This window comes from Rattus norvegicus, chromosome 1 (genome assembly GCF_021556685.1).
Source record: "Rattus norvegicus strain SHRSP/BbbUtx chromosome 1, alternate assembly SHRSP_T2T, whole genome shotgun sequence".
NCBI classification, from domain to species: Eukaryota; Metazoa; Chordata; class Mammalia; order Rodentia; family Muridae; genus Rattus; species Rattus norvegicus.
The window spans coordinates 89239396-89311484 of NC_141534.1; the positions used below are offsets into that span (position 1 = coordinate 89239396).

At 41.3% G+C, this 72089-nt stretch overlaps 1 protein-coding gene and 1 pseudogene across 1 annotated transcript; one reads left to right on the forward strand and one right to left on the reverse strand.

Moving 5' to 3' along the window:
- Positions 1 to 14035: 14035 nt before the first annotated feature.
- Positions 14036 to 36829, reverse strand: Psg29 (pregnancy-specific beta-1-glycoprotein 29). Its single transcript, NM_001025641.1, is given in 5 exon segments — positions 14036 to 14953; positions 15907 to 16266; positions 31439 to 31798; positions 35178 to 35525; positions 36645 to 36829. Coding segments are annotated over 5 exon segments (1407 nt in total). The 5' UTR covers positions 36709 to 36829; the 3' UTR covers positions 14036 to 14678.
- Positions 36830 to 61997: 25168 nt separating this feature from the next.
- On the forward strand, positions 61998 to 71392 carry LOC120098290 (pregnancy-specific glycoprotein 22-like; annotated as a pseudogene).
- The last annotated feature ends 697 nt before the right edge of the window (positions 71393 to 72089 follow it).

Here is a 72089-nt window from a genome sequence, read left to right on the forward strand (position 1 = left end):
TCATCTTGTTTTTGTTGAAAATAGATTCTCTTACCTCTCATACAATACATCCCGATGACAGTTTCCAATCTGTCCACACAGATCCTCCACGCCCTCTTCTCCCCCATATCCACTCTCCCTGCATTCCCCTCTAGAAAAGAGCAATCTTCCTAGAGACAACAACTACACATGATAAAATAAGATAAAATAAATCCGGGCAAACGTCCTCATATTAAAGATTCACAGGCAGCTCAATAGAAGGAAGAATCTTAAGAGCGGGCAAAAGATCCAGAGACACACTCCCACTGTTAGTTGTTCCACAAAACACCAAGCTAACAGTCAGAACATACATGCAGAGGAGCTTGTGCAGGGTCTGTAGGATCCTTCAGTCTTTGGGAGACCATGTGCACCCTGCTTATTTTTCTGAGTCATGTTTCTCTGGAGTCCTCCATTGCCTCTAACTCCTATAATCAGGCCCTTGCTGCTAGTGTAGATACCTGATTGACATCTCTAATTTTGACTCCCTTTCAGCCTAATGTTTGGATATGGCTCTTTGCATCTGATCACATCTGTTCCAGGAATGAGCCCTTCTAATGATGAAGGGACAAGGGACTGACCTATAAGAATAGCAGAATATCATTCAGCAAAAGTTCATTAGTTTTTTGTTTTTCATGTGTGTTTTTACCCAAAATATCTCAGCTACTTAGTCTCCAGTTACTGGCTATCCAGGAAATATAGGTCACGGGCTTCCTCTCATTGCATGGACCACAAGTTAAACCAGACATTTGTTGGCTATTACCACAATTCCTGTGCCGCCATTACCCCAGAACATCTTGCAGGCAAGAAAGATTGTAGATTGAGGGTTTTATGAATGGTGTGATATCTATGATTCTTTTTCTGTAGCCTTCAGTGGAGTTTTAGCTACAGGAAATTGTTGTAAGTATTATAGACGATAAGATAAAAGATTAAGAGAGGCCAGATCAGCAGCCCAGCCAATACTCGCCCAAATGCTGCAGGCTTCGTACTTCCAAGAAGGTCCTCAGTGACCAAGGACAGAGGTGAGACCGACCCCATAGGAAGACCAGCAGTTTTTTTTCTTGGATATTTTATGTACTTACATTTCAAATGTTATCCCCTTTTCCCCTCTCGTATGCCCTCTCCCACCTCCCCTTGCTTCTAGGAGGATGCTCACACTCCTATGAACCCAAAGCCCTGGCATTACCCAACACTGGAGAAAGGAACCTTCATAGGACCAAGGGCTTTTCCTCCTATTAATGCTGGACAATGCCATCCTCTGCTACATATGTGACTGGAGTCATGGGTCTCTGTATATGTACTCATTGGATGGTGGTTTAATTTCTAGGAGTTCTGTTAGGGTTTGGTTGATATTGTTGTTCCTATGGTGTTGCAACCCCTCTCAGCTCCTTCAGTCTTTTCTCTAATTCTGCCAATGAAGTCCCCTTGTTCAGTACAATGGTTAGATGCAACCATCCTCATCTGTATCAGTAGGGCTCTAGCAGGACCTCTCAGAAGACATCCATATCTGATTCCTGTCAGCAAGTACTTCTAGGCATCAGCAATAGTGACTGGGTTTGGTGGCTGCATATGGGATGGATCCCAGGTGAAGCATTCTCTGGATGACCATTTCTTTTTATTTTTTTAATGGATTTTTTCTTTTATTGGATATTTTTTATTTACATTTGAAATGTTATTGTCTTTCCCAGTTTCCCAGACAGAAGCCCCTGATCCCATCCCTCCCCCCTCTTCTATAAGGGTGTTTCCCACTACATCCACACCCATTCATGTCCATCTGACATTCCCCTACATTGGGGGTATAAACTTGGCAGGACCAAGGGCTTCTCCTTCCATTGGTGCCCATCAAGGCCATCCTCTGCTACATATGCAACTGGAGCCATGGGTCATTCCATGTACAGTCTTTGGGTAGTGGTTTAATCCCTGGGAGCTCTGGTTGGTGGCATTGTTGTTCTTACGGGGTTGCAAACCCCTTCATCTCTTTCAATTTTCTCTAATTCCTCCAATGGAGTCCCATTCTCAGTTTAATGGTTTGCTGCTAGCATTCACCCGTATATTTGACATGCTCTGGCTGTGTATCTCAGAAGACATCTATATCCAGCTCCTGACAGGATGAACTTTTTTAGCTTCATCAATCTTATTCTAGTTTTGGTGGCTGTATATATAAGGGCCTCATGTGGGACAGGCTCTGAATGGCCGTTCCTTCAGTCTCTGCTCCAAATTTTGCCTCCATATTCCCTCCTATGACTATTTTTGTTCCCGTTTTAAGAAGGGGTGAAGCAACCACATTTTGGTCTTTCTTTTTCTTTATCTTCATATGATCTGTGAATTTTTTCTTAGGTATTCCAAGCAATCAGGTTAATAGATATTTATCAGTGAGTGCATACCATGTGTGTTCTTTTGTGATGGGGTTACCTCACTCAGGATATTTTCTAGTTCGATCCATTTTCCTAATAATTTCATGTAGTCACTGTTTTTAAGAGCTGAGTTGTAGTCCATTGTGTAAATGTATCCCCTTTTCTGTATCCATCCCTCTGTTGAACAATACCTGGGTTCTTTCCAGCTTCTGGCTGTTATAAATATGGCTGCCATGAACATAGTGGAGTATGTATACTTGATATGTGCTGCAGCATCTTTTGACGTTATGTCCAGCGGTGTTATAGCTTGGTCCTCAGATAGCATTATGTCCAATTTTCTTTTTTCTGCTTAAGAACTGCTTTATTTTTGTAAAAGAACAAGGTAAGGCATTACCCGCATGAATTTTCACAGATAAATTTTATTTTATTTTATCTTAATTTTATTTAATAATTTTATTGTTCCTGGATATTTTATGCATTTGCATTTCAAATATTATCCCTTTCTCCCTCTACCATACCCCCTCCCCTCTCACACTGCTTCTATAAGGACGCTCCCATTCCTATCCACCCACACCAAACTCAATACCCTGGCATTACCCTACACTGGGGAAATAAGCCTTAACAGTATCAATGGATTTCCCTCCCATTGGTGCTAGAAAATGCCATCCTCTACCACATAGAGTCATGAGTCCCTCCATGTGTACTCATTGGTAGGTGTTTTAGTACATGGAAGCTCTGGTGTAGTTTGGTTGGTTGATATTGTCGTTCCTATGGTGTTGCAAATCCCTTCAGCTCCTTCAGTCTCTGTTCTAACTCCTCCATTGGGGTTCCCTTGTTCAATCCAATGTTTAGCTGCAACTATCCTCATCTGTATAAGTACAGCTCTGGAAGAGCCTCTCAGGAGACACAGCACTTCTTGGCATCAGCAATAATGACTGGGTTGAGTGGCAGCATATGGAATGGGTCCCCAGGTGGGGTAGTGTCTAGGTAATCTTTTCTTCAGTTCTTCCTCCACTCTTTGTTTCTGCATTTCCACACGTGAGTATTTTCTTCTCCCTTCTAGGAAGGAATGAAGCATCTACATTTTGGTGTTCCTTCTTCTTGGGCTTCATATGATCTATGAATTTTTTCTTAAGAATTCCAAACTTTTGGGCTAATATCCACTTACCAATAAGTGCATACCATTTGTATTCTTTCGTGACTGGGTTACCTCACTCAGGATGATATTTTCTAGTTCCATCCATTTGCTTATGAATTTCATGTAGTCATAGTTTTTAATAGCTGAGTAGTAGTCCATGGTGTAAATGTATCCCATTTTCTGTATCCATTCCTATACTGAATGGCATCTATGTTCTTTCCAGTCTGGCTATTATAAATAAGGCTCCTACGGACATAGTGGAGAATGTGTCCTTGTTATATGCTGCAGCATCTTTTGGGTGTATGCCCAGGAGTGGTATAGCTGGGTCCTCAGATAGCACTATGTCCAATTTTCTGAGTAACCTCCAGACTGATTTCCAAAGTGGTTGTACCAGCTTGCAATCCCACCAAAAATGGAGGAGTGTTCCTATTTTGCCACATCTTAGACATCATCTACTTTCACCTGAGTTTTTGATCTTAGCCATTCTCACTGGTGTGAGGTGAAATATCAGGATTGTTTTGATTTGCATTTCCCTGGTGACTAAAGATGTTGAACATTTCTTTTTTTTTATGGGTATAATTAGAAATGTTTAATGCAACAGAGAAAACAGCTTGAGCTTGAATATAACTTTTAAGTAATATCTATAATAATAAAGTATTTGCTTCTTTCTCTGAACAGCAATGGAATTGTTCTAAGCTCCAAATCCCCTTATGAGGTTTTTAAATGTAAGATGAACAGACCAGCTTTGATTACTGAAGCTAGCCTGCAACATTTATCTTAAAAGAAGACTTTCTGAAGTGGAAAAACAAATATTTCTACCTACTTTGAAGTGAGACAGTTTTTAACAAAGCATTCCCAAAATTACTGTACTAGAAAATCAAAAGATATAAAAAATTCCTCCAGTGTCACTCCCTTATTTTCCAAACCACGCTGGACAGTTTGGTATTACTGCTCATGTTCCTATTTTTGTTTCTTTTTTTAATATTATTTTTTTATTAACTCGAGTATTTCTTATTTACATTTTGAGTGTTATTCCCTTTCCCGGTTTCCGGGCCAACATCCCCCAACCCCTCCCCCCTTCTTTATGGGTGTTCCCCTCCCCATCCTCCCCCCATTGCTGCCCTCCCCCCAACAATCACGTTCACTTGGGGGTCAGTCTTAGCAGGACCCAGGGCTTCCCCTTCCACTGGTGATCTTACTAGGATATTCATTGCTACCTATGAGGTCAGAGTCCAGGGTCAGTCCATGTATAGTCTTTAGGTAGTGGCTTAGTCCCTGGAAGCTCTGGTTGGTTGGCATTGTTGTACATATGGGGTCTCGAGCCCCTTCAAGCTCTTCGAGTTCTTTCTCTGATTCCTTCAACGGGGGTCCTGTTATCAGTTCAATGGTTTGCTGCTGGCATTCGCCTCTGTATTTGCTGTATTCTGGCTGTGTCTCTCAGGAGCGATCTACATCCGGCTCCTGTCTGCCTGCGCTTCTTTGCTTCATCCATCTTGTCTAATTGGGTGGCTGTATATGTATGGGCCATTATAAATAAGGCTCTTCCCCACTTTCTTTTCTATTAGTTCCTGTGTATCTGATTTTATGTGGAGGTCTTGATCCATTTGGACCTGTGCTTTGTACAAAGAGATAAGAATGCATCAAGTTCCACTTTTCTACATGCTTACCTCCTGTTAAGCCATCACCAATTGTTGAAAATGCTGTAAATTTTGTCAAAAGTGTTCCTTTTTTAAATATCAAGTGACCAAAGGTGTGTGGGTTCATTTCTGGGTCTTCAATTCTATTCCACTGATCTATCTACCTGTCTCTGTACCAGTACCATGCAGTTTTTATCACCATTTCTCTATAATACAGCTTGAGGTCAGGGAAGGTGATTACCCCAGAAGTTCCTTTATTGTTGAGAACAGTTTTCGCTATCCTGGGTTTTTTGCTTTTCCAAACGAGTTTTCAAATGCTCTTTCTAATTCTATGAAGAATTAAGTTGAAATTGGGATGGAGATTGCATTGAATCTATAGATTGCTTTTGATACAATGGCAATTTTACTATATTAATCCTGCCACTCCATGAGCATGGGATATCTTTCCAAATTCTGACATCTTCTTTGATATCTTTCTTTAGAGACTTAAAGTTCATGTTATACAGATCTTTCACTTGCTTGGTTTGAGTCATACCAAGGCATTTTATATTATTCATGGTGATTGTGAAGGGTGTCTGTTCCCTAATTTTCTTCTCAGTCTGTTTATCCTTTGAATAGAGGAAGGCTACTGATTTATTTGAATTAATTTTATATCCAGCCTCTTTGCTGAATTTGTTTAACAGGTTTAGGAGTTCTCTGGTGGAATTTCTGTGGTCTCTTAAGTATACTATCATATCCTCTGCAAGTAGTGATATTTTGACTTCTTCCTTTCCAATTTGTATCTCTTTAAACTTCTTTTCTTATCTAATTGTTCTGTCTAGGAGTTCAAGTACTATATTAAATAGTAGGGAGAGAGTGGGCAGGCTTATCTAGTCCCTGATTTTAGTAGGGTTGCTTCAAGTTTCTCTCCATTTAGTTTCTGTTGGCTACTGGTTTGCTGTATATTGCTTTCACTGTTTAGTATGGGCCTTGATGTCCTAATCTTTCCAAGACTTTTATAATGAAGGGATGATGAATTTTGTCAAGTGCTATCTCAGTATCTATTGACATGATCATGTGTGTTTTTTCTTTGACTTTGATTATATAGTGAACTTTGTTGATGGATTTCCCTACATTAAACTATCCTTCCATCTCTAGGATGAAGCCTGCTTAATGATGGTGAATGATCATTTCGGTATGTTCTTGGATTCAGGTTGTGAGAATTTTCTTGAATATTTTTGAATTGATATTCATGAGGGAAATTTGTCTGGTTCTCTTCCTTTGTAGGGTTTTTGTGTAATTTAGGTGTAAATATAATTGTACCTTCAAAGAACGAATTGAAGAGTGTTCCTTCTGCTTCTATTTTGTCAAATAGTTTAAAGAGTGTTGGTCTTTGAAGGTCTGATAGACCTTGAAGGTCTGCAGTAAACCCAGCTAGTCCTGGCCTTTTTTTTTTTTTTTTTTTGGTTAGGAGTCTTTCAATGATGGCTTCTATTTCTTTAGGGATTATGGAACTGTGTAGGTGGTTTATCTGATCCTGATTTAACGTTGGTACCTTGAATCTGTCTAGAAAATTTTTCATTTCACCCAGGTATTCCAGTTTCGTTGAATATAGGCTTTTGTAGTAGTATATGAAGTTTTTTTAGTTTCCTCAGATTCTGTTGTTATGTCTCACTTTTCATTTCTGATTTTGTTAATTTATTCAAATTAACTGTCTCTGTGCTCTCTGGTTAGTCTGGCTGAGGGTTTATCTATCTTGATGATTTATTCAAAGCACCAGCTCCTGGTGTTGTAGATTCTTTCTATAATTCTTTTTGTTTCAACTTGGTTGATTTCAGACTTGAGTTTGATTATCTCCTACAATTTACTCCTCTTGGGTGTATTTGTTTCTTTTTGTGATAGATCTTTCAGGTGTACTATCAAGCTGTTAGTGTATGCTCTCTCCATTTTCTTTTTGGAGGCAAAACTAAGAGTGTCCCTCTTAGCACTGCTTTCATTGTATCCCATAAGCTGGGAAATGTTGTGCCTTCATTTTCATTAAGTTCTAAAAAGTTTTTGATTTCTTTCTTTATTTCTTCCTTGAACAAGTTATCTTTGTGTATCTTTTTGTATCTTAGTGTTGTTCAACTTCCATGTATTTTGGGTTTTCTGTTGTTTTTGTTGTTACTGAAGACCAGCCTTAGGCCATAGTGATCTGAGAGATTGCATGGGATTATTTCAATCTTCTTGTATCTACTGAGGCCTGTTTTGTGATCAATTTTGTAATCAGTTTTTGAGAAAGTACCATCAGTTGCTGAGAAGGTATGTTCATTTGTTTTAGGATGAAATGTTCTACAGATTGATGTTAAACCCATTTGGTTCATAACTACTGTTAGTGTCATTGTGTCTTTGTTTAGTTTCTGTTTCTGTGACCTGTCCACTGATAAGAGTGGTGTATTGAAGTCTCCTATTATTATTGTGTGTGGCAGAATATATGCTTTGAGCATTGTGCTGCATACAGGAAACACACCTCAATGACAAAGACAGACACTACCTCAGAGTAAAAGTCTGGAAAATAATTTTTGGAGAAAGTAGTCTGAAGAAATAAGCTGGGGTAGCCATTCATATATCAAATAATATTGATTTTCAACCAAAAGTTATCAAAAAAGATAAGAAAGGACACATCATATTCATCAAAGGAAAAATTAGTGGATTATGAACTCTCAATCCTGAGTATCTATGCTACAAATGCAAGAGCACCTACATTCATAAAAGAAACATTATTGAAGCTCATTGCACTTCATATAATAATGCTGGGAGATTTCAATGGACAGATTGTGGAAACAGAAACTAAACAGACACAAAGAAACTAAGAGAAGCTATGAACCAAATTTATTTAACAGATATCTATAGGACATTTCATTCTAAAACAAAAGAATGCAACATCTTGCCTGTGCCCAGAACTGAACTAAACCAGTCCCACAGCTCTCTGAACCCAAATCCCATGGGGGAGAGAGCTGGACCCTCAGAAGTGCAGAGGATTCTGAGAACTCAGAGGAGAAAACTACTTTGTGCCCACATTCCTGACCAAAGAGAAAATTGCCTAGTGCCATCTGTGCCTGCTGGGAGCTTTCAGGTGCAGGACCCTTCAGGTTTCTGCCTGTGCCAAGAACTGAAAGCCAGTCACCAGGAGTGCCTACAAACCTGAAAGCAGAGGTAAGACCAACTTTTCTGCTCCAAAGTACCTGCCCAGTGGCCTCAGGACACACAAAGGCAGAAGTTGTCCAGGACAGGACACTTCCAGTTCCTGGCTGTGTCTGGAACTAAACTGAACCAGTCCTCCAGCGACCTGGACCCAAATCCTGTGGGGGAGAGAGCTGAACTCCCAGAAGTGTGGACAATACTCTAGGAGCAATTAGGACCAGGACCCTTCTGGTTTCTGCCAGCACTGAGAGTTGAAAGCCAGTCCCCAGGAGTACCTACACACCTGAGAACAAGGTAAGACCAACTCTTCTGTGCCAAGCAACTCGCCTGGAGGCTTCGGGTCACAAAAACCCAGGAGCAACTCTCTGTTCACAGATCTGACTGAAAGAAAACAGGTCTACAGGAGTGTTGGCACACAAGCCTATAGGAGGGTCAAATCACTGTCAAAGACAGCAAGACAAGGTAACATCAGACAACCCGATGGCAAGAGGCAAGTGCATGAACCAAAACAACAGAAACCAAGGCTACTAGTTATCATCAGAGCCCAGTTCTGCCACAAAAGCAAATACTGGATGTACAAACACATAGGAAAAGCAAGATTTGTAATTAAAACTACATCTTATGGTGATAGAGGACATTAAGAAGAACATAAATAACTCCCTTAAAGAAATACTGGACAACACAAGTAAACAAGTAGAAGCCCTTAAAGAGGAAACACAAAAATCCCTTAAAGAATTACAGTAAAACACATCCAAAGAGTTGAAGGACTTGAACAAAACTATTCAGAATCTAAAAATGGAAGTAGAAACAATAAAAAAAAACACAAAGGGAAACAATCATGAAGATAGAAAACCTAGAAAAGAGATCAGGAGTCATAGATGCAAAAATCATGAACAGAATACAAGAGATAGAAGACAGAATCTCGGGGGGCAGATGATACCATAGAAAAGATCGCCACAACCATCACAGATAATGTAAAACACAAAAAGCTTCAAGCACAAAACATCCAGGATACATAGGACACAATGAGACGATCAAACCTAAGGATAATAGGTATAGAAGAGAGTGGAGACTCCAAACCTAAAAGGCCAGTAAATATCTTCAAAAACTGAAGACTAGAAGAAAACTTCCCTAACCTAAAGAAAGAGACCCATAAACAGACAAGAAGCCTACAGAACACAAATAAATTGGGCCAGAAAAGAAATTCCTCCCATCACATAATAGTCAAAACACCAAACGCAGAAAACAAAGAAAAAATATTAAAAGCAGTAAGGGGAAAAGATCGAGTAACAGCTAACCATTGAACTGAGGATCTGATCCCTGTTGGAGGAATTAGAGAAAGGATTTAAAGAGCTGAAGCGGTTTGCAAACCCAAAAGAACAACATATCAACCAACCAGAACTCCCAGGGACTAAACCACTACCCAAAGAATATGCAAGGACTGACCCATGGCTCAAACTTTATATGTAGCAGAGGATGGCCTTGCTGGGCACCAATGGAAGGAGAAGCACTTGGTCCTGCCAAGACTGAAACCCCCAGTGTAAGGGAATGTTGGGGGAGAAGGAAGGGGGTAGTTCTAGAGGGGAACATCCTTATAGAAGAAGGGGAAGGGGATGGGATAGGGGGCTCATGGACAGGAAACTGGGAAAGGTAATAACATTTAAAATGTAAATTGAAAAATATCCAATTTTTTAAAAAAGAAGACATGTTCTTCTTAGCATCTCACCATAACTTCTCCAAAATTAACCAAATAATTGGTCACAACACAGGCCTCAACAGATACGAGAAGGTTGAAATAATCTTGTGCTTCTTATCATATCATCATGGACTAAGGCTAGTCTTCAGTAACAACAAAAACAACAGAAAGCTCACATACACATGGAAGCTAAAATAACACTCTACTCAGTGATAACTTGGACAAGGAAGAAATAAAGAAATTTATTAAAGACTTTTTAGAATTTTATGAAAATGGTGGCACAACATACCCAAACTTATGGAACACAAAGAAAGCAGTGCTTAGAGGAAAATTCATAGCTCTGGGTGCCTCCAAAAAGAAACTGGAGAGAACATACACTAACATCTTGACAGCACACCTAAAAGCAACAAAACAAAAAGAAGCATATACAGCCAAGAGGAGTACATGGCTAGAAATAATCAAACTCAGGACTGAAATGAAACAAGTAGCAATTCTGGTGGTTCCTCAGAAATTCGGACATAGTACTACTAAGGACTCAGCCATACCATTCCTGGGCATATACTCAAAAGATGCTCCAAAATATAACAAGGACACATGCTCCACTATGTTCATAGCAGCCTTAATTGTAATAGCCAGACGCAGGAAAGAACCCAGGTATCCTTCAACAGAGGAACGGATATGGAAAATGGGGTACATCTACACAATGGACTACTACTCAGCTATTAAAAACAATGACTTCATAAAATACTTAGGCAAATGGGTGGAACTAGAAAATATCATCCTGAGTGAGGAAACCCAGTCACAAAAGAACACACATGGTATGCACTCACTGATAAATGGACATTAGCCCCAAAATTGAAATACCTAAGAAAAAAATCACAGATCATATGAAGCTCAAGAAGAAGGAAGACCAAAATGTAGATGCTTCATTTCTTCTTAGAATGGAGAACAAAATACTCACAGGAAGAAATACAGAGACATAGAGTGAAGCAGGAACTGAAGAAAAGGTCATCCAGAGACTACCCTACCTGGGGATCCATCCCATATGCAGCCACCATATCCAGTCACTATTGCTGATGCCAAGAAGTGCTTGCTTACAGGAGCTAGATATGAATGTCTCCTGAGAGGCTCTGCCAGAGCCATACTGATGCAGATGAGGATGCTTACAGCTAACTATCAGACTGAGCACAGGGGCCTCAATGGAGGAGTTATAGAAAGGACTAAAGCAGCTGAAGGGATTTGCCACCCCAAAGGAAAAACAACAATATCAACCAACCAGACCCCACCAGAGCTCCCAAGGACTAAACCACCAACAAAAGAGTACACATGGAGGGACCCATGGCTCCAGCTGTACATGTAACAGAGTATGTCATCATCCATCATCAGTAGGAGGAAAGTTCTTTGTCCAGCGAAGGTCATTTCCCCAATGGATGGTAATGCCAGGTTGTTGAGTTGGGAGTGGGTGGGTAGTAGTAGGAGCATCCTCATAGAACCAGGAGGAGGGTTATGGGAGAGGGGCAAAAGAGGATAACATTTGAAATGTAAATACATAAAATATGCAAGAATAATATTTTCTTAAAAAGAGGCTGATGCAAGTTTGCCTGGCCTGCCCCCTGAGTCCATGATAAAGTCCCAGGCAGTGATGCCTCTGATGGCCATGTCTGGGTCCATAGACATACAGCACCAGGGATCTGTGTTGGTGTCTATAGCTCATGTTACCAATAAGAATATGTGGATGTCCCCAGTTTGAACTGCTGCCTTGGACCATGTTGATGTCCAAGGCCTGTGCAGAGCTGGCTCCACACCTCAGTGCAGCACAGTAGAGCTGACCCTGATAGCAGAGATGCAGGTGAGCTGACCTGACTCAGTAAGCAAAGGACAGCTGCCCCTGCCACTCACCTACCATGAACAGGGGCCTTTACAAGACCAATAACTCATTGCAATGACCGTCTCCATTAAAACTGTGTGGACAAAAGGGTATACTGTGAGACACTGTCGCACACTACAGTTTCCACAACAAGAGGTTGTTGCTGTTGTTGTTGCTGTTGTTGTTGTTGTTGTTGTTGTTGTTGTTGTTGTTGTTATTTATATTGTGAGGAGGAGGATGCAAGGGCAGATAGGAGGAGACATAGAGATGAGGAGGATTTGGGTACATAATGTGTAACTCACAAAGAATTAACAGAATGTTTTTCAAAATCAAAAAATTTATTTTCAATAAAAGGAAAAGGTAGTCTTCAAAGTGATAATGGGGTTGGCAATCTTTAGATTAACTTTGTTTTTAAAAGATTGACACTAACACTAAAGGTGAAAATTAAGATCTAGCTGTCCACTTTTCAGGGTACTAAAATTTCCATGTTCACACCGATGAGCTAAAAATAGAGTGACTTACATGAAGGCGACAAATTCCTAGAAGCCCAGAATCTACAGATGGAATCAAGAAGAGACACAAAACAGGTTCCATGAATAATTCATAAGACTGAATCAATAAAGGCATTTGATGAATGTAAACAGCTTGTAATGATGAAAATATGCAGACTAGGGAGAGAAGACTGCACCAGCGCAGTAGAGGCACACATAATGAATACCTAGAACCAACTCGGTGCTCAGTGGGGACATGTGACAGCTTTCCAAACTCTAAGACCAGTATCAACACAAGGAAGCTTCTATGGTAACTTCTATACAGTATTCTCTCAGACATATTAGACAAAACAATTAGGCAACACAAGGAAGTCAAAGGTGTCAATTAATAGGCTATAAAACATATCTGCACACAACATGAAGTTATGTTTTAGAAAATCCTAAAGATTCTAAAGAACTTTCTGGGAATGAAAAACAAACACATCCTCCTGTACTACCCTTCTGTAAACTACTATTGCCCACAATCATAAGTCCTATTTTTGCACATACATAGGGAGGTCAAGTAAAAAGGAGACTCAAGGGATGACCCATGGATCTGATTAAGAAGGGAAATAGAAGAGATTGTGTGTGGGGATTGGAACAAGGGGGATCAGGCTAGGAGGGTGCTGGAGGGAGGGATAGAGAAAGTACTGTAAGAGATTATTGAAATTAGGGGCTGGGGGCATTTCAGGTGCAATGTGGAAACCAGTGGAGTGGAAACTCCCAGAAAACTTTGAAAATGACCCTAGTGAAGGTGATTATTAATGAGGGATATGGAGCCTGAACTAGCCATCTCCTTTAACCAGGCGAGGTTTGCAGCAGTGGGACTGGGACATCAACCCAGACACAAAACCTTTGACCCACAATCTGTCCTGACTGCAAAATGTGCTGGGGTAATGGTAGCAGAGAAATTCTGGGAGAAGCCAGGTGATGACTGGTCCAAGGTGAAGCCAATACCATGAGAGGGAGTCAATACCATGACACATCTATACGGCTAGGAACCAGAGACCGAACAGCCCAAAGATTCAGGATATAAACAAACTAGAATGGAAAAGAATAATGAAATGATTATTAATGTTATTATTTAATAGTCATAGATCAGTCCCCAGCCTAATGGTGAACAGAGAGGCATCATCCAGCAACTATGGGAGCAGATGCAGACCCATAGATAAACACTTGATGAAACATGGGAGCTCTGCAGAAGAGGAGGAGGAGGACTTGTAGGAATCAGAGTGTTCAAGGACACCAGAATGTCATTGCCCATAGAATCAACCTATCCTGGCTTGTACAGAGACTGAATCAATAAGCACAGACTCTGTATGTTTTGGAGCTAGGTATGTGTGTATGTTATGGTTATGTAGCTAGGTGAGACTCCTATCAACAGGAAATGTCTTTGGCTCTTTTGCCTGCTCTTTTGGCCCTTTTCTTTCTCCTAGGTTGCCTCACACAGCCCTGATACGAGGCTCGGTGCCCAGGCCTACTGTAAATTGTTGTGCTGCATTTGGGTGATATCCCTGGGAGGTTTGTTCTTTTTTGAAGGGAAATGAAAAGGGAATGGATCTGAGGGAAGACGATGTGGGGGAGGGAATGAGAAGGAGGGAAAGCAGTGGTAGGAATGCAATGGATAAAAGAAGAATGAAAAGAAAGGAACATATATTAACAGGAAAAAGAATCACACAATGTCCCACTGTGAATGCAATCTTCAGAATACAGACCATAGAATCAGGATTTACACCATGGATTTTACATATGTGCAACAAACAAGCTGAGGATCAAACCTATTAGAAACCAGGTATGTCCACAATTTGACATTGCATTTCCTTCTCCTGTCACTATCTCTCACTTCACATGAATGACTTGTCTTTAGGCACCATTAACATTAGCTAAATTAGTTAAAGATGGAATGTATTTTAGCATATAAAGGATGCATTTATCAACAGCAGACTCAAACCATCCAAGGTTTGGAGGCTCCTGAAATAGGGTCTTATTGATTCTTAGGGTGGGCTATGTGTTTGATCCACAACCTAAGCTGCTGATGCCTTTGTGATCATGTTTATCGTATCCATGTCTGTGCTTTGTTTTGGAGACTGTCTCACCTTAAATCCTGCCTTGTTCTTATACACATGTGTATCCAAAGATCACAGTCATGTCTCACCATGCTGGCTGCACCTGAGTAGTAACTGATTATTTTCACCCCATAAATTTGCTCTGCGTTTTATCCCATCAATAAAGAGATGCCACCATTCTACTGTAGGATGAGAGGAGAAGTCACTCATTCATCATGGCCACCTGACTGGGTGACTGGCCTTTGTATCACCGGCTCGGTTGGTGACCATACATTGGTACTCTCCAGCATCTTCACTTCTGACATTATCTATTCGGAGACCACACTTTGTTGGGGACATCTTGATCCTCTCTGTGACCTGCAGATTGTGGTTATTGAATAACCAAAGGGTGGGGATTCCGACGTCAGGTGTAATGCACGTGAAGGTCACAGATCTGTGTGCATTGACTGTGGTGTCTGTGATTCGAACAAAGGGCTGTGTCACAGGCTCTGTGAAAAAACAGAGGAGGGATCCAAATGACAATAATCCTTCAGAGAGCTCCACCAGCCCCTCTTTAGTTAATCTTTTAAAAGCCTCCAAGGGAGAGAAGTTAGAGCTGTAACTATAGATGTATCTTGTGCTTCTTTTCATACACCAATGACCTGTGTGATCATGATTCACCCACTGTGTTTCCTATGTCTCAGTATTTGTACAACAAAACACATGATATATTATCACCATTGTGCCTGGGAGTTAAGCTCAGGTATGAGCAATGGCCTGAACTTAGGATCTAGCAACTGCTTAAATCAGCAGTATGTACTACTATTTAACAGTAAAAGAGAATTGTCTAGGCTGGACTCATGACATGTAGTTGTCTTGTGTCCTAGCACCTGTCTACTGAGACTCAGTAGAAGATGACACATGGGTGACCTACATGACACTATCTATCATGGGGGTACACAGCTGGTCCTACAGTCTATGGGAGTTGAACAGTCAGTAAAGCCTTGTTCCCTGTCAGTTCTGAAAGGAAATCAACACCAAACATTAACAAAGAGCTCCCTGGTATGAACTAGACTCCAGCCAGAGGCAAAATATTTGAGCCAGAGCTTCCTGGTGCTCTATGCAAAGAACCAATAGCTCTCTCATCCAGTGCCTGCCTGATCCCACAAAGTCTCTCTTAGGAACATGTGCATAGTAAGAATCCCAAGTGTCTGCACTGAGGCTGACATCCTCATGCTGAGTTATGCCACACATGTTCTTCTTTGTGGAAGTAGAGACTGGTGAGGGTTTCTGATTGACTGCAGTTTGTCTTCCCAATGTGTATCCTATGGTAAGTACCCAAACCCCAGTATGGAGACTCAATGCAGCAGGGGAGAAAGCAGGCATAATCCTGACAGTCAGTTTAGTATATGAAGTAGGATAAGTCATAGCCAGCAGCCATAGGCCATTGAGAGTCACTTACTGGTTACATAAAACTGCACATGTGCTCTTTCAACCGTGTAATTTACATTCAAAGTTTCTAGTGTGTACATTCTTGAATCTTCCTCAGTAACGTCCTGGAGCAGTAGGGATCCATTGGCATACACCATTCCTCTTTCTCTGTATTCATTCCCCCAGGTGGTGATATTCCAGATTACATGGTAGTTTACAATTTGGAAGGCTGAAACCCTGTACATTGAGTTGTACCAGGTAAAGGATATCAGCTCTTTTGGCAGATTATGAACAAGGAGAAGAACACTTTCCCCTTTAGCAGCATACCGGGGCACTGCTTCAACCATGAATTTGGAAGAGGTGATAGGGTTACAGCACTGAAAAGAGGGTTCTGGAAGGGAAAAGAGAGAAAGCTGTCACATGTAAACCACTCTGCTTGGTGAAAAGATGGTGGTCTCTGTCCTGAGCAGGTGAATTCTTAGCCCAGCCTAGAGATTCAGGAATGGATGTATCTATACAACTTAATGAACATGAGCAGCACATCTTCCTCCATTCGCTCAGTGTCCCTGAAAGTGTCATTTCCTGTACATAGAGATGTCTACCTCCCTGCTTCCTCACTGCCCTCACTAAGACACTGCACACAGTCATGCACACTCAGGTTTGAAATGGTACTTCCTCTCAATTCTATAGGTCCAAGATTTTTATTTTGTTTTTTTTTCTTTCTTTCATTACTTGTTTTGCATTTGTTTGTTTGTTTGTTTGTTTGTATCTGTACCAGTTTCTAAATTTTATTCATGACAATCTCAATTCAGAGCTAAAAAATATTACAATTTGATATGAACCCACTGCTTCCAATCAGCTTTAAGAGGAGTTAAGAATAAGGGACTGGGCACCAGGAGCTGAAAGCCAGTTCGCTGGAGTGCTGCCACATCTGAGAGCAGAGGTAAGACCATCACTTCTGCTCCAAGGAACCTGAATGGAGCCTTCAGGACACAAAAACCCAAGAGCAGTATGAGACAGGATACTTCCGGTTTCTGCATGCAGAGGCGACCTGGTCCCACAGCCCTCTGTACACAAATTCAATGGGAGAGAGAGCAGCCAATCTTGAGAGATCAGGGGAGACCACCATTTCTGCTCATATTCCTCGCCCAAGAGGAAACTGAGTAGAGCCCTCTAGACACAGGAACCTAGGATAGTTGGTGACAGGATCCTTCCAGTCTCTGCCTGCACCCAGAGCTCAAAGGCAGTTGCCAGGAGCACTGACATACCTGAAAGCAGAGGTAAGATCACCAGTTCTTCACTGAAGGACTCACCTGGAGTCCTCAGGGCACAGGAACCCAGGAGCAGCCTGGTACAGGACCCTGCCAATTTCTGCCTGTGCACAGAGTCACATGGTCCCATAGCTCTCTGTACATATATACTGCTGGGAGAAAGCAGGTCTCCAGGAGTTTTGGCACACAGGTTTACAGGAGGGTCAAGCTACTGTCAGAGACAGCAAGATCAGCTAACACCACAGAAAAACAGTGAAAGGCAAGCACAAAAACCTAAGCAAAAGAAGCCAAGACTACTTGGCATCACCAGAGTGAAGTTCTCCCATCAAAGCAAATAGTGGATATCCAAACACACAGGAAAAGCAAGATTTGGATTTAAAATCACAACTCATGATGATGATATAGGACTTTAAGAAGAACATAGATAACTCCCTTAAAGAAATACAGGACAGGGGAGTCCCACACCCTCGGATCCAGGCCCGCAGCAGCTCTCTGCTCCCAGACCCCGTGGGAGAGAGACCTCACTGCCTGGTCACGTGGGCACTCCTGAGGCTGCAGAGTGGAAGAGACCACCAACACTGCCCACCCCTGCCCATATCCCTGGTCCAAGAGGAAACTGTATAAGGACTCTGGGTTCCCGTGGGGGAGGGCCCAGGAGCGGCGGGACCCCTGCGCCTGAGACACTGCCGGAACCTGAAGGAGCAGACCGGATAAACAGTTCTCTGCACCCAAATCCCGTGGGAGGGAGAGCTAAACCTTCAGAGAGGCAGAAACGCTTGGGAAAGCAGAAGAGACTGCACTCTGCACACATTACTGATTCCAGAGGAAAACACCAAACGCCATCTGGAACCCTGGTGCACTGAAGCTTCCGGAAACGGCGGCGCAGATCTTCCTAGTTGCTGCCGCCACAGAGAGCTCGTGGGCAGCACCCCTCGAGCGAACTTGAGCCTCGGGACCACAGGTAAGACCAACTTTTCTGCTGCAAGAGACCTGCCTGGTGAACTCGGGACACACAGAGGCAGAATTCCTCTAGGACCGGGCACTTCCTGTGTTTACCGGGAGTCCCACACCCGCGGATCCTGGCCCCCAGCAGCTCTCTGCTCTCAGACCCCGTGGGAGAGAGACCTCACCACCTGGTCAGGTGGGCACTCCTGAGGCTGCAGAGCGGAAGAGACCACCAACACTGCCCACCCCTGCCCATATCCCTGGCCCAAGAGGAAACTGTATAAGGCCTCTGGGTTCCCGTGGGGGAGGGCCCAGGAGCGGCAGGACCCCTGGACCTGAGACACTGCCAGAACCTGAAGGAACAGACCAGATAAACAGTTCCCTGCACCCAAATCCCGTGGGAGGGAGAGCTAAACCTTCAGAGAGGCAGACACGCCTGGGAAACCAGAAGAGACTGCACTCTGCACACAAATCTCGGACGCCAGAGGAAAACACCAAACACCATCTGGAACCCTGGTGCACGGAAGCTCCCGGAAACGGCGGCGCAGATCTTCCTGGTTGCTGCCACCGCAGACAGCTCATGGGCAGCACCCCGAGAGTGAACTTGAGCCTCGGGACCACAGGTAAGACCAACTTTTCTGCTGCAAGTGACCTGCCTGGTGAACTCAAGACACAGGCCCACAGGAACAGCTGAAGACCTGTAGAGAGGAAAAACTACACACCCGAAAGCAGAACACTCTGTCCCCATAACAGGCTGAAAGAAAACAGGAAAACAGGTCTACAGCACTCCTGACACACAGGCTGATAGGACACTCTAGCCACTGTCAGGAATAGCAGAACAAAGTAACACTAGAGATAATCTGATGGCGAGAGGCAAGCGCAGGAACCCAAGCAACAGAAACCAAGACTACATGGCATCATCGGAGCCCAATTCTCCCATCAAAACAAACATGGAATATCCAAACACACCAGAAAAGCAAGATCTAGTTTCAAAATCATATTTGATCATGATGCTGGAGGACTTCAAGAAAGACGTGAAGAACTCCCTTAGAGAAACACAGGAAAACATTAATAAACAAGTAGAAGCCTACAGAGAGGAATCGCAAAAATCCCTGAAAGAATTCCAGGAAAACACAATCAAACAGTTGAAGGAATTAAAAATGGAAATAGAAGCAATCAAGAAAGAACACATGGAAACAACCCTGGATATAGAAAACCAAAAGAAGAGACAAGGAGCTGTAGATACAAGCTTCACCAACAGAATACAAGAGATGGAAGAGAGAATCTCAGGAGCAGAAGATTCCATAGAAATCATTGACTCAACTGTCAAAGATAATGTAAAGCAGAAAAAGCTACTGGTCCAAAACATACAGAAAATCCAGGACTCAATGAGAAGATCAAACCTAAGGATAATAGGTATAGAAGAGAGTGAAGACTCCCAGCTCAAAGGACCAGTAAATATCTTCAACAAAATCATAGAAGAAAACTTCCCTGACCTAAAAAAAGAGATACCCATAGGCATACAAGAAGCCTACAGAACTCCAAATAGATTGGACCAGAAAAGAAACACCTCCCGTCACATAATAGTCAAAACACCAAACGCACAAAATAAAGAAAGAATATTAAAAGCAGTAAGGGAAAAAGGTAAAGTAACATATAAAGGCAGACCTATCAGAATCACACCAGACTTTTCGCCAGAAACTATGAAGGCCAGAAGATCCTGGACTGATGTCATGCATCGCCAGAAACTATGAAGGCCAGAAGATCCTGGACTGATGTCATGCAGACCCTAAGAGAAGACAAATGCCAGCCCAGGTTACTGTATCCTGCAAAACTCTCAATTAACATAGATGGAGAAACCAAGATATTCCATGACAAAACCAAATTTACACAATATCTTTCTACAAATCCAGCACTACAAAGGATAATAAATGGTAAAGCCCAACATAAGGAGGCAAGCTATACCCTAGAAGAAGCAAGGAACTAATCGTCTTGGCAACAAAACAAAGAGAATGAAAGCACACAAACATAACCTCACATCCAAATATGAATATAACAGGAAGCAATAATCACTATTCCTTAATATCTCTCAATATCAATGGCCTCAACTCCCCAATAAAAAGAAATAGATTAACAAACTGGATACGCAACGAGGACCCTGCATTCTGCTGCCTACAGGAAACACACCTCAGAGATAAAGACAGACACTACCTCAGAGTGAAAGGCTGGAAAACAACTTTCCAAGCAAATGGTCAGAAGAAGAAAGCTGGAGTAGACATTCTAATATCAAATAAAATCAATTTTCAACTAAAAGTCATCAAAAAAGATAAGGAAGGACACTTCATATTCATCAAAGGAAAAATCCACCAAGATGAACTCTCAATCCTAAATATCTATGCCCCAAATACAAGGGCACCTACATACGTAAAAGAAACCTTACTAAAGCTCAAAACACACATTGCACCTCACACAATAATAGTAGGAGATTTCAACACCCCACTCTCATCAATGGACAGATCATGGAAACAGAATTTTAAACATAGACGTAGACAGACTAAGAGAAGTCATGAGCCAAATGGACATAGCAGATATTTATAGAACATTATATCCTAAAGCAAAAGGATATAACTTCTTCTCAGCTCCTCATGGTACTTTCTCCAAAACTGACCATATAATTGGTCAAAAAACGGGCCTCAACAGGTACAGAAAGATAGAAATAATCCCATGCGTGCTATCGGACCACCACGGCCTAAAGCTGATCTTCAATAAAAATAAGGGAAGAATGCCCACATATACTTGGAAATTGAACAATGCTCTACTCAATGATAACCTGGTCAAGGAAGAAATAAAGAAAGAAATTAAAAACTTTTTAGAATTTAATGAAAATGAAGGTGCAACATACCCAAACTTATGGGACACAATGAAAGCTGTGCTAAGAGGAAAACTCATAGCGCTGAGTGCCTGCAGAAAGAAACAGGAAAGAGCATATGTCAGCAGCTTGACAGCACACCTAAAAGCTCTAGAACAAAAAGAAGCAAATACACCCAGGAGGAGTAGAAGGCAAGAAATAATCATACTCAGAGCTGAAATCAACCAAGTAGAAACAAAAAGGACCATAGAAAGAATCAACAGAAACAAAAGTTGGTTCTTTGAGAAAATCAACAAGATAGATAAACCCTTAGCCAGACTAACGAGAGGACTCAGAGAGTGTGTCCAAATTAACAAAATCAGAAATGAAAAGGGAGACATAACTACAGATTCAGAGGAAATTCAAAAATCATCAGATCTTACTATAAAAGCCTATATTCAACAAAACTTGAAAATCTGCAGGAAATGGACAATTTCCTAGACAGATACCAGGTACCGAAGTTAAATCAGGAACAGATAAACCAGTTAAACAACCCCATAACTCCTAAGGAAACAGAAGCAGTCATTAAAGGTCTCCCAACCAAAAAGAGCCCAGGTCCAGACGGGTTTAGTGCAGAATTCTATCAGACCTTCATAGAAGACCTCCTACCAATATTATCCAAACTATTCCACAAAATTGAAACAGATGGAGCACTACCGAATTACTTCTATGAAGCCACAATTACTCTTATACCTAAACCACACAAAGACCCAACAAAGAAGGAGAACTTCAGAACAATTTCCCTTATGAATATCGACGAAAAAATACTCAATAAAATTCTGGCAAACCGAATCCAAGAGCACATCAAAACAATCATCCACCATGATCAAGTAGGCTTCATCCCAGGCATGCAGGGATGGTTTAATATAGGGAAAACCATGAACGTGATCCATTATATAAACAAACTGAAAGAACAAAACCACATGATCATTTCATTTGTCAAATGCTGAGAAAGAATTTGACAAAATTCAACACCCCTTCATGATAAAAGTCCTGGAAAGAATAGGAATTCAAGGCCCATACCTAAACATAGTAAAAGCCATATACAGCAAACCAGTTGCTAACATTAAACTAAATGGAGAGAAACTTGAAGCAATCCGATAAAAATCAGGGACTAGACAAGGCTGCCCACTCTCTCCCTACTTTTTCAATATAGTTCTTGAAGTTCTAGCCAGAGCAATCAGACAACAAAAGGAGGTCAAGGGGATACAGATCGGAAAAGAAGAAGTCAAAATATCACTATTTGCAGATGATAGGATAGTATATTTAAGTGATCCCAAAAGTTCCACCAGAGAACTACTAAAGCTGATAAACAACCTCAGCAAAGTGGCTGGGTATAAAATTAACTCAAATAAATCAGTAGCCTTCCTCTACACAAAAGAGAAAGAAGCCGAGAAAGAAATTAGGGAAACGACACCCTTCATAATAGACCCAAATAATATAAAGTACCTCGGTGTGACTTTAACCAAGCAAGTGAAAGATCTGTACAATAAGAACTTCAAGACTCTGAAGAAAGAAATTGAAGAAGACCTCAGAAGATGGAAAGATCTCCTATGCTCATGGATTGGCAGGATTAATATAGTCAAAATGGCCATTTTACCAAAAGCGATCTACAGTTTCAATGCAATCCCCATCAAAATACCAATCCAATTCTTCAAAGATTTAGACAGAACAATTTGCAAATTCATCTGGAATAACAAAAAACCCAGGATAGCTAAAACTATCCTCAACAATAAAAGGACTTCAGGGGGAATCACTATCCCTGAACTCAAGCAGTATTACAGAGCAATAGTGATAAAAACTGCATGGTATCGGTACAGAGACAGATAGATATACCAATGGAATAGAATTGAAGACCCAGAAATGAACCCACACACCTATGGTCACTTGATTTTTGACAAAGGAGCCAAAACCATCCAATGGAAAAAAGATAGCATTTTCAGCAAATGGTGCTGGTTCAACTGGAGGTCAACATGTAGAAGAATGCAGATCGATCCATGCTTATCACCCTGTACAAAGCTTAAGTCCAAGTGGATCAAGGACCTCCACATCAAACCAGACACACTCAAACTAATAGAAGAAAAACTAGGGAAGCATCTGGAACACATGGGCACTGGAAAAAATTTCCTGAACAAAACACCAATGGCTTATGCTCTAAGATCAAGAATCGACAAATGGGATCTCATAAAACTGCAAAGCTTCTGTAAGGCAAAGGACACTGTGGTTAGCACAAAACGGCAACCAACAGATTGGGAAGAGATCTTCACCAATCCTAGAACAGATAGAGGCCTTATATCCAAAATATACAAAGAACTCAAGAAGTTAGACCGCAGGGAGACAAGTAACCCTATTAAAAATGGGGTTCAGAGCTAAACAAAGAATTCACAGCTGAGGAATGCTGAATGGCCGAGAAACACCTAAAGAAATGTTCAACATCTTTAGTCATAAGGGAAATGCATATCAAAACAACCCTGAGATTTCACCTCACAGCAGTGAGAATGGCTAAGTTCAAAAACTCAGGTGACAGCAAATGCTGGCGAGGATGCGGAGAAAGAGGAACACTCCTCCATTGTTGGTGGGGTTGCAGACTGGTACAACCATTCTGGAAATCAGTCTGGAGGTTCCTCAGAAAATTGGACATTGAACTACCTGAGGATTCAGCTATACCTCTCTTGGGCATATACCCAAAAGATGCCCCAACATATAAAAAAGACACGTGCTCCACTATGTTCATCGCAGCCTTATTTATAATAGCCAGAAGCTGGAAAGAACCCTGATGCCCTTCAACAGAGGAATGGATACAGAAAATGTGGTACATCTACACAATGGAATATTACTCAGCTATCAAAAACAATGACTTTATGAAATTCGTAGGCAAATGGTTGGAACTGGAAAATATCATCCTGAGTGAGCTAACCCAATCACAGAAAGACATACATGGTATGCACTCATTGATAAGTGGCTATTAGCCCAAATGCTTGAATTACCCTAGATGCCTAGGATAAATGAAACTCAAGACGAATGATCAAAATGTGAATGCTTCACTCCTTCTTTAAAAGGGGAACAAGAATACCCTTGGCAGGGAAAAGAGAGGCAAAGATTAAAACAGAGACTGAAGGAACACCCATTCAGAGCCTGCCCCACATGTGGCCCATACATATACAGCCACCCAATTAGACAAGATGGATGAAGAAAAGTAGTGCAGACCGACAGGAGCCGGATGTAGATCGCTCCTGAGAGACACAGCCAGAATACAACAAATACAGAGGCAAATGCCAGCAGCAAACCACTGAACTGAGAATAAGACCCCCGTTGAAGGAATCAGAGAAAGAACTGGAAGAGCTTGAAGGGGCTAGAGATCCCATATGTACAACAATACCAAGCAACCAGAGCTTCCAGGGACTAAGCCACTACCTAAAGACTATACATGGACTGACCCTGGACTCTGACCTCATAGGTAGCAATGAATATCCTAGTAAGAGCACCAGTGGAAGGGGAAGCCCTGGGTCCTGCTAACACTGAACCCCCAGTGAACTAGACTGTTGGGGGGAGTGCGGCAATGGGGGGAGGATGGGGAGGGGAACACACGTAACGAAGGGGAAGGGGGAGGGGTATGTTTTCCGGGAAACCGGGAAAGGGAATAACACTCGAAATGTATATAAGAAATACTCAAGTTAATAAAAATAAAAAAATAAAAAAGAAGAAAAATCCTAAAAAAAAAAAAAAAGAAATACAGGACAACACAAGCAAACAAGTAGAAGCTCTTAAAGAGGAAACACAAAAATCCCTTAAAGAATTACAGGAAAACACAACCCAACAGCTGAAGGAATTGAACAAAACTATTCAGGATCTAAAAATGGAAATAGAAACAATAAAAAAAATCATAAAGGAAACAACCATGGAGGCAGAAAAGCTAGAAAAAAGATCAGGAGTCATAGACACAAACATCACCAACAGAATACAATAGATAGAAGAGAAAATCTCAGGGGCAGAACATACCATAGAAGACATTGACACAACCATCAAAGAAAATGTAAAACAAAAAAAAAAGCTCCAAATGCAAAATATCCAGGAAATCCGGGAGTCAGTGAGAAGATCAAACCTAAAAATAATAGGTATAGAAGACAGCAAAGATTCCCAAGTTAAAGGGCCAGTAAGTATCTGCAACAAAATTATAGAAAAAAAACTTCCCTAACCTAAAGAAATAGATGCCTATAAACATACAAGAAGCCAACATAGAAAAGAGTGAAGACTCCCAGCTCAAAGGACCAGTAAATATCTTCAACAAAATCATAGAAGAAATCTTCCCTTACCTAAAAAAAGAGATACCCATAGGCATACAAGAAGCCTACAGAACTCCAAATAGACTGGACCAGAAAAGAAACACCTCCCGTCACATAATAGTCAAAACACCAAACGCACAAAATAAAGAAAGAATATTAAAAGCAGTAAGGGAAAAAGGTCAAGTAACATACAAAGGCAGACCTATCAGAATCACACCAAACTTTTCGCCAGAAACTATGAAAGCCAGAAGATCCTGGACAGATGTCATACAGACCCTAATAGAACACAAATGCCAGCCCAGGATACTGTATCCTGCAAAACTCTCAATTAACATAGATGGAGAAACCAAGATATTCCATGACAAAACCAAATTTACACAATATCTTTCTACAAATCCAGCACTACAAAGGATAATAAATGGTAAAGCCCAACATAAGGAGGCAAGCTATACCCTAGAAGAAGCAAGAAACTAATCGTCTTGGCAACAAAACAAAGAGAAGAAAAGCACACAAACACAACCTCATATCCAAATATGAATATAACAGGAAGCAATAATCACTATTCCTTAATATCTCTCAACATCAATGGTCTCAACTCCCCAATAAAAAGACATAGATTAACAAACTGGATACGCAATGAGGACCCTGCATTCTGCTGCCTACAGGAAACACACCTCAGAGACAAAGACAGACATTACCTCAGGGTGAAAGTCTGGAAAACAACTTTCCAAGCAAATGGTAGGAAGAAGCAAGCTGGAGTAGCCATTCTAATATCAAATAAAATCAATTTTGAACTAAAATTCATCAGAAATCCAAATAGATTGGAACAGAAAAGAAATTCCTCCCGTCAAATAATAGTGAAAGCACCAAACACAGGCAAAAATATATATATTAAAAGCAGTAAGGGGAAATGTCAAGTAACATGTAAAAGCAGACCTATCAGAATTACTCCAGACTTATCACCAGAGGCTATAAGAGCCATAAGATCCTGGGCAGATGTCATACAGACCCCAAGGGAACATATATGCCAGCCCAAGCTACTATATCTAGCAAAATTCCCAATTAACATAAATGGAGAAAACAAAATGTTTCACGACAAAACAAAATGTGAGTAATATCTTTCCACCAATCCAGTGCTACAAAAGATAATAGATGGAAAACTCCAACTCAAGGAGGGAAACTACACCTTACAAAAAGAAAAAAGTAAGCTTCTTCTGACAAACCCAAGAGAAGATAGTCACACAAATATGATTCTACCTCTGACAACAAAAATGGAAGGAAACAACAATCACTATTCCTTACTATCTCTTAACATCAATGGATTCAACTCTACAATCAAAAGACATAAACTAACAAACTGGATGCATAAAGAGGACTCATTATTTTGCTAAATACAGGAAACACAACTCAGTGACAAAGACAGACACTACCTCAGAGCAAAAGGCTAGAAAACAATTTTTCATGCAAATGGTCCAAAGAAACATCTGGAGTACCCATTCTAATAATGAATAAAATTGACTTTCAACCAAAAGGTATCAAAAAAGATTAGGAAAGACATTTGATATTCATCAAAGGAAAAAACCCCACCAAGATGAACTCTCAATCCTGAATACCTATGATTCAAATGCAAGCACACCTACATTCAAAAAAGAAACCTTACTAAAGCTCAAAGCACACATTGCAACTCAAACAATAATAGTGGGAGACTTCAACACCCCACTTTCATCAATGGACAGATCATGGAAACAGAAACTAAACAGAGACATAGAGAACCTAACAGAAGGTATGAACCAAATGGATTTAATGGATATCTACAGAACATTTCATCCTAAAACAAAATAATACAACTTCTTCTTAGCACCTCATGGTACCTTCTCTACAACTGACTGTATATTTGGTTACAAAATAGACCTCAACAGACCACCACAAAATAAGGCTGGTCTTCAGTAACAACAAAAATGACAGAAAGTTCACTTACACAAGGAAGTTGAGCAATGATCTACTCAATAATTTGGTCAAGGAAGAAAGAAAGAAAGAAATTAAGACTTTTTAGAATTTAATGAAAATGAAGGCACAACATGCCCAAACTTATGGGACACAATGAAAGCCGTACAAAGAGGAAAATACAGCCCTGAGTACCTGCAAAAAGAGACTGGAAAGAGCATGTACTAGCAGTTTGACAACATACCTAAAAACTCTATAACAAAAAATGTAAACACATCCAAGAGGATTAGACAGCAGGAAATAATCAAACTCAGGGCTGAAATTAACAAAATTAACAAAAGCAGAAAGGAAAAGAGAGGCTCAACAGAATCTGAGGAAATTCAAAAAATCATCAGATACTAGACAAAAGACCATATTCAACCAAACTTGAAAATCTGGATGAAATGTACAATTTTATATGCCAGGCATAAGAGTTAAATCAGGATGTGATAACCCATCTCAATAGTCCCATAACTCCTAAAGAAACAGAAGCAGTTACTAAAAGTCTCCAAACCAAAAAAAGCCCAGGACTGGATGGGTTTAGTGCAGAATCATATCAGACCTTCATAGAAGAGCTAATCGTACTTTAGTCTTAACTATTCCACAAAATAGGAACAGAAGGAACACTACCCAATTTCTTCTATGAAGCCACAATTATGCTTATACCTAAACAACACAAAGAATCAACAAAGAAAGAGAATTTCAGACCAATTTCCCTTATGAATACCAATGCAAGAATACTCAATAAAATTCTCTCAAACCATACCCAAGAACACATCAAAACAATCATCCATCAATCAAGTAGACTTCATCCCAGTTATGCAGGGATAGTGGAATATACCAAAATCTATCAATATAATCCACTATATTAACAAACTCAAAGGAAAAAATGATTATCTCATTAGGTGCTGAAGAAACATTTGACAAAAATTAAACACCCTTTCATGTTAACAGTCTTGGAAAGATCAGGAATTCAAAGCCCATACCTATACACAGTAAAAGCAAACCAGTAGCCAACATCAAACTAAATGGAGAGAAACTTGAAGCAATCCCACAAAATCAGGAACTAGACAAGGCTGCCAATCCTCTCCCTACTTATTCAATATCGTTCTTGAAGTTCTAGCCTGAGCAATTAGAAAACAAAAGGAGATCAAAGGGACTCAAATTGGAAAGAAAGAAGTCAAAATATCACTATTTGCAGATGATATGATAGTATACTTAAGTGACCCCAAAAGTTCCACCAGAGAACTACTAAGCCTTGAAAAACAACTTCAGCAAAGGTGATGTATATAAAATTAACTCAAACAAATCAGTAGCCTTCCTCTACTCAAAGAATAAAGAGGCTGAGAAAGAAATTAGGGAACTTACACCCCTCACAATAGTCAAAAATAACATAAAATACCTCAGTGTTACTCTAACTAAGCAAGAGAAAGATCTGTATGACCAAAAAAAAAGTCTCAGAAGACAGAAATTGAAGATCTCAAAAGTTGGAAAGATCTCCTACGATCATGGATTGGCAGGATTAATATAGTAAAATGGCCATTTTGTTAAAAGCAATCTACAGATTCAATGAAATTCCCATCAAAATTCCAACTCAATTCTTCATCGAGTTAGAAAGAGCAATTTGCAAATTCATTTGGAATGACAAAAAAATCAAGGATAGTGAAAACTATCCTCAACAATAAAAGAACTTCTAGGGTAGTCACCATACCTGACCTCAAGCTATATTACAAAGTAATAGTGATTAAAAACTGTGAGACAGGCAGGTGGATCAATATAATAGAATTGAAGACCTAAAAATGAACCCACACACTTATGGTCACTTGATCTTTGACAAAAAAAAGCTAAAACCATACAGTGGGGAAAAAACCAGCATTTTCAAAAAATGGTGCTGGTTCAACTGGAAGTCAGCATGTAGAAGAATGCACATCAATCCATTCTTATCACCCTGTACAAAGCTCAAGTCCAAGTGGATCAAGGACCTCCATATAAAACCAGATACACTCAAACTAATATAAGAAAAAGTGGGAAAGAGCTTCTAACACATGGGCACTGGGGAACATTTCCTGAACAGAACACCAATGGCTTATACTTTAAGACCAAGAAATGGGAGGCTAGAGAGATGTCTCAGAGGATTAGAGCACTTACTGCTCTCCCAGAGGTCCTGAGTTCAATTCCCCAGCAGCCACATGGTGACTCACAACCATCTGTCTCACAACCATCTGTGATGGGATCTGATGCCCTCTTCTGCTGTGTCTGAAGACAGTTTATATATATATATATATATATATATATATATATATATATATATATATATATCACAAATATTTTAAAAAATCAACAAATGGGACCTCATTAAATTGCAAAGCTTCTGTAAGGCGAAGGACACTGTCACTGGTACAAAATGGCAACCAACAGATTGGGAAAAGATCTTTACCAATCCTATATCTGATAGAGGGCTAATATTCAATATATACAAAGAACTCAAGAAATTAGACTCCAGAGAATCAAATAACCCTATTAAAAATGGAGTACAGAGCTAAATAAAGAATTCTCAGCTGAGAAATATCAAATGCTTGAGAAGTACCTAAAGAAATGTTCAACATCCTTAGTCAACAAAACAACCCTGAGATTCCACCTCACACCAGTTAGAATGGCTAAGATAAAAAATTCATGTGACAACAGATGGTGGGGATGATATGAAGAAAGAGGAGCCCTCCTTCATTGTTAGTGGAATTGCAAGCTAGTACAACATTCTGGATATCAGAATGTTGGAGGCTTCTCAGAAAATTGGACATAGTCGTACCTGAGGACCCAGCTATACCACTCCTGGGCATATACCCAAATGATGTTCCAACATATAACAAGGACACATATTCCACTATGTTCATAGCAGCCTTATTTATAATAACCAGAGGCTGGAAAGAAACCAGATGGCCTTCAACAGAGGAATGGATACAGAAAATGTGGTAAATCTACACAATGGAGTACTACTCAGATATCAAAAACAATGACTTTATAAAATTCTTAGGCAAATGGATGGAACCAGAAAATACCATCCAGAGTGAGGTAACTCAATCACAAAAAAACAAAACCACACATGGTATGCACTCACTGATAAGTGAATATTAGTCCAAAAGTTCAAATTATCCAAGATACAATCCACAAACCTCATGAAGTCAACAAGAAGGATGACCAAAGTGCAGATGCTTCAGTCCTCCTTATAAAGGGTAACAAAAATATTCTTAGGAGGAAATATAGAGACAAAGTTTGGAGCAGAGACTGAGGGGATGGCCATTCAGATCCTGCCCCACCTAGGGATCCAGGCCATATACATACAGCCACCAAACCCAGACAATATTGCTAATGCTAAGAAGTGCATGCTGACAGGAACCTGATTTAGCTGTCTCCTGAGAGACTCTGCCAGAGCATGACAAATACTGAGACAAATGTTAGCAGCCAACCATTGAACTGAGAATAGGGACCCCATTGGAGAGATTAGAGATAGGATTGAAGGAGCTGAAGGGCTTGCAACCCTATAAGAACAACAATACCAACCAACCAGAGCTCCCATATACTAAACCACCACCCAAAGAATACATTTGGACAGACTCCAGCTGCATATGTAGCAGAGGACAACCTTGTTGTGCACCATGGGAGAAGTTCTTGGTCCTGCCAAGGCTGGAACACCCAGTGTAGGAGAACGGCAGGGTGGGGAGGCAGGAAGGGATGGGTGGTTGGGTAGGGAAACACCCTCATACAAGAAGGGGGAGGGGTGATGGGATAAGGGGTTTATGGACAAGAAACTGGGAACAGGGATAACATTTGAAATCTAAATTTAAAAAGTATCCAAGAAAAAAGAAAGAAAAATAAAATAATATGTAAAAATCTTTGAAAGATGATGCGGTGTTAGCTTCCTGGTTTAGAAGCCCAAGAGACTGGAAAGGGTTTGACATCCTAGACTGAGTTACCATCAAGGCCTTTCTTGATGCAGGTGGAATCGAACAACGGAGTCTGATCTATGGCCATTTGTCTCTCCATGTTTGCCTGGCACTAAGTGCTCAAACCTAAACATGGGGCCACAGTGCAGAGAGGAGGGAGGCACAGGCCAGGCATGACAGTCCTGTGTATCTAAGCCCCATCCAGCTATTATGATCCCATGAAATCACTTACTTTCAACTCGGATTTCTACATGTGCCTCTTCACTCTTCATATCTGTACCCAATACTCTTAGGGTGTACAGTCCAGCATCCGTCTGAGTGACATTTTCAATCAGCAGGGCCCCATCACTGTTCAGTGTCTCTCTACCGCTGTACGCAGGCCCAAACACACTTGACTTACTGCTCATTTTGTATCGTACAATTTCAAGGTGCCTGAACACAGTCATCCCTTTGAACCATATAAATCCTTGAATATTCTCTGGGATCTTGTGAACATGTAGAGCAACATGATGCCCTTCAGGAACGATATGAGGCAGTGATTCAATAATGGGCTGGGAAGAGGTGACGAGGCGTCCACAATTCCAAAGGAAGACTAAAAAGGAAAGAGAGAGAGAGCCAATAAATTGGTACCATCAGTTTTTTTCTAAGATGAGACACTGTCCTGAGCAGGTATATTTATTAGTCACCCTCGCTGTGTGATATCCATCTCTGTGTCCCTGCACTTGTATTTTTATTTGTTTGGTGTTCTCTTCTCAGGTGTCAATATGGCCCTGGCTCACTGCTCGCAGATCCCTGCTCGCGCTCGGTATAGATTGGTATTGGGGTGATGGCTCTCCAACTCTTCCCCTACAGACCCTGAGTCTCTACTCTCTGACTTCTTAGTGGTGGTGGTAGTGGTGGAGTTCTCGTTGTTGTTGTTGTTGTTGTTGTTGTTTGGATCCTCTTATAGTTTCAGAAAACACCCAGCTTTCTTTCTTTTTTTTTTTTATTAACTTGAGTATTTCTTATTTACATTTCGAGTGTTATTTCCGGGCAAACATCCCCCTAATCCCTCCCCCTCCCCTTCCTTATGGGTGTTCCCCTCCCCATCCTCCCCCCATTGCCGCCCTCCCCCCAACAATCTAGTTCACTGGGGGTTCAGTCTTAGCAGGACCCAGGGCTTCCCCTTCCACTGGTGCTCTTACTAGGATATTCATTGCTACCTATGGGGTCAGAGTCCAGGGTCAGTCCATTTATAGTCTTTAGGTAGTGGCTTAGTCCCTGGAAGCTCTGGTTGCTTGGCATTGTTGTTCATAAGGGGTCTCGAGCCCCTTCAAGCTCTTCCAGTTCTTTCTCTGATTCCTTCAACGGGGGTCCCGTTCTCAGTTCAGTGGTTTGCTGCTGGCATTCGCCTATGTATTTGCTGTATTCTGGCTGTGTCTCTCAGGAGCGATCTACATCCGGCTCCTGTCGGCCTGCACTTCTTTGCTTCATCCATCTTGTCTAATTGGGTGGCTGTATATGTATGGGCCACACATAACACCCAGCTTTCTTAACTGATCTATTTTTCAGTCCACTAGAACTGGGTCATCAATAAGAACCATGATTTGTCGTATATTTTAAAGAAACGTTATCTTAAAAAAACCCTAAAACAATAAATGAGTGAATGAATGGATAAATAAACAAATGAATGTGAAGGACCTTGTGTGGACATGGATTTCCTTACAAAAATCATTGATTTGATAAATTATTGTGTTTGATTTGATTTTTACAATTATTTACAGATAATATTTTGTGTGAGATGGGACACAAGGACTGCTTCCGTGTGGGTGGATGCCAAACACAGAACTTAAGTGGAGGTCAGAAGACTTCTATTCATTGCTCTCAGCTTATCAAACTATGAAATAAGTGCATATGTCCATCCAATCATGTCGCTGATCAGCACCACCTTGCTTTCTTACTTGGGATGTCATAGCTGAGAACAATAGTCTTCAGAATAGTGTGGCGAGGCTGATTAACATTGTGTAAGCACAATCTCCCCCTCCCCAAACATTTTTTATTCATCAAGAGTCTCCTGCTGCTGCTAAACCTCTTTTCCTTGTGTCTTCTCCCCTCCAAACTCTAAAACTACTCTGAGGTCCTTCTGCTTCTCACGAGACTCCAGACAGTAGGTAAGTCTCCTCACCTGTGAGCATGAGGCCCTGACAAGTGGTAAGCCCTTTGCAGAAGAACAAAAGATGCCTGCCTGGCCTCTGAGGCCTGAATTTTCCTTCTGTGGCATGTATACTCCAGCATAGCTCTCCAGCTCTCTTGTGCTTCCACCCTCGGAACTGAGTCTCCCCTCAGGTAAGAGCTTCTCTGAGAGTTCCATGGTCTGTGAGTGTGTCTCTATAAAAAAAAGTGCTCTGTCCCCTCCACTCCCAGAGCTGTGCCATGTCCCACTCCCCTCATTTTGTTTCAGCTATTTAGAATGCAGAGTGAGCACCAAGGCTGATGACCATCCCAGTAACCTGAGGTAAGAGAAGATGACCCTTGGGCTGAACTCTGCTGTATCCTGACCTTGGTCAGTGAGCACCAAAAAGGAAAACTGCACAACTCTGTGACACAGCAATTCAACTATGCACTCAGTCTACCTCGTGTTCTCGATGCACTGGAAAATGGAATTTGACAGGGATGCCTGTGAGGTTGCAAAGGGACCACCTGAATAATGTGTGAGAAAAATGACACATCTTTTTTCTAAGGAGTTACCAGTCAGGGTTATAACCCAGCACAAAGCCTCAGGATGTGTCGCAATCTCATACCCTGGGCATTCAGATGGAGGTGACATGATTTTTAGGGGGAAAAGGCTGAGCTCTTTCATTCCATACAAGATTTCAAGAGAATGCTCCCAATCCCTCTACTTGCTGATCTGTATAATGGATCTGCCCATGAGCTCCCTGGTCTTTTTGAGATGCCTTAGACCTCTGGCTAATGGATTTCTCTTGGCTATCCTGTATTTCCCAAAGCAAATGCATCAAAGGAGTAATAGAACATGATCTCTTGGCAGTGTAGCAGACAAATTAAGCAGAAAGTAGAGAATGCTTTGTCAGTGATTTTCATGTTGATAGAACCATGGGTGGAACCTGGCTTCTAAGTAAATTGCTGGTTCAGACAAATGCACTTCTGGGTGTTAATTTGTGTCCTGATGCTGAAACTGCTGACCACTGGAGTAACTGAAGCTAACATCTGGGCATCTGTCTACATCAGCTTAGTTTGTTTCCATTTTCCTGTTTAAGAGGATTCCCTGAGCTAGACATGAAATGACAAAAGCTACTCAGAAGGCCTTGTGTCCTCTATCCTTCTCTGTGGCATCCATGAACTTCCTGGAAGTCTCATAAACATGTCAGAACAGTTAGGCATCGGTCTGTCCAGATAGGATATCCCTAATGAGTCACTGGAGATGTCAAATGGATAGCCTAATGGTGGCTCTCAGGACAATGCAGAAGCCTCATCCAAGAAAAAGTACAAGACTTTGGCTACTAAAAAGCACTGCTCCTTGTCAACAGGAAGTCAAGACTCAACCTTTATAAAATGCTTCTCAAGATCATTAGGAGTTGAGTCTGGAACAGGAGTCTTGAGCTATGGATTCCTGGTGCTCAGCTCTCTTTGAGGATCTCACTTTTTCTCAGTCATGCCCAACATTGATTCCCTCACGGTCTCTCTCAAGGACATATTCTTGCTAAGAACCCCAAGAGTCTAGATTGATATGCTCAGCAGATATTCTTGGCTGGGTTATCCATCATGTATCCACTTGCCTGCAAGGTGAAGTCAAATGAAGGATTCTAATCTATTACTATTGTTCTCCAACACATCTGTCCTGCAATAAATGCTCAAACCTGAACATGGGAGCACGATGTAGAGTAGAGGTAGCCACAGGCCAGGCCTGACACATCTCTATATGTCTAGTGAAAAGAACCCCACCTAGCACCCAGAGTTAATAAAGAATCACTTACCATTCACATGGAGGAATGTGGATGTTGTTGATACAGTTTCTGAACGTTTATTGAAGGTTCGTAGGGTGTAATATTCTCTGTCTTTCTGGGTGATATTGTGGATCATCAGAGATCCATTGCTGTACAGTGTCTCTCTATCACTGTGTACAAGTAAGTCAGAGGCCACTGTATACAGTGCAATTCCACGTTTCATATTTTTCCTCCCTTTGAACCAGACAAAGGTTGTAACATTCTCTGGCAGATTATGGACGAGGAAAAGGACATCTTCCCCTTCAACTACTTGTGGTGGCATTAATTCAATAGTGACTTGGGAAGTGGTAGACAGGTGCCAGCAGGTTAAAAGGGAGGCTAAAGGGGAAAGAGAGAAACCATCAATACTGAGCAGCTGTGACCAACACTCATATTAGGTGTTGGGGTGGGGTGTGTAGATCCTTCTTAATGGAGGTGAGCAGCATGACCTCCATTCCCTCAGAGTCTCTCACTGTGTTTTCAACTATGCAATTCTCTGTTCAGTTGTCTGCCTGGCTCCCCATGTAGCATTCACATATTTGGTGGAAGGATATGTCTCTGACCTCCTCTTCTAGAGCCTCCTCACTTTCTGACTTGTCTTCTCTGTTCCCTTTGTGCAATAAGTCACCTCCTCACATCATTTTCCAGATGCTCTGACTTCTTGTCCACTAGAATCAAGACTCTGTGAGGACAGAGATTAATCTGAGGTTTTTGGAAGGTTCAGTTCCTGGAAAAGATGCAAATACTAATGTATAAAGAAAAGAAAAGAGAGCAATGCAAGCAGGTAAGCAAGGACAGAAGTGTGTCTCCCTGGTTTATTTACATAGTGCTCAGGTTTGGAGCTAATGACAATAATTATAGTCAAGTATAATGTAAATTATTTTACATTTCCTTATGTGTGATATATCTATATCTATATCTATATCTATATCTATGCATATTTCTGAAGGCAGGTGTCTCAGGGTGCCCATGTGAATGTGTATGCTGCAAAACCGTGTGGAGGCATATGTCTTAGTATGAGCATGTGCCAGTGAAGGCCACAGCACCTGTGTCGAGGGCAAAGATCCAACAGAATTTTGTTCTCTTCATCTACCATGTGGGAACTGAGGATTGAGTTCCACTTGTCAGATCTCTGCATACTGAGGGATATTGCTGCCCACTCCTGTTTGATTTCTATTTGGAGAGTCATCTGTCATGACTGGGAACATCCACCTTTAGAACATGATGGATAGTTTACTTGACTATGAATGTGGAGTGCTTGTAGCTTTTCTCCTATTCTCAGCCCCACCTGACTGCTGAGAGCTTCTGCCTGCTGAGCCTCTGTCCCTTGCTGTACCTTCTGCCTCATGAAGGCAAACAGAAAGCTCAAGTCTCATCTCATGATCTTACCCTCTTTGGGAACCTCCAGCACACCTCTGTGTTCCTCTCCACCCCCACAGTCAGAGTGGGCACCCTTACCTGTGAGTAGAATCCCCTGCCATGGGGCACACCCCTGGCAAAAAAGCAAAGCAGACACCTCCATCTATCTTTGCACTATGCTCTCTTTCTTCTAAGAAGAACAGCTTCACCTTGTTGGTGCCTTCAACAGGGCACCAGCCTTTCTCTTATCCTTTCTCTTTCTGAGCTGAGCCTTCTCATGCAAGAGCACCTCCAGAATATAAGAGGTTGTGTGTGGTGGGAACTGTGTCTATGACACTGCTCTGTCCCTTTAACTCTGTGTCCTGCCTCACATCCCTCTCAGCTTCCTTTCATGTTTTTCCTTCAAGCAATGAGTTGAGACAAGGCTGACATCCCCATGCCCTCAGAGAAGAACAGCTCATCCCAGGTTAGACATCTGCTATATCCTGTCCTTGTGTCTTAGATCATTATCCTGCCACAGAGATGCAAAGACTTGGCTGAGCTTAGAACATTGTGTTCTAAGTGTTTTGGGAAAGGTGGGATTTTTTTTTTACTCCCAGCAGAGATGTCTATGAAAGTTACAAAGAACCAGCTGAGCGATGACTAAGAATAAAGATAAATCCTTTATCACTGTCACCAGTCAAGTACCAGCTCCAGAAGAGTGGTCAAGGGGCAGCTGTGTGAGGATTTCCGTGTCCTCCTGGTTGGGAAGAGTTGACCTATGCATCCTGGGAAGGACTGTGGGCTTCTTTCTGTGGATAGTTTCAAGGCAACTTTCCAACATTATGTGTTAGCTAAGCTGTGTACTGGGTAGGCCCATGTCATCTCTGGTCTTCCCAGGAAATTTTTGTTCATTGTCAGGGTGAATGCCCAGTAATAATCTTGTCTTTCCTTATTAGAGATGTCAGAAGAGAGAGCACATTCAAGTACCTACATTTGGAAAAATACTCTCAGACACTAGAAGCAGACAGTAGGTCAGAGGAGAGTCTAGAGAGGAAGCTTCAGGTTAACACAGACAGGAATGGAAACCAATCTCTAAGGCAAGATCATGGCTCAAGGAAACAATTTTCTGAGTTTGGGGTGTAAGTATTAATATTGCCCCCTTGGAGATCATGGGAAAAACTGCAATCTCATTGTATAGAGCTACATTAGGGGTGGTCAACAAGGCAAATGTGACCTCCCCTGATCCCTTCAGCACAGGTGGGATGCAGGACCTATCACCCTGCTTACTGGGCTCTGCAGAACTCCTGTTTCCATCTAATGTAAGGTGAGTCTAGACAGCCTTCCAGATTCTGGAAATCCCTGCACTATAATTGAAGTAGTATGCACCAGAGGACGAACATTTCTGTAGAAGATAATTCTTCTCAGGCTCACAGAAGTAGACACTAATGTAGCAGCTTCACATGCACTTTCTGGCCCATCTCAGGTGTCTAAATCCTTCCTTCTCTTTGGCCACAGGGGTCTGAGTGGATCTGCTCTTGAGTACAGACAACATTGATTCAAACAGATGTGTCCTCTACTCTTCTGTACACGCTGTTCTAGATTTCATTGCTTTGTAACTAAAAAACAACCTGAGCAAAAACAACTGAGGTGAGAGTCAAGGGGGCTCTGGGTCTGGGTCATTATGTAACACTGAAAGAAATCAAGGCAAAAACACACTGCTTGTAGGCTCACTCACTTGCTCTCTACCTGGTTCAGGCTTAGCTAGCTCTCTTGTACAATCAAGGAAAATCTGCCTATGTATGGCAATGCCCACAGGAACCTAGGCTCTCTTGCATTAATTAAGATAATCCCTCAGGTCCAGCCCAATCTAATAATGACAGTTACTCAGTTGAGACACATCCTCCACCAATGTAAATTTGGTGGTTGCCAATATAATAGTCAGTGCTAACTAGGGCACTGCTTTAAACTATCAAGTCCTCCCCCTCCAGAGTGAGATTGCAAAAGAAGTTTCTAGTTCTTCAACTTGGTGTCCTTCTCTGTTTGTTGTAGTCATCAGATGTGCTGGTGTCCACAACTCCACACAGCTGAACCTTCAGATCTAGGGCACTGCTCAATGACGTTTTCCCTGGGTTTCACTTTTCTCATTTCCTAGATCCTGAGCTTAGGGACACTCTTACACTCTGAGTCGTCCACAGACATTATGAAGAGTAAGTGAAACTACATCAACACTGGTTTCATTCTGCAATGAGACAGGCCTCTCAGGCAAGTCCATCACCGGACTCTTCTGGCTCCATCTGAATCAGAGCAGAGGTCAAATATCAGCTAAGACTAGGCAGAACCTGGGAGCATTTGGCATAAAGGAACATGAGCATGATTCAAAGTTCTGGGTGGCCCTTCTAGGTAATGAAGAATGACAATCAAAAAAGCAAATGAAGGGGAGGGGAAGACAAGCATAAGCTCTAGGAAAAAAAGACCTACTTATACAAGTAAAGTATCTTAGGGTTTCATTGCTGTGAACAGACACCATGAACAAGGCAACTCTTTTTTTAAATTTTATTTTTCTTGAAAATTTTATGTATTTACATTTCAAATGTTATACCCTTTCCTCCCTCTTCCATATCCTGTCCCCACTTCCCTGACTTCTATGAGGATGCTCCCACTCCCACTCCCACCCTCCCACTTCAACTTCAACACCCTGGCATTACCCTACATTAGGGAAACCACCCTTCACAAGACCAAGGGCTTTTCCTCCTATTGATGGTAGAAAAATACCATCCTGTGTTGTTGTAAAATATAAAAAAATAAATAAAAACGCTGTCTTTTATCCCCCCACTAGGTCTGGACTCTATGATATCAGGAAATGAACCCAAAATTTTTGTGGAGCCCATGTTAAGAGAATCTGAGCTTCCTGTTGTGGTAAATATCAAAAGTAACCACAAAAACTCGCTAGCCAGCATCAACAAGCCCTATGGCCTTTAACAGGGTAATTCATAAAACAAACTAGACACTTTCTATCAATTCTAATACCAATAAGCAATGTATCAAACCAGGACTTTAGCCCAAAATGTATCCATCTGTTAAGCTCTCTACCCAGAGGCACAGATTTTACTTAGCTTTAATAACTTGTAAATATCACAATACTCTACTTGAAGTCAGTGACTAATTTTTCCCTATCTAAGTTCCGAACCATGGATGAAAATCCCCACATGACTCGGCTAATCACTGCACTCTCCTTAACACAAACTAAAACACCTTCTATCAATTCTAATATCAATAAGCAACTTATCAAACCAAAACTTTAGTCCAAAATATATCAATCTCTCAAGCTTTCTACCCAGAGCCACAGATTTTTGATTAACCTTAATAACTTCTATAATATATGTCTATATTTACTCTGCCTGGTGTTACATACATTTATCACAATTCTCTACTTGGAATCAGTGACTAATTTTCCTTAAGTTCTGAACCTTTGGTGAAAATCCCCATGTGATTCAGGTAATCTCCGCACTCTCTCCTTAAAAACAAACTTAAATCAGCTTATAATAATACCTGTCATTAAGAAGTAGCTTGTCAGAAATGCAGCCCCCCAGGAGCAATTTGAGGAATAGCAATTGAAATGTAAATAAGAAATACCCAAGTTAATAAAGATGGAGAAAAAACTGTCAAAGCACACACTTAATAAATAAAAAAATAACTTTAAACAAACAAACAAAAAATGGGGTTCAGAGCTAAACAAAGAATTCACTGCTGAGGAATGCCAAAAGACTGAGAAGCACCTAAATAAAAGTTCAACATCTTTAGTCATAAGGGAAATGCAAATCAAAACAACTCTGAGATTCCATCTCACACCAGGCAGAATGGCTAAGATCAAAAACTCTGGCAACAACAGATGCTGACGAGGATGTAGAGAAAGAGGAACACTCCTCCATTGTTGGGGGGATTGCAGACTGGAAATAGCTTGAGCATAGAAGACCTCAAAGCATGCGTCAACAGTAACACACTTCCTCCAACAAGTTCACACCTGCTCTAATAAGTCTGTCCCTCCTAATATTGCTACTACTTATGGGCTAAGCATTCAAACACAAGATTCTATGGGATCCATACCTATTCAAACCACCACATTCCACTCCCTAGACCCTATAGGCTTGTAGCCATAAGATAATACTAAATGCATTTAGTCCAACTTCAAAGTCTCCACAGTCTATCACCGATTCAATACTGTTTAGAAGTCCAAAATTCAAAGTCTCTTCTGATAGTTATGTAATCTTTATACTATAGTTCACTATAATATCAAAATAAAAAACGGATCACTTACTTCCAAAATATAATGGCACAGGATATACATACCATTTCAAAACACATGGAAGGGAGCATAGTGAAAAAATACCAAAGCAAGACCAAAAACTACCTGGGCAAACTCCAAACTCTATATTTCTTCAGATGTCCAACTCCTTTCAGCTTTGTTGACTATAATACATTTTTTTATCTGTCAGACTGGTTCTGTAACCTGTTAGAAGATTTCCTTGGCAAGTATCCCACAGCCGTGGCATCTCTAACATCTTGGAGTCTCCAAGGAAATCCAGGTTTCACCTTCACAGCCCCACACAATGGCCTTTCATAGATTCACAAATGCTTTGCCTACTCAGAAAGGGAGATTTCATAATTCTTCTATTCTTGACTCTAAATCCAGAAGCACATGACCAATCTGCCAAAGTCTGCTGCTTTCTGGGACTGGAGCATGGCTCCCCTTTTCAATCACTTCTTCACTAGCTTTTTTCAGGATGATTTCCTTCATTACCTCTGCTTGGCTGTCCTGGAACTTGATCTTCAGACTGATCTTGAACTCTGAGATTTGCATGGCTAACTCCTGAGTACTGGGATTAAAGGTATGTGCTGCCACATCTGGACCTAAGTTTTTCCTTAATTCCTTCTTACAAGAGTGAAGATTACCTAGCTAGGATCTTGCCCCAAGGTCACCACTCCTTTAATGCCATTTAATATCTTTAATTTGTTTGTCTCATTGAACCTAGGATTTAGCTCCATTTCATTTTCTGGAGCACGTTTTATCCTTGAACCAAACGCTTTGTATTGCTTATTCCACTTCCTCAAAACATTCTTCATAAGAGTAAACCACAGGATAGAGTATATACTAGACTGTTTTCTTAAAATTATGCATTGGATTAAATCATGTTATCAATAAGGCTTTCTATATCATCCACATCTGCCATATCTGGCAATTTCTTTTGGATAAAGTTTCCTTAACATCTTGCTATAAATTATAAATCATTTGAGAAGAATAGCGTTACCTTCTCCCAGTCATACTTGATATCATTAAATCTTAAAGGAGTAATAGAAAAAGATGTTACATTCTAATCACATTTTAATTTTGTTTCTTCAGTATTTCTAGCTGATCTTTCATTACTATTGTAGCTTGTTTCAAATCAGCTATTTCCTTAACTATCTCACTATCTATTTTATTCTGTTGAGTTCAGAGTTCTGTTGAATGCCTCATAAAATCAGCAGTTCGAATTTCTTTATAAAGCACCTGTCCAGCTGTAACATCAATGAAACTAACTATGCAGTAATTAAATTATCCATCAAATTCTTTTTAATACTCTTTGAGCAAACTTCTGCACTAGAACCATCATAGGTGAGTCTTGTTATAGTTTCAACAGTTTCACTGGTATCCAAACTGCTTGGCCTTGCCCTAAGGATGTACAAACTTTCAGAAGTGACATTTAAAGATATCCTAATATTGACACAGGTATGAAGAGTACAATGTTCACAAGTAATACCAGAGTTATTAGGGTGCCATTGCACAGGTCCTTTCAGTAGCACATAATGTACACATGCTACAAAGAGGTGTCTCTGATTTAAGGTAGAAGACAAAGTGTACATTTAATATTCCTTTCCATGCTTTAAGAGTATGAAAAGCACTTACTAATTTCCACAATTAGCCTGAACTGAAGTGTCAATTTGCAAGAAAGGACTTGAAATTTCAACCCCATGCCATTGAAAAAAGTATGTTAACTGTAGAAACAATTTACATAGTTCAAATCAATGACATCTCCATTGAAAATATTAACAAGCACCTGATGGTTTTTACATTTATATCCTTGCCAATGTATCCAGCCAGATTCCTTGCTGGGACTCACATCTCACAAAACAGCTGATTTATTGAATTAGTGCCATTAATCTCCTGTCCCTTTAAACCAGATGCATGGAACATATAAAAATTATGAAAAGTCCAGATAGAATTAACTACAGATAACCATTTTATTTTATTATTTTATTTTTTCATCTTTATTTTATTTTCATCCTTATTAAATTGGGTATTTCTTATTTACATTTCAATTGTTATTCCCTTTCCTGGTTTCCATTGCACCATTCCCCTAAACCCTCCTCCATTCAATATGGGTGTTCCCATCCCAATCCTCCCTCCACAAGAATCCACAAAATTCAAGAGCACATCAAAACAATCATCCATCCTGATCAATTAGGCTTCATTCCAGGGATGCAGGGATGGTTTAATATAATGAAAACCATCAACATAATACACTATATAAAAAAACTGAAAGATAAAAACCACACGATCATTTCATTAGATGCCTAGAAAGCATCTGACAAAATTCAACACCCCTTCATGATAAAAGTCATGGAAAGAATACGAATTCAAGGCCCATACCTAAACATAGTAAAAGACATATACAGGAAACCAGTAGCTAAAATTAAACTAAGTGGAGAGAAACTTGAAGCAATCCCACTAAAATCAGGGACTAAACAAGGCTGTCCACTCTCTCCCTACTTATCCAATATAGTTCTTGAAGTTCTAGCCAGAGCAATCAGACAACAAAAGGAGATCAAGGGGATACAGACTGGAAAAGAAGAAGTCAAAATATCACTATTTGCAGATGACATGATAGTATATTTAAGTGATCCCAAATCCATGAGAGAACTACTAAACCTGATAAACACCTTCAGCAAAGTGGGTGGGTATAAAATTAACTCAAATAAATCAGTAGCCTTCCTCTACACAAAAGAGAACAAGTAGAGAAAGAAATTAGGGAAACAACACCCTCCATAATAGTCCCAAATAATATAAAATACTTCGGTGTGACTTTAACCAAGCAAGTGAAAGATCTGTATGACAAGAACTTCAAGTCTCTGAAGAAAGAAACTGAGGAAGATCTCAGAAGATGGAAAGATCTTCCATGCTTATGCATTGACAGGATTAATATAGTAAAAATGGCCATTTTACCAAAAGCGATCTACAGATTCAATGCAATCCCCATCAAAATACCAATCCAATTCTTCAGAGTGTTAGACAGAACAATTTGCAAATTCATCTGGAATAACAAAAAATCCAGGAAAGCTAAAACTATCCTCAACAAGAAAAGAACTTCAGGGGGAATCACTATCCCTGAACTCAAGCAGTATTACAGAGCAATAGTGATAAATACTGCATGGTATTGGTACAGAGACAGACAGTTAGACCAATGGAATAGAATTGAAGACCCAGAAATGAACCCACACACTGATGGTCACTTGATTTTTGACAAAGGAGCCAAAACCATCCAATGGAAAATAGATAGCATTTTCAGCAAATGGTGCTAGTTCAACTGGAGGTCAGCATGTAGAAGAATGCAGATCAATCCATGCTTATCACCCTATACAAAACTTAAGTCCAAGTGGATCAAGGACCTCCACATCAAACCAGATACAATCAAACTAATAGAAGAAAAAGTGGGGAAGCATCTCAAACACATGGGCACTGGAGAAAATTTCCTGAACAGAACACCAATGGCTTACTCTCTAAGATCAAGAATCGACAAATGGGACCTCATAAAACTGCAAAGTTTCTGTAAGGCAAAGGACACTGTTGTTAGGACAAAAGGACAACCAACAGATTGGGAAAAGATCTTTACCAATCCTACAACTGATAGAGGACTTATATCCAAAATATACAAAGAACTCAAGAAGTTAGACTGCAGGGAGACAAATAACCCTATTAGAACATGGGGTTCACTTCCGGTGTTTACCGGGAGTCCCAAACCTGCGGATCCCTGCCCACAGCAGCTCTCTGCTCCCAAGCCCCATGGGAGAGAGCCCTCACCACCTGGTCAGGTGGGTACTCCTGAGACTGCAGAGCGGAAGAGACCACCAACACTGCCCACCCCTGCCCACATCCCTGGAGCAAGAGGAAAATGTATACGGCCTCTGGGTTCCCGTACAGGAGGGCCCAGGAGCAGCAGGTCCGCTGCATCTGAGACACCGCCTGAACCTGAAGGGACCAACCAGATAAACAGTTCTCTGCACCCAAATCCCGTGGGAGGGAGAGCTAAACCTTCAGAGAAGCAGACACGCCTGGGAAACCAGAAGAGACTGCACTCTGCACACATCTCTGACGCCAGAGGAGAACACGAAACGCCATCTGGAACCAGGTGCACGGAAGCTCCCGGAAAGGGTGGCGCAGATCTTCCTGGTTGCTGCCACCGCGGAGAGCTCGTAAGCAACACCCCACGAGCAAACTTGAGCCTCGGGACCACAGGTAAGACAAACCTTCCTACCCCAAGCGACCTGCCTGGTGAACACCAGACACAGGCCCACAGGAACAGCTGAAGGCCTGTAGAGAGGAAAAACTACACGCCCGAAAGCAGAACACTCTGTCCCCATAACTGGCTGAAAGAAATCAGGAAAACAGGTCTACAGCACTCCTGACACACAGGCTTATAGGACAGTCTAGCCACTGTCAGAAATAGCAGAACAAAGTAACACTAGAGATAATCTGATGGCGAGAGGCAAGCACAGGAACCCAAGCAACAGAAACCAAGACTACACGGCATCATCGGAGCCCAATTCTCCCACCAAACCAAACACAGACTATCCAAACACACCAGAAAAGCAAGATCTAGTTTCAAAATCGTATTTGATCATGATGCTGGCAGATGTCAAGAAAGACGTGAAGAACTCCCTTAGAAAACTAGTAGAAGCCTACAGAGAGGAAGCGCAAAAATCCCTGAAAGAATTCCAGGAAATCATAAATAAACAAGTAGAAGCCCATAGAGAGGAGTCCAAAAAATCCCTGAAAGAATTCCAGGAAAACACAATCAAACAGTTGAAGGAATTAAAAATGGAAATAGAAGCAATCAAAAAAGAACACATGGAAACAACCCTGGACATAGAAAACCAAAAGAAGAGACAAGGAGCTGTAGATACAAGCTTCACCAACAGAATACAAGAGATGGAAGAGAGAATCTCAGGAGCAGAAGATTCCATAGAAATCATTGACTCAACTGTCAAAGATAATGTAAAGCTGAAAAAGCTACTGGTCCAAAACATACAGGAAATCCAGGACTCAATGAGAAGATCAAACCTAAGGATAATAGGTATAGAAGAGGGTGAAGACTCCCAGATCAAAGGACCAGTAAATATCTTCAACAAACTCATAGAAGAAAACTTCCCTAACCTAAAAAAAGAGATACCAATAGGCATACAAGAAGCCTACAGAACACCAAATAGATTGGACCAGAAAAGAAACTCCTCCCGTCACATAATAGTCAAAACACCAAATGCACAAAATAAAGAAAGAATATTAAAAGCAGTAAGGGAAAAAGGTCAAGTAACATATAAAGGCAGACCTATCAGAATTACACCAGAATTTCGCCAGAGACTATGAAAGCCAGAAGATCCTGAACAGATGTCATACAGACCCTAAGAGAACACAAATGCCAGGCCAGGTTACTGTATCCTGCAAAACTCTCAATTAACATAGATGGAGAAACCAAGATATTCCATGACAAAACCAAATTTACACAATATCTTTCTACAAATCCAGCACTACAAAGGATGATAAATATTAAAACCCAACATAAGGAGGCAAGCTATACCCTAGAAGAAGCAAGAAACTAATCGTCTTGGCAACAAAACAAAGAGAAGAAAAGCACACAAACATAGCCTCACATCCAAATATGAATATAACGGGAAGCAATAATCACTATTCCTTAATATCTCTCAACATCAGTGGCCTCAACTCCCCAATAAAAAGACATAGATTAACAAACTGGATACGCAACGAGGACCCTGCATTCTGCTGCCTACAGGAAACACACCTCAGAGACAAAGACAGACACTACCTCAGAGTGAAAGGCTGGAAAACAACTTTCCAAGCAAATGGTCGGAAGAAGCAAGCTGGAGTAGCCATTCTAATATCAAACAAAATCAATTTTCAACTAAAAGTCATCAAAAAAGATAAGGAAGGACACTTCATATTCATCAAAGGAAAAATCCACCAAGATGAACTCTCAATCCTAAATATCTATGCCCCAAATACAAGGGCACCTACATAAGTAAAAGAAACCTTACTAAAGCTCAAAACACACATTGCACCTCACACAATAGTAGTAGGAGATTTCAACACCCCACTCTCATCAATGGACAGATCATGGAAACAGAAATTGAACAGAGACGTAGACAGACTAAGAGAAGTCATGAGCCAAATGGACTTAACAGATATTTATAGAACATTATATCCTAAAGCAAAAGGATATACCTTCTTCTCAGCTCCTCATGGTACTTTCTCCATAATTGACCATATAATTGGCCAAAAAACGGGCCTCAACAGGTACAGAAAGGTAGAAATAATCCCATGTGTGCTATCAGACCACCACGGCGTAAAGCTGGTCTTCAATAACAATAAGGGAAGAACGCCCACATATACGTGGAAGTTAAACAATGCTCTACTCAACGATAAACTGGTCAAGGAAGAAATAAAGAAAGAAATTAAAAACTTTTTAAATTTAATGAAAATGAAGGTACAACATACCCAAACTTATGGGACACAATGAAAGCTGTGCTAAGAGGAAAACTCATAGCGCTGATTGCCTGCAGAAAGAAACAGGAAAGAGCACATATCCCCAGCTTGACAGCACACCTCAAAGCTCTAGAAGAAAAAGAAGCAAATACACCCAGGAGGAGTAGAAGGCAGCAAATAATCAAATTCAGAGCTGAAATCAAGCAAGTAGAAACAAAAAGGACCATAGAAAGAATCAACAGAACCAAAAGTTGGTTCTCTGAGAAAATCAACAAGATAGACAAACGAGACTAACGAGAGGACACAGAGAGTGTGTCCAAATTAACAAAATCAGAAATGAAAAGGGAGACATAACTAGATATTCAGAGGAAATTCAAAAAATCATCAGATCTTACTATAAAAGCCTATATTCGACAAAACTTGAAAATCTTCAGGAAATGGACAATTTCCTAGACAGATACCAGGTATCGAAGTTAAATCAGGAACAGATAAACCAGTTAAACAACCCCATAACTCCTAAGGAAATAGAAGCAGTCATTAAAGGTCTCCCAACCAAAAAGAGCCCAGGTCCAGACGGGTTTAGTGCAGAATTCTATCAGACCTTCATAGAAGACCTCATACCAATATTATCCAAAGTATTCCACAAAATTGAAACAGATGGAGCACTACCGAATTACTTCTTTGAAGCCACAATTACTCTTATACCTAAACCACACAAAGACACAACAAAGAAAGAGAACTTCAGACCAATTTCCCTTATGAATATCGACGCAAAAATACTCAATAAAATTCTGGCAAACCGAATCCAAGAGCACATCAAAACAATCATCCACCATGATCAAGTAGGCTTCATCCCAGGCATGCAGGGATGGTTTAATATATGGAAAACCATCAACGTGATCCATTATATAAACAAACTGAAAGAACAAAACCACATGATCATTTCATTAGATGCTGAGAAAGCATTTGACAAAATTCAACACCCCTTCATGATAAAAGTCCTGGAAAGAATAGGAATTCAAGGCCCATACCTAACCATAGTAAAAGCCATCTACAGCAAACCAGTTGCTAACATTAAACTAAATGGAGAGAAACTTGAAGCAATCCCACTAAAATCAGGGACTAGACAAGGCTGCCCACTCTCTCCCTACTTTTTCAATATAGTTCTTGAAGTTCTAGCCAGAGCAATCAGACAACAAAAGGAGGTCAAACGGATATAGATTGGAAAAGAAGAAGTCAAAATATCACTATTTGCAGATGATATGATAGTATATTTAAGTGACCCCAAAAGTTCCACCAGAGAACTACTAAAGCTGATAGAGAACTTCAGCAAAGTGGCTAGGTATAAAATTAACTCAAATAAATCAGTAGCCTTCCTCTACACAAAAGAGAACAAGTAGAGAAAGAAATTAGGGAAACGACACCCTTCATAATAGACCCAAATAATATAAAGTACCTCGGTGTGACTTTAACCAAGCAAGTAAAAGATCTGTACAATAAGAACTTCAAGACTCTGAAGAAAGAAATTGAAGAAGACCTCAGAAGATGGAAAGATCTCCCATGCTCATGGATTGGCCGGATTAATATAGTAAAAATGGCCATTTTACCAAAAGCGATCTACAGATTCAATGCAATCCCCATCAAAATACCAATCCAATTCTTCAAAGAGTTAGACAGAACAATTTGCAAATTCATCTGGAATAACAAAAAACCCAGGATAGCTAAAACTATCCTCAACAATAAAAGGACTTCAGGGGGAATCACTATCCCTGAACTCAAGCAGTATTACAGAGCAATAGTGATAAAAACTGCATGGTATTGGTACAGAGACAGACAGATAGAGCAATGGAATAGAATTGAAGACCCAGAAATGAACCCATGCACCTATGGGCACTTGATTTTTGACAAAGGAGCCAAAACCATCCAATCGAAAAAAGATAGCATTTTCAGCAAATGGTGCTGGTTCAACTGGAGGTCAATACGTAAAAGAATGCAGTTCGATCCATGCTCATCACCCTGTACAAAGTTTAAGTCCAAGTGGATTAAGGACCTCCACATCAAACCAGATACACTCAAGCTAATAGAAGAAAATCTAGGGCAGCATCTCGAACACATAGGCACTGGAAAAAATTTCCTGAACAAAACACCAATGGCTTACGCTCTAAGATCAAGAATCGACAAATGGGATCTCAAAAAACTGCAAAGCTTCTGTAAGGCAAAGGACACTGTGGTTAGGACAAATCGGCAACCAACAGATTGGGAAAAGATCTTTACCAATTCTACAATAGATAGAGGCCTTATATCCAAAATATACAAAGAACTCAAGAAGTTAGACCACAGGGAGACAAATAACCCTATTAAAAAATGGGGTTCAGAGCTAAACAAAGAATTCACAGCTGAGGAATGCCGAATGGCTGAGAAACACCTAAAGAAATGCTCAACATCATTATTCATAATGGAAATGCAAATCAAAACAACCCTGAGATTTCACCTCACACCAGTGAGAATGGCTAAGATCAAAAACTCAGGGGACAGCAAATGCTGGCTAGGATGTGGAGAAAGAGGAACACTCCTCCATTGTTGGTGGGATTGCAGACTGGTACAACCATTCTGGAAATCAGTCTGGAGGTTCCTCAGAAAATTGGATATTGAACTGCCTGAGGATCCAGCTATACCTCTCTTGGGCATATACCCAATAGATGCCCCAACATATAAAAAAGACACGTGCTCCACTATGTTCATAGCAGCCTTATTTATAATAGCCAGAAGCTGGAAAGAACCCAGATGCCCTTCAACAGAGGAATGGATACAGAAAATGTGGTAAATCTACACAATGGAATATTACTCAGCTATCAAAAACAATGACTATACGAAATTCATAGGCAGATGAATTGAACTGGAAAATATCCTGAGTGAGATAATCCAATCATGGGAAAACACACATGGTATGCATTCATTGATAAGTGGCTCTTAGCTCAAATGCTTGAATTACCCTAGCTGCACAGAACACATGAAATTCAAGAAGGATGACCAAAATGCAAATGCTTCACTCCTTCTTTAAAAGGGGAACAAGAATACTCTTGGAAGGGAGCAGGGAGGCAAAATTTAGAACAGAGGCAGAAGGAACACCCATTCAGAGTCTGCCCCACCTGTGCTCCATACATATACAGCCACCAACCTACATAAGATGGATGAAGCAATGAAGTGTAGGCTGACAGGAGCTGGATGTATATCTCTCTTGAGAGACACAGCCAGAATACAGCAAATACATAGGCGAATGCCAGCAGCAAACCACTGAACTGAGAACGGGACCCCCGTCGAAGGAATCAGAGGAAGGACTGGAAGAGCTTGAAGGGGCTCGAGACCCCTTATCAACAACAATGACAACCAACTAGAGATTCCAGGACTAAGCCACTACCCAAAGAGTATAACATTGACTGACCCTGGGCTCCAACCTCATAGGTAGCAATGAATATCCTAGTAAGATCACCAGTGGAGGGGGAAGCCCTTGGTCCTGCCAAGCCTGAACCCCCCAATGAACAGGATTGTTGAGGGGAGGGTGGTAATTGGTCGAGGATGAGTAGGGGAACACCCATAGAGAAGGGGAGGATGAGGGGTTAGGGGATGTTGGCCAGGAACCCGGGAAAGGGAATAACAATCGAAATGTAAATAGGAAATATCCAAATTAATAAAGATGAAAAAAAAACAAGAAAGAGGGGCACTAATATGTTGCATACCTGCACTATCTGACTCACTTGGGGACAAAGAAACTAAAAGATATACTGAGATCCTCTGACTATTATGTGACAGGGCTCTTGGACCTGGTGGAAGACGTTGTCAGAAGCTCCGATGCTTGTGCTTTGACAGCTGCAGAGCGTTCCATGTGCACTTCTGGAAAGAGGCTCCAGGGTGACCGACTGGGAACCTACTGGGAAATAGATTTTACAGCCAAATATGGCAACAAGTACTGAATAATTTTTGTAGACAAATTTTCAGGCTGGGTGGAAACCTTTTCCACCAGTGCTGAGACAGCCAATGTGGTGGCCAAGAAGATCCTAGAAGAAATCTTTCCAAAGTTTGGGATATCCAAGGTAATCAGGTCTGATAATGGCCCTGCCTTTGTTGCTTAGGTAAGTCAGGGATTGGCCACTCAACTGGGGATTAATCGGAAATTACATTGCACTTACGGACCCCAGAACTCAGGTCAGGTAGAAAGGATGAATAGAACCCTAAAAGAGACCCTGACAAAATTGGCCTTAGAGACCGGCAGGAATGACTGGACAGCCCTCCTTCTCTTTGCCTTGTTCCAAGTTTGGAACACCCCAGGACGATTTAGACTCACTGCTTATGAAATTCTGTGTGGGGGACCACTACCACTCACGGAGTCTGGTGGAGTATTTGATCCTGATGTTGTTCTCTCTAAACCTCTGTTTGCCCACCTAAAGGCCCTTGTGGTGAAACGTCAAGCTTGGAGACAACTGAAAGAGGCCTATGAGACTGGGAGTCCGGACATATCCCACCAGTTCCAGGTCGGAGATGTCCTGGTCCGATGCCATCGAGTGGGAAACCTGGAACCTCACTGGAAAGGGCCATATCTAGTGCTTTTGACAACTCCTATAGCAGTAAAGGTTTAAGGCATTTCAGTTTGGATCCTCGCCTCCCACCTCAAAAGAGCATCGGGGCCAACTAAAGATGAATGGAAATTGGAAAAAAACTGCTGATCCTCTTAAGTTGCATCTGCACCACAAGTGTCTCACCAGTAGTGGATAAGAACCCCCATGCCCTTCAGAAACTGACTTGGCAAGTTTCCTCAGAGGCCGGGGAGGTAATATGGTCCATCTCCAAGGTGGCCCCACCATATACATGGTGGCCTACTCTCACTCCTGACTTTTGTAAGTTGGTAGCTGAGCTGGACTCCTGGGACATTCCTGACACAGATCCTCAGAATATGCCCCTAGAAGTCTCTAAAAGATTTTCACCTGGGGGTAAGTTTGGATGCAGAAGTCCAGAAGCAAGGTGCCACTTGGGGAGACAAGGGTTTTACGTTTGCCCCCGAGATGACCGAGATTGGGCCACCATTCGACGTTGTGGAGGCTTAGAAATTTTATACTGTTCTGCTTGGGGATGTGAGACTACTGGAGAAGCCTACTGGAAACCCAGTTCTTCTTGGGATTGGATTGTGGTACATAAAAATTATACTTCCCCAATGAGGTGTGGCCAGAGAAGTGCAGGGGCCTGTGGCACCAGCCCCACATGTTTGCCTTTAAATAGTACCTTTACCACCCAAGGACAGACTGCAGATACATCAAAATTGTTGAGGGGAAGGGCATGGGGTCTTCGACGGTATTTCCCAGATAGGGTGTTTAAGCAAGATTTAGGCACCACCTTTACAATATAATTAAGAATAAACAAAAAGGACCATAGAAAGAATCAACAGAAACAAAAGTTGGTTCTTTGAGAAAATCAACAAGATAGATAAACCCTTAGCCAGACTAACGAGAGGACACAGAGAGTGTGTCCAAATTAACAAAATCAGAAATGAAAAGGGAGACATAACTACAGATTCAGAGGAAATTAAAAAAATCATCAGATCTTACTATAAAAACCTATATTCAACAAAACTTGAAAATCTGCAGGAAATGGATAATTTCCTAGACAGATACCAGGTATCGAAGTTAAATCAGGAACAGATAAACCAGTTAAACAACCCCATAACTCCTAAGGAAATAGAAGCAGTCATTAAAGGTCTCCCAACCAAAAAGAGCCCAGGTCCAGACGGGTTTAGTGCAGAATTCTATCAAACCTTCATAGAAGACCTCATACCAATATTATCCAAACTATTCCACAAAATTGAAACAGATGGAGGACTACCGAATTCCTTCTACGAAGCCACAATTACTCTTATACCTAAACCACACAAAGACACAACAAAGAAAGAGAACTTCAGACCAATTTCCCTTATGAATATCGACGCAAAAATACTCAACAAAATTCTGGCAAACCGAATCCAAGAGCACATCAAAACAATCATCCACCATGATCAAGTAGGCTTCATCCCAGGCATGCAGGGATGGTTTAATATACGGAAAACCATCAACGTGATCCATTATATAAACAAACTGAAAGAACAAAACCACATGATCATTTCATTAGACGTTGAGAAAGCATTTGACAAAATTCAACACCCCTTCATGATAAAAGTCCTGGAAAGAATAGGAATTCAAGGCCCATACCTGAACATGGTAAAAGCCATATACAACAAACCAGTTGCTAACATTAAACTAAATGGAGAGAAACTTGAAGCAATCCCACTAAAATCAGGGACTAGACAAGGCTGCCCACTCTCTCCCTACTTATTCAATATAGTTCTTGAAGTTCTAGCCAGAGCAATCAGACAACAAAAGGAGATCAAGGGGATACAGATCTGAAAAGAAGAGGTCAAAATATCACTATTTGCAGATGACATGATAGTATATTTAAGTGATCCCAAAAGTTCCACCAGAGAACTACTAAAGCTGATAAACAACTTCAGCAAAGTGGCTGGGTATAAAATTAACTCAAATAAATCAGTTGCCTTCCTCTATACAAAAGAGAAACAAGCCGAGAAAGAAATTAGGGAAACGACACCCTTCATAATAGACCCAAATAATATAAAGTACCTCGGTGTGACTTTAACCAAGCAAGTAAAAGATCTGTACAATAAGAACTTCAAGACACTGAGGAAAGAAATTGAAGAAGACCTCAGAAGATGGAAAGATCTCCCATGCTCATGGATTGGCAGGATTAATATAGTAAAAATGGCCATTTTACCAAAAGCAATCTATAGATTCAATGCAATCCCCATCAAAATACCAATCCAATTCTTCAAAGAGTTAGACAGAACAATTTGCAAATTAATCTGGAATAACAAAAAACCCAGGATAGCTAAAACTATCCTCAACAATAAAAGGACATCAGGGGGAATCACTATCCCTGAACTCAAGCAGTATTACAGAGCAATAGTGATAAAAACTGCATGGTATTGGTACAGAGACAGACAGATAGACCAATGGAATAGAATTGAAGACCCAGAAATGAACGCACACACCTATGGTCACTTGATTTTTGACAAAGGAGCCAAAACCATCCAATGGAAAAAAGATAGCATTTTCAGCAAATGGTGCTGGTTCAACTGGAGGGCAACATGTAGAAGAATGCAGATCGATCCATCCTTATCACCCTGTACAAAGCTTAAGTCCAAGTGGATCAAGGACCTCCACATCAAACCAGACACACTCAAACTAATAGAAGAAAAACTAGGGAAGCATCTGGAACACATGGGCACTGGAAAAAATTTCCTGAACAAAACACCAATGGCTTACGCTCTAAGATCAAAAATCGACAAATGGGATCTCATAAAACTGCAAAGCTTCTGTAAGGCAAAGGACACTGTGGTTAGGACAAAACGGCAACCAACAGATTGGGAAAAGATCTTTACCAATCCTACAACAGATAGAGGGCTTATATCCAAAATATACAAAGAACTCAAGAAGTTAGACCGCAGGGAAACAAATAACCCTATTAAAAAATGGGGTTCAGAGCTAAACAAAGAATTCACAGCTGAGGAATGCCGAATGGCTGAGAAACACCTATAGAAATGTTCAACATCTTTAGTCATAAGGGAAATGCAAATCAAAACAACCCTGAGATTTCACCTCACACCAGTGAGAATGGCTAAGATCAAAAACTCAGGTGACAGCAGATGCTGGCGAGGATGTGGAGAAAGAGGAACACTCCTCCATTGTTGGTGGGATTGCAGACTGGTACAACCATTCTGGAAATCAGTCTGGAGGTTCCTCAGAAAATTGGACATTGAACTGCCTGAGGATCCAGCTATACCTCTCTTGGGCATATACCCAAAAGATTCCTCAACGTACAAAAGAGACACGTGCTCCACTATGTTCATCGCAGCCTTATTTATAATACCCAGAAACTGGAAAGAATCCAGATGCCCTTCAACAGAGGAAAGGAATCAGAAAATGTGGTACATCTACACAATGGAATATTACTCAGCTATCAAAAACAATGACTTTATGAAATTCGTAGGCAAATTGTTGGAACTGGAAAATATCATCCTGAGTGAGCTAACCCATTCTCAGAAAGACATACATGGTATGCACTCATTGATAAGTGGCTATTAGCCCAAATGCTTGAATTACCCTAGATCCCTAGAACAAACGAAACTCAAGACGGATGATCAAAATGTGAATGCTTCACTCCTTCTTTAAATGAGGAAAAAGAATACCCTTGGCAGGGAAGGGAGAGGCAAAGATTAAAACAGAGACTGAAGGAACACCCATTCAGAGACTGCCCCACATATGACCCATACATATACAGCCACCTAATTAGAGAAGATGGACGAAGCAAAGAAGTGCAGGCCTACAGGAACTGGATGTAGATTGCTCCTGAGAGACACAGCCAGAATACAGCAAATACAGAGGCGAATGCCAGCAGCAAACCACTGAACTGAGAATAGGCCCCCGTTGAAGGAATCAGAGAAAGAACTGGAAGAGCTTGAAGGGGCTCAAGACCCCAAAAGTACAACAATGTCAAGCAACCAGAGCTTCCAGGGACTAAGCCACTACCTAAAGACTATACATGGACTGACCCTGGACTCTGACCCCATAGGTAGCAATGAATATCCTAGTAAGAGCACCAGTGGAAGGGGAAGCCCTGGGTCCTGCTAAGACTGAACCCCCAGTGAACTAGACTGTGGGGGGAGGGCGGCATTGGGGGTGGGTTGGGAGGGGAACACCCATAAGGAAAGGGAGGGGGGAGGGGGATGTTTGCCTGGAAACCGGGAAAGGGAATAACACTTGAAATGTATATAAGAAATACTCAAGTTAAGAAAAAAAAAGAATAGAGGGCTTTCCTGCTCAACCCATAGGCCCCAAAAAAGTGTTACCTGAACAAGGACCCCCTGCTCCAGATGCCCCATTGCCATACCCATCGTGGTCGTCTCTAACCTCCCCTCTACTCTTTCCGAGCACTGGACAAAGATTACTGAATTTGATACAAGAGGCATTCACTGTGTTAAATGGTTCCAGCCCTAATATGACAGAATCCTGTTGGCTTTGCCTCTCCTCAGGACCCCCTTATCATGAAGGTGTTGCAGTGTCTGGGACTTTTAATAATACCACCAGCCACAATGCCTGTGCCTAGAACATTAAGAACAGACTCACCCTTACAGAGTTCTCAGGAAAAGGAACCAGCCTAGGATATCCACCAGCTGCTTATAAACATCTCTGTAATGAGACCCTTAAGAGCCCACAGACCTCTACTAACAGATTCCTGGTACCCACGCTTGATAAATAGTGGGCATGTGAGGCGGGGCTAACCACTTGTATATCTACTTCTGTCTTTGATGTTACCAAAAACTATTGCATACTCATACAACTGGTTCCTCAAGTTTATTATCACCCTGCAGGCACCTTGAAGATGAGTTTGACCAGCATCTGAGACACTTCTGCAGGGAACCCATTTCGTTGACCTTAGCAGTCATATTGGGACTTGGGGTAGCTGCAGGTGTGAGAACAGGAACAGCAGCATTAATACAGACCCCTCAATATTTCCATGATCTGAGATCTGCAATAGATGAATATTTATGAGCCATAGAACAATCTATATCTAAGCTTGAAGAATCACTGACCTCCCTCTCAGAGGTGGTCTTACAAAACAGGAGGAGACTAGATTTACTGTTCCTTAAAGAGGGAGGACTATGTGTTGCCTTAAGAGAAGAATGTTGCTTTTATGTAAATCATTTAGGGGTGATTAAAGACTCTATGAGTAAGCTGAGAGAGAGACTAGACAAGAGAAGAAGAGACAGAGAAGAACAACAAGGATGGTTTGAGGGATGGTTTAACAGATCTCCATGGCTGATTACTTTAATCTCCTCATTAATAGGGCCCCTTTTGATTTTACTTTTGCTTCTTACACTCAGGCCATGCATCCGTAGTAAGTTAGTAGCTTTTGTTAGAGAAAGGGTGAGTGCTGTGCAGATTCTGATGTTACGTCAACATAAAGCATGATAATGCTTTAGGAGGACAAGAAAATCAATATCATGAAGATACTGAAATCTAGTTCTATGATTAGAACTAGCCACTAGAAGAAGTGGGGAATGAAAGGTAGAAGTTTTAAGGTTGCTCCCCTAGACAAAGGTTTAGAGTAGAAGAAAGAAAACGGTTGGGCCCTGGAACTGCATGTTCCAGGAACTAGCTGACATAGAATGAATAATTACCTCAGCCGGTTCAACAATTCTCTCCTAGGAACTAGCTGACCATAGAGTTAGATTAAATTCTTGAGAACAATCTTGAGGAACAGGGAATTTCTCCTTGTGATTTTTCACTGGCATTCTTGATATTTTCCAATGACGCCATCCCTACCCCCTTAGGTTGTGGTTTCTTCCTTTAAATACCCCTTCTCCCAGCTACTCGGGGTCGAACTCCTCTATCCCTGCGTGGGATACGAGTCTTGACCCCAGTGCACTGGTTCCTATCAATAAACCTTGTGTGATTACAGCAAGGATGGTCTCTCATGAGTTCTGGGGGGTCGAATCATCCTGAGACTTGAGTGAGGGTCTCCCCGCTCCGGGGGTCTTTCAGTACCTTGTGCTGTGGCTGGACTTGGTAGTGTATAAGAGTCACCCAGGTGTTACTAGTTTTGAAGGCATGAAAGGGTCATGAAGAACAGCTAAGGCTGGGCACTGTGAGAGGCTGTAGAAGGCCATTGGTGAAGGTGCACCCTCAGTTGCAATTGATGGTCCAGGACTGAAGGGGTCATGCAAAGGAGTTGAGGCTTGGCACCATGAAGAGAGCCTATGAGAGGCTCCTAGTGAAGCCTAGTTGCAACAGAAGACCACAGTGTATTGGAGATGCCAGTACCATGGGTTGATATCTAAGAACAATAGAGGAAGTGAAGTAGATCAACTTGAGTGCTACAGAGAGCAGAGCTAATGAAACCAGCCATTTGGAGGATCATGTGTGGATCCCAGACACTGAAACAAGTGGTAACATTGAAGCTGCCTTGGAGAGCCAAAGATGTTAAAGATGCCAGAGCCACAGGCTAACTGCTGAGGAAAGCTGCTAACAGGGAATGGAACTAGCTCAGGAGAAAGAAATTTGTCACAGTCAACAAAGATGAAAAAAGAGCTGAATATCTGAAGACTGCTTTGACATCAGACATGTAGATGACAGAGTTTGAAGTTTGCCCAGCTGGTTGCCTGTCTTAATTCGAGGATTACAGTTAAGTCATTAGATGGATCTCAGAAGAGACTTTGAACTTTTAAGATTGTTGATACTGCTATAGACTATGGGGACTTTGGATGTTGGACTAAATGTACTTTTAATTATGCTTTGTTTTGTTATGGCCTCCATATACTCATGTGTTTAAACAAGCCTATGGAGGCCCGGGAGTGGAATGTGATGGTTTGCGTATGCTTGGCCCAGGGAGTGGCACTATTAGAAGGTGTGGCCTTGTTGGAGGAAGTGTGTCATTGTGGAGTGGACTTGGAAGCCTTCTTCCTAGCTAATTGGGGATGCTCAGTGTGTTCCTGGCTTCCTTTGGGTGAAGATATAGAACTTACCTCCTCCTGCACCATGCTTGCCTGGATGCTGTGATTCTGCCATGCTCCTGCCTTGATGATAATGTACAAAACCTCTGAACCTGTAAGCCAGCCACAATTAAATGTTATCCTTTATAAAATTTATATTGGTCATGGTGTCTGTTCACACCAATAAAACCCTAACTAAGACATGGATCCATGAAATATCATCACTGGACTTTGTGTTGAAGACTTGGTTTATAGACACAGAAATTAATTCCCAGACTGTGTCTATGAGCACAAATAAATCCCAGCCCTCTTATGAGATTCCAGTTCCATTTCTTCCCCTTTCCTTGAATCTGATTTCTCTTGGGTTATCCTGTACTCCTATTAGGAAGTGATGGAGGTACACCTCTCAGGTGGGAGGAACTTCTCAGGCAAAGAGACTGAGGTCAAATTGGTTTTTTATTCTGTTACCCACTTGTGCCTTTCTGTGCCCTCCATTTGCTATGATATGTTCTATGACCCTGATGTATCACCCAGAATTTTGAATCATGCTCCTGTTCTTTTATCCTGAACACTTCCAGCTCCTGCCTTGTGTTAGCTGGGGATTGGCTTCTTCTATGATTCCAATGGCACCAGAAGAGGCAGGAGATAAATGTGCCTAAGAGGCCTGTCTTGAGTCAGGATGAAACTAATGTTCCAATGATACTGTTTCACTTTCTCTTTACAATGTTTTTAATGGATATCAGAGTGTTCCTGAGCTCAGGATCTGGGAAGTGGGAAAAGTGAATCCCAGAGTAGTTGTCCCTGAACTGTTCCCTAGCTCCAGTTGTGGTGCTATGGACAACAGCACATGTGATGATCAAAACAAATAAATAGAGACACTCACTTGGAGAATGGGGAACTTCTTTTGAAATCTCCCTGTGCAAGAGGACTTAATAGTTTGACACTGTTCTAGTTAGCATTTACTGTCAACTTGTCACAGTCTGAAGTTTCCTGAGTGAAAAAAGTCTCAACTGAGTAGCTGTCCTTGCCAGGTCTGGATGTGGACATGTCTGTGAGGGATTGTCTTAATTGATGCAGGAGCTTCTAGGCCAATGTGAGCAGCACCATCCCTAGGCAGATGATCCTTGGTTGTCTAGGAAAGATTCCTAAGAATAAGTAGTAGAAGAAACAGCAAATGATCCAGAATTCCTTCATTGATTCAAAATGACCTAGACTATAAAGGGAAATGGACCTTCTACTCTCTCCTAAAATCCTCAGGGTGCTTTTGATTAATAATTTTATTTGTATACATTTCAAATGTCCCCCTTCCTGGCCTCCACTCCACGAACTCCCCACCTCATTCCCCTTTTCTTAACCTCTAAGAGGGTGCTCCCCTACCCACCTATACACTTCCACCTCACCCCTTTAACATCTCCCTTCTCTGAAGCATCAATCCTCCTCAGTACCAAGTGCCTTCCCTTCCACTAATGTGAGATAAGGCAGTAGTCCTCTTCTACATATGTAGCAGGAGCCATGTATACTCTTTGGTTGGTGGTTTAGTCCATGATATCTATGGGGGATGGTTAGTTGATACTGCTGGTGCTGAAGGGTATTGAAACATCACAGGAAGAATAACAATATTAGCTAACTGGACTACCCAGGGCCTCCAGGGACTAAACCACCAACCAAAGAGTACACATGGAGGAGCCCATGACTCCTTCTGCATATGTAGCAGAAGATCGCCTTATCTGGTATCAGTGGGAGGGGAGACCCTTGGCCCTATAGAAGCTTGATACCCCTGCATAAGGGGATGCTAGATCAATGAGGCAGGAATGGGTCAGTGGGGGAGTATCCTTATAGAGGCAAAGGGGAAGAGGAATTGGATGGTGGGTTTGCAGAGGGGATACCGGGAAGGGGGACAACATTTGAAATGTAAATAAACAAAAAATATCAATCAAAAAAAGACAAAGCAGTAATGGAATGAGATTTACAATATGACACAGAATAGAGCACATTTGGTGATGTGTAGAATTATTTGTTCTTTGTCGCACTGTGTAATCTCTTGGTGAAATCAATTAATATATTATTTTTAAACATGAATTAATAAATATTTAAATAGGTTAAAATGGCTACTCTAGCTCATTTTTTGAGACCATTTGCATGAAATTTTTTTTCACCATTTTAGTCAGTCTGAGGTAGTGTCTGTCTTTGTTACTGAGAAGTGTTTACTATCATCTTCATGAGATGGAATTTTAGGTCAGAATCTTGCTCTTCATGTGTGTTATGGTATCTAGGATTTGCTGTGGTGGGAGACCTCGGTTTTGATGTTGCTGAGTAGTATTGGTTTCTGTTGTTTATGTTCTTTCACTCACCTCTCGCCATCTGGTTGTCTCTGGTGTTAACTGGCCATGCTATCTATGACTGGATCCTGTCCTTCCTTGTAGGAAGGTAGATCTCTTTGAAGTGTTTTAGAGCAGGCCTTATTCGAGACAAACAGTGCTGTCTCTGGTTAGGAGGGCCTCCTATGATCCTGGTTACAGCAGACTTCCTGTGAGTCAGGCTGTCTGAGGGTGTGGGCAGGTGGGAGCGCCTGATATGCCCTAGGCAGAGTTGCAGAGTTGCAGACCAGAAGTCTGTTTTTAATCATAGCAAGAGGAAGGTTGATTGCTGTCAACTAGTAAAGGTAAACAAATAGAGCTGTTGGACTAATTCACTGTTTATATTTATAAAAAATATTTCATTTTAAACTTTGATGCTGATAGACCCAAAGCCAAGACATAACAGATGCCAGTCTGGGATGAGTTCTCTGAGAGCAAAGGGATGCTTATCAACATTGTTGCTCAATATGTTGCCTGGAGGTGAAACACAAAGAGAGAAAAGTTGAGAGGGGTGAGGGACAGCACTGAGAGTGGAAGGGACAAAGCAGTGCTGTGGACACAGACTCCAACATCCACAGACCATGGGATTCAGGGAAGTGCTCCTTCCTGAGAGAAAACACAGATCAGCAGGAGGAAGGACAGCAGATGCTGGTGCTGTGTTGGAGGGGAAGTTCTCCTTTTCAAAGAGAGGACAGTACAGTGAGAAGAGAGATGTAGGTGCCCTTCGCACTTGTCTACAAGGGTATATACCCTGGCAGGGTCTTCTGTTCACAGGTAAGGGTATCAACTCTCTGATGATGGTGGAAAACTCTGATGGGTTGTGGAGAACTCAGAGGTAGGTAGGGATCTCCTAAAAATAATAGAAGTCTGAGATGAGGTTTTTGCTGGCAATCATGGGGCAGAAGGTATTATGAGGAACAGAGGTTCAGCAGCTTAACAGATATTCATGGACACAACATGAGGAGTAAAACAGAAAAGCCTCCAGCCAATCATACTGGCTATTATCTTCTGAGGACTGACATTTCCAAACATGACAACATGACTCTTCAAATTGAAATCAAATATAGGTAGGCCAGTAACAGTATGTGGACAGAATCTGAATTCAGCCTTCAGTTCCCATGTGATAAATAGATAGAACAGACTCCTGTTAGCCTTTATCTGCCTACTACAGAAGTTTGAACCATGAAAGTGCAAAAAACATACTAGACTTTGTGTTTACAAAATACACACATAGAAATAATTAAGGAAATGTAAAAACATTTAAATCACACTGGAGTATGATTATTGTCATTAGTTTCAAACCTGGAAACCACATATAAACACATGGAAACCCATTTTCCATTCTTTCCTCCCTTCCTTCCTTTCCTCCATCTCTCTTTTACTCCTTCCATTCTTCCTTCTTTTCTTCCTTACTTTATTCTTTCTTCCTACTTCCTTTCCTTTTTGGACTAGTATCTGAGTCTTTCCTTGAAACTTAAACTTCCAAAAAGGTCAGACTAATTCCTGTCCTCACAAAGCCATGGTTCCAATGTACCTGGCATCAGAGTATTCAAAAGATAACATTGGTACCACAAAAAGAACAGAGAAAAATTCTGAAAATGAGAACTCTTTGGAGGAGGAGATCAAAGTGGTATCCTTACACCAAATATGGGGACATGAAATGAAAATCCAGGCAGACACATGAGCAGTAAAACCTTAGAGAGTTAATGGTACAGTGAGAAGCTCTGAGATGATAGAGGTCATGTTTGTGACCTCCATCAGAAAGGGTGGGTACACCCCTACCTACATCTCTAAGCTGAATGATTATCACACCTCCACAATATTGATGGTCTTTCTCTCTTCTCTTTTAGCTTTTCTTTTAACCTCCTGGCTCCTGCCCACCACTCTCCAAGTCACCATTGAATTAGTGCCACCCCAAGTGGCTGAAGGAGAAAAATGTCCTTTTTCTTGCTCACAATCTGCCAGAGAATCTTATAGCCATAGCCTGGTTCAAGGGAGTGACAAATATGAATCTTGGAATTGCACTGTATGCACTGGCCTCTAACATAAGTGTGACAGGGCCTGAACACAGTGGTAGAGAGACGGTGTACAGCAATGGATCCCTGCTACTTCAAAATGTCACCCAGAAGGACACAGAATTCTATACTCTACGAACGTTAAATAGACATGGAGAAATTGTATCAACAACATCCATATACCTCCATGTGTACAGTAAGTGATGCTTTGTGAACTCTTGTTGCTGGGTGAGTTCATTTTATGGCACACAAACAAGTGTCAGGCCTGGCATGTGCTCATTTCTCCTCTGCACTGTGGCCTCATGTGGGGTTTGAACATTTAGTTCAAGACACAAGTGATATAGAATAGTGGAAATAAATAAGAATCCTTTATTTGACTTAACATTTAAGACGGGTAGAAGCATGTTAGTTAATTCAGCCAGGAATGTTTCCTTGAAGAACACCTTTAGGCCCTCAACACTGGGCCTGGTTGAGAAATATATAGATGAAATGAGAGAACCAAGAATCCTTGGCTTCAGACTTCTATCCCAGACTCAACTCCTGATTGTCCTGAAAAGCATTTTATAGAGATTGGATTTTGAGTTCTTGTTTGCAGGGAACAGTGATATCAAGTAGTCACAGTTTTGTGTGGGACCAGGCAGTGCATTGCTAGTAAAGTCATGGTTAGGCTAGATGCCATGTACATATTCTTCAGTGACTCAGCAGATAAGCATAGCTGAACAGGTGCCCAGGTCATTAATGACCTGTTCTGATGGATTTGTGAGACTTTACATGAAGGTCATGGCCATGGTCATCAACATAAGAGACAGAGGACACTGGTCTTCCTGACAAGTGTTTGTTCTCTAGATTCCACTCAAGGAATTCTCTACTGTATACAAATAGAAACAGGATCTGTGGATCTGAACAGTCCTCAAGATGTTAGCTCCAGTTCCTCCAGTTATTAATAGTGGACAGCATCAGTACACAAAATCAACATTCAGACAACTATTTATCTGACCCAGGAACTTATCTAGTAGCTTGATTCTACTCATATTTCTATTGACCTGGAAATCATGGACACAGAATTCTTAGACCTATTTTTTCTTAATGTGTGTGTTTGATACACTGCCAAGAAATAGTAATTAGATTTATATATTTCATTGGGAAATATAGAACAGCTAAGGGGAATCAACTAGATATAAGAACTCCAAGTTATCTCAGAAAGACCATTGAGCATGTAAGCAGAGCTATTATACAGCCCAGGAAGCAGGGAAAGTGAGAGCATTGTCATGAAATCTTACATGAGAAGAAGGAGCTGACAGCCTCTTCCCAGTAATCAGGTTACCTCCTCCCACATACCCATGATGTGAGACTCCTTACACATATGCTCCTAGGTCTTTGTCTTGGGTTAGAACTCTGGTGACTCCAGTGAGGATATATCTGTCCCCTTCACCACAGATCACTCAGCTGTTATCCTAGGAGCTACACAGACATCTTTGTCACTTTGTTGAGAGCAAAAATCCATCTTTCTATATCATTGAGGACACAGGGCAGACTGGGTACACTGCTGAGTATTTGTGGGTACAGTTATGCAGGCTTTAATTTTTGGTGCTGACAGACCAAGACCATGATATACCAGAGGGAAGCCCCAGGGCCATCCTCTATTCCTCCAGTTCAGGAGGATGCTCATTAGCTTTGATGCTCACTCCATATTCTAAAGTACTGAAATAAAAGAAGAAGAGAGGGAACAGAGGCAGAGCAATGTGTTTTTAAGAGAACCACCCACAGTCTATGGGAATATGGTGTTCCTTCCTGGGAAGTTCAGTTCAGAGAGGGGAAGGACAAAAACTTGTGAGCTATGCAATAGTAGATGTGCCACATAAGGAGGACGTATTAGGCTACTGAGAACAAGGAGGCATTCTTGTATCCCACTGCAAAGGGTGCACCACCTATCATAGTCATGGAAAATAAAGGTTGACAGTATGTGAGAGAAGAAGACTCACCTACTATTTGCAGTCTTCTGAGTGGCATATGACATGAGAGGAGTCTTAGGATTTGTAGGAAAGAAGAGACAGAATGGTACGGAGGCTCAGCATCAGGAAGTTGTCATTGAACAACAAATAGTAAGGGCCAGGAGCACATTGTTCTTACACAAAGTTAATCACCAAGACCACAATATTTTGAACACTAATGTTCTCAGTTTGACATCTGAAATTAAAAAAAAAATCAAGCTGGGTGTTATGACATGGTTAAAAGGATATAGGCGTTTCCTTCATCGTGTGAAAAGTCGAGACCAATGATCAGAAGTCCTCTGACCTCCACCTAAGCACTGTATCCTGCACCCACCCACCCACACTGACACTTGCTGTTGTACTCATGCTCACATACAAATAAAATACACAAATAAGTGTAAAAACTTAAAGCAAATGGAATGATTCAATACTGTATTTCAAAACCTATGGATTTCATAAATAAATCTATGGGCATACAGGGTCCTGCAACATTTTTAATTCATTCATTCTTCATATGTATATAATTTTTTTCTAGGAAGGATTAAAAAATAAAGCAAAGCGCATTTATTATGATGTCTTGGTCCTAGTGGACTGGAAGCTAGATTAATAAAGAATGCTAGAAGGTGAATTCAGGTATTGACTGGAACCACAAGGGGAACAGAAATGTAACAACAGAAAGATTCAGAGAGACAAGAAACAGGGTGAGTGGAGAACAAGGATGTGGAGGCATCATGCCAACACCAACCTATTCTAAATGTGAGCAGGGATCTGAGGCTAGAGAACAAGAGCCACGTTAACAAATGAGGAGAGGGTGCCATACAGAGAAAATGACAACTGCTGGGGGACACAATGTAGGACAGGGAGACACCACACACCTTGGCTGAGCAATGGACACATCTCAGGACACAGGGCCTCATATTAAGCTGCCAAGTCTGGCATGGCCATGGCAGGGATGGCATGACATTATTCCTACCCCTGGAACAGAGCCTCTATGAGTGTTGATGTGGGTGTAAAGCTTGTGTGTGTGCGTGTGTGTGTGTGTGTGTGTGTGTTGTGTATGTGTGTGTTACTTCATGTTCTTCCTTCAGGAACTATTCTCTCTGCCAAGGTTATTGGAAAATATTCTTCCTACTAAGGTTAATGACTTCATGACAGGTTTGGGAGGTGAGAGTGTGTCTCCTTCTCAGCAAAATGGTAAATGAGATCTTCAGGGCAGCCCTTAAGAATGGGAAAGAACTCTGCAAAACACAAGTTCAAAAATATATAATTTCTCAACTATGCAAAATAAGGATACACTTGTATAAGGAGCTTCACAAATCTAAAAGAACAGAGACAACTGCACTATAAGTCAGTTTGTCAGAAAGATACTAAGGAAGGAGATAGAGATTTAGGGAGTATCAATTGATGGGCAAGATCCCACCTAGCTAAGTGTTTGTGCTTACAAGGGCAAGCAGATTCCTGAGTTCAAGGCCAGTCTGGGGCAGAGGGAGTTTAGGTCTAGGCACAGGTATGGTAAGAATAGTAATTTCAGGGTGGGATCCCACCCAGCAAGCTTATTGTCTGTGCTTCAAAGGCAGATAGATCTCTGAATTCATTTGCAATGTAAAAATTGCTTGCTGTATTTTTCTAAGAATCAAGGGGCTAGAGTCATAGAATGCTGATTTGTGGGATAATCAAAATGGAACCTGGAATGAACGATTGGATTGGCACTGAATAAAAGACCAGGCTTTGATCTTTTCTCTTTTTTTTTCCGGAGCTGGGGACCGAACCTAGGGCCTCTACCACTGAGCTAAATCCCCAACCCCCAGGCTTTGATCTTAAAGAGATGAGCTATCCTGGGAGTTTTTAGAAAAGCAAGAAAAAGCTGTATTGAGCAGAATAGAGAAAAATGTCTGAAAAGCTGTCTCAAGAACATATGACATCAGCTTGTAACCCACAATTTGACTTTGAGACTTCTGTTTCACTGCTCTTAGATACCCCTTCCTCAGACTTCCTCTCTAAGCTGAGGCTGGTCTTGAGACTTATCCAAATAGAAATGTTCTAACATTGATGGATCTTTTTATTTCCTTCTAGCCTTCTTTTGGACCTGTGGACCGCTTTCTCCCTCTGTCCAGCTCACTATTGAATCAGTGCCACCCAATGTTGCTGATGGGGGAAGTGTTCTTCTAGTTGTTCACAATCTTCCAGAGAATCTTTGAGCCTTTTTCTGGTACAAAGGAATGATTGTGTCCAGGAATCTTGAGGTTGCAAGACACATAATAGCCACTAATTTAAGTGTTCATGGGCCTTTACACAGTGGTAGAGAGACAATATATAGCAATGGATCCTTCATGTTCTACAATGTCACGTGGAAGGATACTGGATTATATACCCTACGAACTCTAAGTACAGATATGAAAACAGAATTAGCACATGTACAACTCCAGGTGGACAGTAAGTAATTCTCTGTGATAGTTTAATACAGTGTGGGGCTTAAATAGACAGGGCTGTCATACCTAGCCTGTGCCTGTCTCCTGTCTTTACTGTGTTCCCATGTTAATTTTTGAGCACGTGGTACAAAACACACATGTTAGAGTTAAATGGCCACAGGTCAGACTTTGTCCTCTGATTCCCAAACCCCATCAAGGAAGACCTTGATGGAAAGTAACTCAACTAAATATAAGACTCTTCTTAGTCATGTAGGACTCTAGCCAGGCATTTGAGGAAACCATGGCAACCTCAAGGAGAGGTGAGCACCAGGGGGTCCTTAACCCTGTCGTCTTTCCAAGGCTGGACTAAAGTGACCCTGGGAAGCATTGTCCTGAGATTTAACTTCTATTTCTCTCAGAGGTGATAAGGAACATTGTTGTTTTTGTTTTGTTTTGTGTTTGGCTGTCTATGTCAAATTTGGGTATTTATTAACTCCAAACATGTGAGTTTCCCAAACAAAACCCAGGAGCTGATGTAGGTACCGTAAAAGAGTGCTGTTTAGTGGCTTGGTCCTCATGCCATGTACAGTCTTCTGTTTTATATCACTCATGTCCTGTACCCCATGGGTAGAACTGCCTGTAGTAGACTGGATTCACCCATATCAAACCCCAATTAAAAAATATAGGCTAGCCCACAGGCCACTCTTGTGGTGACATTTTCTTTAAAAAACAATTTTATACTGTTTCTTTGTTAACTTCATATCATATGCTACAATTCCTTTCATACTCTTGTCCCTTCATATTTGCCTTTTGCACTTGTAATCCATCCCCAACAGAAAAGAGGAAGAACAACAACAAAAGTAGATGAAACGAAGAAAAATCTCGTCATGGAAGCTGTAGTGTATCATAGTGTCTTATAGTATACCCTTTTGTCCTTACAGCGTTACTTGTAAATGTTTGTTGCAATGAATCACTGGTTTGGTTTAAGGTCTGTATATTCTGCTATAGTATCAATACTGCATCTTCACTGGGACTCCTTTCAGATATCCTATTGTTGCCCTGTGTCACAAATATCCTGCTGCCTTGGATCATCAGGACTGGTCCCTTTATGTACTCTAGAAGTTCATAGATGTTGTGTTAGGCCAACTCAAAGACCTGGATCTGAGCCTGGGTAGTAGCTGAGTTGGTCATCCCACCAGCTCTCCCTCAACCACACCCCCAGTTCAAGCTTCTCCATCATTGCCTTGGCAAGGTCAGCTCTCCTGTTCTCAGTCCCTTGAGGCTGGATCACCAACACCCACAGCCACACTCACACCCATATCCACACCACTAGAACAAGCTCTACTTTGCAGCCCAGTTGAGGTTCAAGGCCTGTTATCCCAAACACTGTAGCCTTTGAAGGGCAAGGACAGCTCTCCAGATCTTCTGGCCTTTGGGGCAAGTTCTCTGCCTGCTGCAGGCAGCAAAGGTTGTAGGGGGAGGACATATTTCCTTTCCCCATACCTGGTGGTGGCATTTTCAATTGAGGCCTTGTCTTTCAAAAGGACTCTACATTGTTATAAGTTCACACAAAACCAGCTAGCCTACTATCCTAGCCTTTTTCCAGATCTCAGCCTGATCTGAAGATCAGTTTGCCACTGTTCCTTCTTCAGATGCACAGCAGAGTAGCAAGGACATCTAGAAGGCGATGTTAGGGGTTGACTGGAGCCACAAAGCAAACTAAAAACAGAAAACAAAAAAGCAAAAAGTGGAAATCTGGGGTCCATAGTTCAGTGGAGGCATCATCTCAAACCCCAGGGTATATGAATGTGTACAGTGGCTGACTGAGTGCATCACAGGAGCAAACATGTAGAAGCTTCCATGAGGAGAAAATGACATTTTTCAGGGGCACCGAGAGAGTGGACAAAGTCATATTGCTAACTTTGATCAAGTGGGATAGACACACCTAAGTTTGCAGCTCTAGGCAGAGTGACAAATTTATATGCTTAGGACAGAGGTAGCCGTCTTTACATCAAGCACCATGATCGCTTGTGATGACTCTTTCTTTTTTTCCTTTCCAGCCCCCCTTTCTACATGCTGTAACCCCCTCACCTTTTCTCAACTCATGATTGAACCAGTGCCACAGTATGCTGTTGAAGGAGAAAGTGTTCTTCTCGTTGTTCATAATCTGCCAAAAGGTCTGCACGCCTTTTCCTGGTACAAATCAGTGTATGGGGCTGAGATATTGAAAATCACAGAATACAGCAGAGCCATGAATTCCACCACATGGGGAAGTGAACTCAGCAGAAGAAAGATTGTGTACACTAACGGATCCCTGCTGCTTCAGAATGCCACTGAGAAAGATGCAGGAATGTACACACTTGAAACTTTAAGCAGAGATTTCAAAATTGAAAAAGCACAGGTGCAATTATATGTAAACAGTAAGTGACTCCCTATGCTCTTTGGCTACTGGGTATGACTTATTCCTACATTGGAATGCCAGGACTGGGCTGTGCTTGTTCTCTATCACACTGGATTGTGTCCCCACACTGGCAATTGAGTAGTTACTGTGTGACACACATGAGGATTTTGACACAGAAGGTCAAAACCCCTCACCAGTGTCTACCTCCAGAGAAGAGAATGTGTATGTGATAACTCATCACAAAAAAGTCACACTGAGTGCAAAATCTTATGACTCACACCATACACATGGCCCCGTTAAAGACCCTGTGAGACTCAGACAGGCTCTGACTGAGGAAGACATGGGGTCCTTACAGAGAGCACCAGGAGGCCCTGGAAGGAGGATGCTGGTTCCAAAACTCTGTCCCTGTCTTAACTTAAGATGACACTGTGGAAAAATTTTTGTGACTTCTTAGTTTTTTATTTCCTGTTAGAGCTGACAGAGAACAAGTTTTTACTGAGTCTTAAAAACCCATAGAGTATGGTACCAGCTGTGCACCACCCTCACAGCTGCAGCTATGTAGGTCACCTCTGCATCTTCTTCTGAGTCTCAGTGGGCTTGTGTCTAGGCCACTGCCAGTTGTTCTGATGGGCTTAGGAGACTCACAGGAAAGTCAGTGTTCCCATGTAGAAACAAAGGAGCAGGCAAATACTTGACACATTGTCATGGAGGCAGCCTAGGAAATTAGCTTCTGCAGGAAAATAGCAACAGGTACTACTGATTTGATTTAATTTGTGGATCAAACATATAGCCTATATATACTGCCCCATCCCAGGCAATTGCTAATAACTGTGCTTAACTCACTGACACAGTAATGATTATTTACAATGTGTTCTGTTATAGGACAACTGAGACATAGGAAACACTGGATGAATGTAGGCCACACATCATGTGTGGCAAGTGTGAACTATAGAGGGGATGGTTGAGCTCTCTGTAGGACTACTATCATTTGGTCTTTTCTGTATTTTCCCAGAGCCTGTGTCACAGCCATTCATTCATGTCACCAATACTACAGTCACAATACAGAGCTCTGTGGTCCTCACCTGCCTCTCAGCTGACACTGGAATATCCATCCACTGGTTCTTCAATAATCAGAGTCTGCAGCTTACAGAGAGGATGGCACTATCCCCAACAAAGTGCCAACTCATCATAGATCCTGTCAGGAAGGAGGATGCTGGAGAGTATCAATGTGAGGTCTCCAATCCTGTCAGTTTGCAGATTAGTCTCCCAGTCAGCCTGGCTGTGATTAATGAGTGACTCCTCTGCTCATCCTATAAATGAATGAGGGCATTTTTTATTGATAGGGTACATAATGGAGTAAAGTTATATGGTGAAAATTGTCAGTTACCACTCAGGTACAGCCAGTATTGTGAGTCATGCCTGTAATTTTGGGATAAATGTGCATATAAGGACAGGCCAGGACTTAAAATGAGACTATTTATCCAAAGAAAACAGAGACATCAATGTACTAAACAAAAATGCAAAAGCATTAAGGATTTAATTTGTGAATCAAATATATAATCAATCCTCAGAATACACAGGAACTAATTTCAGAAGCCCCCAAACTTTGAGTCTGCTGTGAAAATTGTGCAGTGTTTTCATAGAGATAAATGCAACCTGTTGTATACTCAAACACATTAAATGTTTAACTAGTTCACCTAACACCAGTGCCTCCTAATCCTGTATGTGAAGTGATGAAGAGTGGCAAGGGGAAAGACTGCCCATGTTTCAAAGTGAATGTAAATACATAATGTTTGGCTATGTGTCTCTGCATATGTTTTATTCCCACCTTCTGCCAGAGGAAGCCTCTGGGATAATGACTGGATAAGTCACTGATATATGAGTATAGCAGAGTATCAAATAATTTTATTTTTGTTTGTTTGTTTGTTTTTGAGAAATGCTGTTCAGAATCATCCTACATATTTTGACTATTTAGTCTTTGATTCTGGGTTAT